Raw genomic sequence first — 72,089 nt, forward strand, 5'->3', positions numbered from 1 at the left:
GCTGTAAATTTAAGTTTTTTTTTAACAGTCACCCAGGTCTTACCAAGACATTGGTTCCCCAAAAAAGGTCCCCTAATGCCCTTGGAGTGGCAGAGGCACACATTACAACTAGATCAGGACAAACGTCAGATGGAAATCTGCCCTTACCCAGAACACCTCTACTACTGGAGCTGTAAGTGTAAGTATATTTTAACAGTCACCCAGGTCTTACCAAGACATTGGTTCCCCAGAAAAGGTCCCCTAATGCCCTTGGAGTGGCAGAGGCACACATTACAACTGGATCAGGACAAACGTCAGATGGAAATCTGCCCTTACCCAGAACACCTCTACTACTGGAGCTGTAAGTGTAAGTATATTTTAACAGTCACCCAGGTCTTACCAAGACATTGGTTCCCCAGAAAAGGTCCCCTAATGCCCTTGGAGTGGCAGGGGCACACATTACAACTGGATCAGGCCAAACTTTAGATAGAAATCTGCCCTTACCCAGAACACCTCTACTACTGGAGCTGTAAGTTTAAGTATATTTTAACAGTCACCCAGGTCTTACCAAGACATTGGTTCCCCAGAAAAGGTCCCCTAATGCCCTTGGAGTGGCAGGGGCACACATTACAACTGGATCAGGCCGAACTTTAGATAGAAATCTGCCCTTACCCAGAACACCTCTACTACTGGAGCTGTAAGTGTATTTTAACAGTCACCCAGGTCTTTTCAAGACATTGGTTCCACAGCAAAGGTCCCCGAACACTCTTGGAATCGCAAAGGCACACATTACACCAGGACAAAATTCAGATGGAACTCTGCCCTTACCCCGAACACCTCTACTACTGGAGCTGTGAATAAAAAGCAGAAATCTGGACCACCAGGCTTTGACACAACCTAAGCAAATGGCGCATGAAAGTTGACTACAGGAATCTTGGACCAAACGGGTAACCCATGCCAGGCATGCAACATGCATGGAGATGCAGAGGTATTAGACCTCTGGAGTTGGTGATATCTTGACCCTAGTACCAGAGACTGACTGGGCAGCAGGCACAAAACTAGCAGAGGCAGACTGGGCAGCAGGTGGTATATAAGCAACATCAGGCTTGTCAGCAGATAAAGGATCAGTGGCATATGGCTGGGCAACAGGTTAAATAACAATGGATTCAAGCTGGATAGCAGGTAAAGGATTAGTAGTGTCAGCATGAACAGTAGAAGATCAGTGGCACCAGATTTGATAGCTGGTGGCGTATCCATGAAGTCAGGCTGGTCAGCGGGTAAAGGATCAGTGGAATCTGGCTGGGCAGCAGGTGAAGTACCAATGGATTCAAGCTGGATAGCAGGTAAAGGATTAGAAGTGTCTCTATGTGCTGGGGAGAGAGGGAGGAAAGGAGGCTCTGTGTACTCCTTTCTTTCTTTCTTTCTTTCTTTCTTTCTTTTTCTTTTTTTTTCTTTCTTTTTTTCTTTCTTTTTCTTTCTTTCTTTCTTTCTTTCTTTCTTTCTTTCTTTCTTTCTTTCTTTCTTTTTCTTTTTCTTTTTCTTTCTTTCTTTCTTTCTTTCTTTCTTTCTTTCTTTCTTTCTTTCTTTCCCCGCCCCTTATGACATCACCGCCCGAGGCATGTCACCACCAAAAGCAGCAGCATGTGTCACCACCAAAAGCAGCAGCATGTGTCCCCACCAAATGCAGCAGCATGTGTCACCACCAAATGCTGCAGCTTATGTCACCACCAAATGCTGCAGCTTATGTCACCACCAAATGCAGCAGCTTATGTCACCACCAAATGCTGCAGCTTATGTCACCACCAAATGCTGCAGCTTATGTCACCACCAAATGCTGCAGCTTATGTCACCACCAAATGTTGCAGCTTATGTCACCACCAAATGCTGCAACCTATGTCACCACCAAATGCTGCAGCTTATGTCACCACCAAATGCAGCAGCTTATGTCACCACCAAATGCAGCAGCTTATGTCACCACCAAATGCTGCAGCTTATGTCACCACCAAATGCTGCAGCTTATGTCACCACCAAATGCTGCAGCTTATGTCACCACCAAATGCTGCAGCTTATGTCACCACCAAATGCTGCAGCTTATGTCACCACCAAATGCAGCAGCTTATGTCACCACCAAATGCTGCAGCTTATGTCACCACCAAATGCTGCAGCTTATGTCACCACCAAATGCTGCAGCTTATGTCACCACCAAATGCTGCAACTTATGTCACCACCAAATGCAGCAGCTTATGTCACCACCAAATGCTGCAGCTTATGTCACCACCAAATGCTGCAGCCTATCTCACCATCAAATGCTGCAACTTATGTCACCACCAAATGCAGCAGCTTATGTCACCACCAAATGCTGCAGCTTATGTCACCACCAAATGCTGCAGCCTATCTCACCATCAAATGCTGCAACTTATGTCACCACCAAATGCAGCAGCTTATGTCACCACCAAATGCTGCAGCTTATGTCACCACCAAATGCTGCAGCTTATGTCACCACCAAATGCTGCAGCCTATCTCACCATCAAATGCTGCAACTTATGTCACCACCAAATGCAGCAGCTTATGTCACCACCAAATGCTGCAGCTTATGTCACCACCAAATGCTGCAGCCTATCTCACCATCAAATGCTGCAACTTATGTCACCACCAAGTGCAGCAGCTTATGTCACCACCAAATGCTACAGCTTATGTCACCACCAAATGCTGCAGCCTATCTCACCATCAAATGCTGCAACCTATGTCACCACCAAGTGCAGCAGCTTATGTCACCACCAAATGCTGCAGCCTATGTCACCACCAAATGCTGCAACTTATGTCACCACCAAATGCTGCAGCTTATGTCACCACCAAATGCTGCAGCCTATCTCACCATCAAATGCTGCAACTTATGTCACCACCAAGTGCAGCAGCTTATGTCACCACCAAATGCTGCAGCTTATGTCACCACCAAATGCTGCAGCCTATCTCACCATCAAATGCTGCAACTTATGTCACCACCAAGTGCAGCAGCTTATGTCACCACCAAATGCTGCAGCTTATGTCACCACCAAATGCTGCAGCTTATGTCACCACCAAATGCTGCAGCCTATCTCACCATCAAATGCTGCAACTTATGTCACCACCAAATGCAGCAGCTTATGTCACCACCAAATGCTGCAGCTTACACCAAATGCAGCAGCCTGTGTCACCACCAAAGCAGGCGAATATAAGAAACGCACATGAATATAAGAAAAGCACACAAATATAAGAAAACCACACAAATATAAGAAAAGCACACAAATATAAGAAAAGCACACTGATAAAAACTGGCTCATGTGCGCCCAGCCTGAAGGGGTGTGAACTAGACTTAGGCAATTGGGAAAAACTGAACATTTGGCTCTATGATGTTGTCATGAGCCTCCTCATAATACAGGGCCAGGGTGTAAGTCCACTGTCCTGTCTCTCTGGTGGTAGAAATATGTCGCATAGGTGTTGCTGCGCCTCTGGCTCTATGACGTTGTTATGAGCCTCTTCATGGTACATCGGCCATGGTGTAAAGAGATTCTCCTGGCTGTATGCCGTTGGGAAGAAGTCCTGTGGTGGCTCCTGAATCTGACTAACTCTCTTGCAGCCAAAGTCATAGATATTATTCTGCTCCTCTGGCTCTATGAGGTTGTTATGAGCTTCTTCATGGTACATCGGCCACGGTGTAAAGAGATTCTCCTGGTTGTATGCCATTGGGAAGAAGTCCTGAGGTGGCTGCTGAATCTGACTAACTCTCTTGTAGCCAAAGTCATAGATATTATTAGGCTCCTCAGGCTCTTTTGGGTTCTTATGAGCCTCCTCGTAATGCATTGGCCAGGGTGTGAAGAGATTCTCCTGTCTGACCGCTGGTGGTGGCTGATAAACGACCATTAGCTCTGCCAATTGTTGAAGAGCATCTTTATAATGGTTCTCCATTGGAGTCGGTACTGGTCTCTGGATCTTCAATGATAATATTGGATCCCAGTCCATTGGTTCCTCCCTCTGAAGCTCACTCTCATCACTACAGTCAGCGAAATTAGGCTTCTCTGGCGATGATGGTGGAGGTGAAAATAACTCCATTGGTGACATCATCAAACTGTCGCTCATGTATGAAAAGCCTGTGAAATACTCCTGCTCATATGGTGATATTGGAGCCTCCCGGTCCAGGGTTTTGATAAATTCATTCAATGGCATGCTGTTATTTGATGGTTCCTCATAAATCTAGAAAGAGAAAAAGACATTCATTACTATTTCTAATTGATACAGAGAATGGTAACAAAGTATGGTGAACCCCACCCCCGAGGTGCAGCAGATTTCACCAAGCACGCTCCTTCCACCCTAGCTCCCTCTAGTGGTCAGATGACATACACAATAATCATCTCCAATACTAAACAGAAATCATTCAGACCAGGCCGTATGATTGTATAGTGATCACAAATTCATATACACTGGTCTGAAAAGTCTGGTAAAACAAATGTCTTAGATGGGGAAGAGCCTGCTGCTGAAAATCTCCCCTCCCCCTCCAATGTGTTTGGACTCCATTATCTGTATACTTACTGGTTCAGATTCAGGTGGCTCGTCTGACTTTCTTCCCTCTAACTCTGCCCAGTCGATAGTCTTGAAGAACGGATGGCTCCTGATGTCACTGACTAGATGGTTTCGGCCCTCTTGGTCTTTCCACAGAAGCTGTAATGAAGAATGAAATATATGAGAATGAAATATAAAGAGATGCTGCATGACCAATAACAATATCTGAGCAATAGAGGAGCTGAGGCTCTCTGTAACTTACCCTAACTAAGAGGTTATGGAGGTCAGGGTCCATACCCTCCTCAAAATCGGGCTCCATATAAATCATTTTCATCTTTATTTGTTCCCAGTCGTCAGTACTGGTGATGAAGGGATGTTTGCCAAACGCCATCTCGTATACTATAACTCCAAGGGAGAAATAGTCAACCATGCTGAAATAATCCATTTCTTGCAAGACCTGAAGAAACATAAGAGAAAAAGGGATGAGCACATTGTCAGACCAGGCAGAGGACAGAGATGATAACATAGTGACATATGTGATGTATAAAGCTCATGCATGACTAAAATTGCAATGAAACGGCATCAAACTGAAGTGGAGCTTGCGAATATTGGAGGTGGGGCTTAAAGGGCAAGAATAGTCAAAACCTTTTTTTTTTTTTAAACGTTGGATAGAATAGAAAGGGGTTAAACAGTCTAGGGCTTTGCCTAGAGGTGCCCTTTAATTGCCCCATTTAAAGTAGGTGGATGAAGGTATACTGACCCCAATAGCTCAATGTTCACAAGCGCTCCCCATGTTAAAGAGGAGAAGGGAAACAGTGGGTGAGCAGTTACTGGAGGTTTTACCGCATTCATATGTGTGAAATGGGCCAGGCAGATGAATCCATCTACACTCAGCCTCAATGTCCCCTACAAAGAAGCCCCAACACTGCTCCATGACTCAGAACTTCCCAGCTTTTGTTGGGGATATTGTTCTGGCCTGGAAACCCACTAAAAGCAACCGGGGGCACCAGTGGAAACATTCTCCATTTAGTGGAAGTGGAGCACCCCTTTATCTCTTCTCTATATCCAATCATAATAATTGGTATATCTTGATAAATGTTATAATTAAGTCTGATATCGGGTTCATACTTACTTCTGGGGCCATGTAGATTGGTGTCCCTACAATTCCGTTAGTTCTCTTAGACTCGGTGACTCCCTTCGCTGACAATCCAAAATCCGCAACTCTGGCGTGGCCATCTTCGTCTAAGAGGATGTTTTCCGGCTTCAGATCTCTGTGAACGATCTCTCTGGCGTGCAGGAATTGCAGGCAGCAAATAATTTCCGCTGTTAGGTTTCTGATGGAGAAAGAAATACATGGATTAGCATCAAAAATCATCACAGATCAGTTAATGGTAAAGATAAAGTAACTTCTCCCTATAGTACATAGGGGTATAGATGGACGGGATCAGCTGGAGGGGCCTGGCTAGGTCACTGCCTGTCCTCAGTGGTCAGCCTCCCCCGACTCCAAAGTGACCCCGACATCAAACTTACCTTAAGATGTCCAGCGGAAATGGAGCTGAATATCTTATGAATTCGGCGAGATCTCCTTCGCTCAGATACTCCATAACAAAGGCCAGATGATTCTGTGAAAATAAGAAAAACAGGTTACGTTATAGACATTGAAGTTTTCACTTTGTGAAGGAATATATGAAGACCCGCACACCAGCAGAGAGTGCAGTGTGGCATCTTAACTAAATGCTTCCTTGGGGGGAACTCTGGAAAACCGGACAGAGAAGAATAGTAGACCGCCATTGCTGGATGATCATTACCACAATACTAGTTTTGTCTGGTTATTATGGTGGCCCAATGGCTTCTATATTTTGGCTTCCCATCCTGGAAGATGTATGTCAATCAGGAGTCCTGACTTCTCCTGTCTAGCCAGTTGTAGACGTGTTCTGACTCAGTGACTCAAAGTTTTAAGGCCAGAGACAGCCAGGAAACTAGTAATGTCTAAAGTCAGTAATGGCAGCCTCTCAGTATATGGTTTCTTGAAGGAAAGCCTCTACTCTGTACAGTTTGTGTCACAAAGCTCCAGCCTTGTAGGAAGCACTCTAGAGACTTCTTCTCTCACCTTTACTGCATTACCCTGATCTACAGCCAGAACACTCAGAAGAGCCTGATGTGGGACACAAGTGAAGCTTTCTTCTGCCTCCTCCAATTTAGTACTTAGTGGCTGAAGGACTAGATGACAGGTCTGAACATTGTCATCTCATGGTGCAGGGGGATGCTTAGCCTTGTGTAAGTTTTGACTCCCAAAAAAGTCACCATTTGCATAACTATTGTAGGGGGTCTGGATCAATAGTGGAGCGCAGTACAGGAAAGAGAAGAAGAAATTGGGAGATTAAAATACTTACCTTTGTTTGGAAAGATCCATATATATGGGTGATGTATGGGCACTCTCTGCCTTCTTCCAGAATACATCTTTCTGTGAGCGCAAGAGAGGGTCCAGATCTCAGTAGTTTTCTCTTTGAGATGAACTTCACCGCCAGCTTTTGGTCAGTGGCTGGATGGGTGGCCAACACCACTTTCCCAAAGCTCCCCTCTCCAAGAACCTTATGGAAGGTGAAGGTTTCGACATATAGTTTCCTGATACTGGGTGGGACCAGTTCAGATGTCTTCTTGTTCATGGTGGGGATGGATGGAGGTGGACCCTGCACAGGCAATGAAGGGACCAGAGGTGGTGATTCACTCATTTTGCAGTTTGATGGTTCTTTTTGCTTTATGAAGTCGGCAAATGCTGCCCAACATTTGTTTTCAACCTCATCATTAGAAGGAGTGAGTGAATTTTGCTGGTTCTCATTAACTGTATCCAGTTTCATCTCACTGGTGGATGGAGCCTGTGGGTTTTCACCCTCCACGATCTCTGAAGAGATGATACTTTGCTGGTCCTCCATTGCTGTGTCCAATTTAATTATACTCTCACTGGTGGTGGTAGCCAATGGAGTATCCTCACTGTCCTTTGTGGATGGGATGACTGGATATTGATGGCCTTCCACAGTCAGAGATACTATGGTTGCCTCATCCTCATCCTCACTGGTGGATGGAACCAGTGCAGTTTGCTCACCCTCGATGGTAGATGGGGAGACTGCACTTGGTTGGTCCTCCACAGTCATAGCCGGTGTTGCCTCATCCTGACTGGTGGATGGAACCAGTGCAGTTTGCTCACCCTCGATGGTAGATGGGGAGACTGCACTTGGTTGGTCCTCCACAGTCATAACCGGTGTTGCCTCATCCTCACTGGCGGATGGAACCAGTGGGTTGTTCTCCCCCTCCAAGGTGGGGGAGGTGACACTGGGAGATGATGGATCATATTCTCCTGGAGAGAGAAAAAAAAACAACATTTAATTCTTTCTGTTTTATAATATACAAATCTGAGGACATTAAAATATATTTTCTTGTTCTGTAATGATGCTTCCTCTCAATTCATTTTCATTATTCTGATAAATCCTAAATAATAATGATCCCAGTATTCTGTATTTATTCTCTATATTATTACATTAGTTATGCAGCAAGGGTGCGATCTGAACTTTTCTCATGCTCTACAGTCACATAGTCAGACATATAGATATATCTATATCATATATATATATATACTGTATGTGCTTCTATATATATATAAATATATATATATATATATATATATATATATATATATATATATATATATATATATATATATATATATATATATATATGTGTGTGTGTGTGTATGTATGTGTGTATATATATATATGTATGTATGTATGTATATATATATATATATATATATATATATATGTATATATGTATGTATGTATGTATGTATATATATATATATATATATATATGTATGTGTGTGTATGTATGTATGTATGTATATATACACTTTGCTTTTACATTTATAATTCAAAATTGTGATGGGTCTGTTGTGTGTTCTCCTTCATATTGGGCAGCCAATGAGATTGGGGCATTCCTCCCTCACACCTGATTCATGTCTCCAGCTGGCCAACTGCCATCTGAGCAGATCGGCCAACTGCCATCTGAAGGAGTGAGCTGAGATTAGATTTGATTATATATATATAATATATATATATATGTGTGTATATGTGTATATATATATATATATATATATATATATATATATATGTGTATGTATATCCAGTTTCTTGAATGAAATCCTAAATACCTTCTGGGTGTCTCTGTCGGGATTTTAGATGAATACAGGGGCAGATGGTGTTAAGAACTGCCCTGAACCCCCGCCTGATACCCTTACACACCCCCCTACGAGGGGCTTTGGGCTGTGCGGGGGGCTGGTTTTCTGATGGTAAGGTTGCAACCATTTTTGATTGCATATTTGGATCTCCTTTGATGATAAACAGAAGATCCGCTGACTTAATCGCACTTCTGTCACTATGAAAACGAGCCAATTATAAAATAATAAGCGACGTGTCTCAGAGCAACAGATCTCACGTCCTTTCCCTACAAGAGAAATTCTGTGAGTGAGCCCAACTGCCGCCAGAGCTCCTGATATCAGGATCGTGACATCATCAATGACATCATCAATGACCATATATGGGCATGTCACATGGCCTCTTTTTTTTTCCACCTGACAAGTTAACCCTTCGCTGCCCAGGGACAGTTTTGACATTTCTCACACACATTAAAATAAACATGTTTTTTAGCTAGAAAAATGTCTTATGATAATAATTATTATTATAATTTTTATAAAATATAAAATATGAGGTTGAGATCAGTAAATAGATACCCAAAAAGACAAGATTTAATAATTTTTTATTTATTTTTTTCTAACTGAAAAACTGACATATGTATACACGGTCATGTCACATGAGCTTTTTTTTTTTTTTTTTTTTTTCTAACTGACAAAAAATTCAAATTTGTAAACCTGTTAACCCTTCGCTGCCAGGGACAGTTTTGACATTTCTCACACACTTGTTACAATAAAGATGTTTTTTAGCTAGAAAAATGGCTTCTAATAGCCAAACATGATATATTTTCTGAAAGCAGCGACCCTGGAGAATTAAATGGTGGTTGTTGCCCTATTTTATGTCACACGATATTCGCGCAGCTGTTTATGAAATGCAAATTTTCAGGGAAAAAATACACTTAAATGCATTTTAGCGCACACAAACACCACATAATACCTAGTTTTTTTTTTAAAACATGAGGTTGAGATGAGTAGATACCCAAAAAGTCAAGATATTAATATTTTTTTTTTCTTTCTAACTGACAAACAATTCAAATATGTAGATGGCCATGTCACATGACTTTTTTTTTTTTCTAACTGACAAAAAATTTAAATTTGTAAATCTGTTAACCTTTCACTGCCAGAGACAGTTTTGACATTTCTCACACACTTGTTACAATAAACATGTTTTTTAGCTATTTAAATGGCTTATAATAGCCAAATATGAAATATTTTCTGAAAGCATTATAATTGAATGAAATCCTACATACCTTCTGGGTGTCTCTGTCGGGATTTTAGATGAATACAGGGGCAGATGGTATTAAGAACTGCCCTGAACCCCCGCCTGATACCCTTACACACCCCCCTACGAGGGGCTTTGGGCTGTGCGGGGGGCTGGTTTTCTGATGGTAAGGTTGCAACCATTTTTGATTGCATATTTGGATCTCCTTTGATGATAAACAGAAGATCCGCTGACTTAATCGCACTTCTGTCACTATGAAAACGAGCCAATTATAAAATAATAAGCAACGTGTCTCAGAGCAACAGATCTCACGTCCTTTCCCTACAAGAGAAATTCTGTGAGTGAGCCCAACTGCCACCAGAGCTCCTTATGTCAGGAATGTGACATCATCAATGACATCATCAATGACCATATATGGGCATGTCACATGGCCTCTTTTTTTTTCCACCTGACAAGTTAACCCTTCGCTGCCCAGAGACAATTTTGACACTTCTCACACACATTAAATGGGCATGTGACATGCCCATATATGGGCATGTCACATGGCCTCTTTTTTTTTCCACCTGACAAGTTTACCCTTCGCTGCCCAGAGACATTTTTGACACTTCTCACACACATTAAAATAAACATGTTTTTTAGCTAGAAAAATGTCTTATGATAATAATTATTATTATAATTTTTATAAAATATAAAATATGAGGTTGAGATGAGTAAATAGATACCCAAAAAGACAAGATGTAATCATTTTTTATTTATTTTTTTCTAACTGAAAAACTGACATATGTATACACGGTCATGTCACATGAGATTTTTTTTTTTTTCTAACACAAAAAATTCAAATTTGTAAACCTGTTAACCCTTCGCTGCCAGAGACAGTTTTGACATTTCTCACACACTTGTTACAATAAAGATGTTTTTTAGCTAGAAAAATGGCTTATAATAGCCAAACATGATATATTTTCTGAAAGGAGCGACCCTGGAGAATTAAATGTTGGTTGTTGCCATATTTTACGTCACACGATATTCGTGCAGCTGTTTATTAAATGCAAATTTTCAGGGAAAAAAAATACACAAATGCATTTTTTTTTTAACAGTAAAGACACAAATGCATTTTAGTGCACACAAACACCATATAATACCTACTTTTTTTTTTTTTAAATATAAGACATGAGGTTAAGATGAGTAAATAGATACCCAAAAAAGTCAAGATTTAATAATTGTGCACATCTGAGAAACAATTTATTTTTATTTTATTTCATTTAAATATATATTTTTTACACTTTTCAATTATTTTTTTTTTTAAATTCAACTTTATCGATACAAAAACAAAAAAAAATAAGGTTTTGACCAAAAATACACTTTATTGATTACAGGTGCCTGTCAAAAATCTAGAATATCCTCAAAAAGTTAATTTATTTCAGTAATTCAATTCAAAAAGTGAAACTCATATATTTTATATAAATGTCTTACACACAGACTGTGTTATATTTCAAGCATTTCTTTCTTTTAATTTTCATGATAATGATCAATAAAAAAAAAGAAAGGATTTTTAATACAGAAATGTTGGCTTAGTGCAAATTCTGTCCATGTACAGTATAGTATAGTAACTCCCAGCATGTCCCCATAGACCTCTATGGAGGATTCTTTGTATGAACTACAAGTCCCAACATGTCCCCATAGACCTCTATGGAGGATTCTCTGTATGAACTACAAGTCCCAGCATGTCCCCATAGACCTCTACGGAGGATTGTCTGTATGAACTACAAGTCCCAGCATGTCCCCATAGACCTCTATGGAGGATTCTCTGTATGAACTACATGTCCCAGCATTTCCCCATAGACCTCTATGGAGGATTCTCTGTATGAACTACATGTCCCAGCATGTCCCCCATAAAGCTCTATGGAGGATTCTCTGTGTATGAACTACATGTCCCAGCATGTCCCCATAGACTTCTATGGTGGATTCTCTGTGTATGAACTACATGTCCCAGCATGTCCCCATAGATCTCTATGGAGGATTCTCTGTATGAACTACAAGTCCCAGCATGTCCCCATAGACCTCTACGGAGGATTGTCTGTATGAACTACAAGTCCCAGCATGTCCCCATAGACCTCTATGGAGGATTCTTTGTATGAACTACAAGTCCCAGCATGTCCCCATAGACCTCTATGGAGGATTCTTTGTATGAACTACAAGTCCCAGCATGTCCCCATAGACCTCTATGGAGGATTCTCTGTATGAACTACAAGTCCCAGCATGTCCCCATAGATCTCTATGGAGGATTCTCTGTGCCTTGCAAAAGTATTCACCCCCTTGGCTTTTTACCTATTTTTTTACATTACAGCTTTTAGCTCAATGTTTTTTTTAATATGAATTATATGTGATGGATCAGAACACAATAGTCTAAGTTGGTGAAGTAAAATTAGAAAAATATATACATAAAACTATTTTTCAGAAATAAAAAACGGATAATTGTCATGTGCGTATGTATTCACCCCCTTTGTTATGGAGCCAATAAAAAGCTCTGGTGCAACCAATTACCTTCAGAAGTCACATAATTAGTGAAATGATGTCCACCTGTGTGCAATCTAAGTGTCACATGACCTGTCATTACATAGACACACTTTTCTGAAAGGCCCCAGAGGCTGCAACACCTAAACAAGAGGCACCACTAACCAAACACTGCCATGAAGACCAAGGAACTCTCCAAACAAGTAAGGGACAATGTTGTTGAGAAGTACAAGTCAGGGTTAGGTTATAAAAAAATATCCAAATCTTAGATGATCCCTAGGAGCACCATCAAATCTATCATAACCAAATGGAAAGAACATGGCACAACAGCCAACCTGCCAAGAGACGGCCGCACACCAAAACTCACGGACCGGGCAAGGAGGGCATTAATCAGAGAGGCAGCACAGAGACCTAAGGTAACCCTGGAGGAGCTGCAGAGTTCCACAGCAGAGACTGGAGTATCTGTACATAGGACCACAATAAGCCGTACGCTCCATAGAGTTGGGCTTTATGGCAGAGTGGCCAGAAGAAAGACATTACTTTCAGCAAAAAACTAAATGGCACGTTTTGAGTTTGGGAAAAGGCATGTGGGAGACTCCCAAAATGTATGGAGGAAGGTGCTCTGGTCTGATGAGACTAAAACTGAACTTTTTGGCCACCAGAGAAAACGCTATGTCTGGGGCAAACCCAACACATCACATCACCCAAAGAATACCATGCCCACTGTGAAACGTGGTGGCAGCATCATGCTGGGGGGATGTTTTTCAGCAGTCGGGACTGGGAAACTGGTCAGAGTGGAGGGAAAGATAGATGGTGCTAAATACAAGGATATTCTTGAACAAAACCTGTAGCACTCTTTGTGTGATTTGAGGCTAGGACGGAGGTTCACCTTCCAGCAGGACAATGACCCCAAACACACTGCTAAAGCAACACTTGAGTGGTTTAAGGGGAAACATGTAAATGTGTTGGAATGGCCTAGTCAAAGCCCAGACCTCAATCCAATAGAAAATCTGTGGTCAGACTTAAAGATTGCTGTTCACAAGCGCAAAACCATCCAACTTGAAGGAGCTGGAGCAGTTTTGTAGGAGGAATGGGTAAAAATCCCAGTGGTAAGATGTGGCAAGTTCATAGAGACTTATCCAAAGCGACTTGGAGCTGTGATAGGTGGCTCTACAAAGTATTGACTTTAGGGGGGTGAATAGTTTTGCACATTGACTTTTTCTGCTATTTTGTCCTATTTGTTGTTTGCTTCACAATAAAAAATTTTTTAAAAATCTTCCAAGTTGTGGGCATGTTCTGTAAATGAAATGATGCAAATCCTCAAACAATCCATGTTAATTCCAGGTTGTGAGGCAACAAAACAGGAAAAATGCAAAGGGGGGTGAATACTTTTGCAAGGCACTGTATGTACTTCATTGCCAAGAAGACTGTACTTCTGTCTTGGAAAGGAACTACTCGTCCTACTCTGACCACCTGGCCTCAACTGATAAATGATAGTCCGCCTTTGTATAAGCTTATTATTGGACTTAGGAAGAAACCTCATCTCTTGGATGAACTATGACATAAATGGGTGTCCAGCCCCATTCCCCTGACAATGCTAGACCCAGAAATTAGTGTGACCCCCCCCTTTATTTACCTTTTGTTACTTCTGACATTGTAGTGCTACTTTGATTTGCTATTACCTCTTTCATTCATACATATAATTGTCATTGTGGTTTTTTCCAGAGGAATGCTTTCATGCCAACCTACATACACTATATTACCAAAAGTATTGGGACGCCTGCCTTTACACACGCACATGAACTTCAACGGCCTCCCAGTCTCAGTCCATAGGGTTCAATATTGGGTTGGCTCCGCCCTTTGGAGCTATAACAACTTCCAGCGTCCGATCTTCCATCACCGAGTGCAATGCACGCCGCAACCGGACTCAGAGCGGAGGAGGCGTGTCCTCTGGTGTCACACTTCTCTGTCTGCCAATCCAATGGATGGGTCTGTGTTTGGTGGTTGCCAGGAGAACGGTAATTACCTGACTGCATTGTGCCAAGTGTAAGGATTGGTGGGGGGGATTATGGTGGGGGGGTTGTTTTTTTAGGGGTTGGGCTTGGCCCCTTAGTTCCAGTGAAGATGTCAGCATACCAAGACACCAATAACAGGACATGGAGGTCCCCCCCAAAATACTTTCCACCCGTGTGTGTGTGTGTGTATATATATATATATATATATATATCCCAGTCTTAGTCCGTAAGGTTCAATATTGAGTTGGCTCCGCCCTTTGCAGCTATAACAGCTTCAACTCTTCTGGGAAGGTTACCCACTAGGTTTAGGAGGGTGTCTATGGGAATGTTTGACCATTCTTCCAGAAGTGCATTTGTGAGGTCAGGCACTGATGTTGGATGAGAAGGCCTGGCTCACAGTCTCCGCTCTAATTCATCCTAAAGGTGTTCTGTCAGGTTGAAGTCAGGCCTCTGTGCAGGCCAGTCAAGTTCCTCCACCCAAAACTTGCTCATCTATGTCCTAATGGATCTTGCTTTGTACACTGATCCAAATCATTTGGTGGAGGGGGGATTATGGTGTTGGGGTTGTTTTTCAGGGGTTGGGCTTGGCCCCTTAGTTCCAGTGAAGGGAACTCTTAGGATGTCAGCATACCAAGACATTTTGGACAATTTCATGCTCCCAACTTTGTGGGAACAGTTTGGGGATGGCCCCTTCCTGTTCCATCATGACTGCGCACCAGTGCACAAAGCAAGGTCCATAAAGACATGGATTAGTGATTTTGGGGTGGAGGTACTTGTCTGGCTTGCACAGAGTCCTGACCTCAACCCGATAGAACACCTTTGGGATGAATTAGAGCGGAGACTGCGAGCCAGGCCTTCTCGTCCACCTGCCCTCTATTTATCCATTAGAATGCATGTGCTTCCACTGTTGGAGACGCTCATAAATTTGCAAGGGTTAGGACTGCAGGTGATACAGGGTGTCGTGAAGGGGCCCTGCAGCTTATGCCTGCATTTGCAAATGTGTGCTAATAACTAAACCCCTATTTTTAACGCAGACTGTTAGACAGGTTCATTCAGTCGGTAAGCAGACTAGTTGGCGAGTTGAGCTGGGAATTTTCTCTGGTTTTGTCGTCCACATCAGTGTCTGACCTCACAAATTCAGGAAGAATGGTCAAACATTCCCATAGACACACTCCTAAACCTTGTGGACGGCCTTCCCAGAAGAGTTGAAGCTTTTATAGCTGCAAAGGGCTGGGCCAACTCAATATTGAACCCTACAGACTAAGACTTGGATGCCATTAAAGGTCATGTGCGTGTAAAGGCAGGTGTCCCAATACTTTTGGTAATATAGTGTATATTCCTAAGGAGAGTCTAGCAGGAGGGGCATCCTTCCTGCTTCATCCCTTCATCATCAACATGCTAATTAAAAATTTTCAATAAAACTTTTTGATTTTCATTACATACCCTTATATAGACTTGGTGACATTGCTTTCTTAGTTACATAGTTACATAGTAGGTGAGGTTGAAAAAAGACATAAGTCCATCAAGTCCAACCTATGTGTGTGATTAAATGTCAGTATTACATTACATATCCCTGTATGTTGCGGTCATTCAGGTGATTATCTAATAGTTTCTTGAAGCTTTCAATGCTCCCCGCTGAGACCACCGCCTGTGGAAGGGAATTCCACATCCTTGCCGCTCTTACAGTAAAGAACCCTCTACGTAGTTTAAGGTTAAACCTCTTTTCTTCTAATTGTAATGAGTGGCCACGAGTCTTATTAAACTCTCTTCTGCGAAAAAGTTTTATCCCTATTGTGGGGTCACCAGTACAGTATTTGTATATTGAAATCATATCCCCTCTCAAGCGTCTCTTCTCCAGAGAGAATAAGTTCAGTGCTCGCAACCTTTCCTCATAACTAATATCCTCCAGATCCTTTATTAGCTTTGTTGCCCTTCTTTGTACTCGCTCCATTTCCAGTACATCCTTCCTGAGGACTGGTGCCCAGAACTGGACAGCATTCTCCAGGTGCGGCTGGACCAGAGTCTTGTAGAGCGGGAGAATTATCGTTTTATCTCTGGAGTTGATCCCCCTTTTAATGCCAATATTCTGTTTGCTTTATTAGCAGCAGCTTGGCCTTGCATACCATTGCTGAGCCTATCATCTACTAGGACCCCCAGGTCCTTTTCCATCCTAGATTCCCCCAGAGGTTCTCCCCCCAGTGTATGTATTTTTTTTATTTTATTTATTTCAGGTACTTATATAGCGCCGTCAATTTTACGCAGCGCTTTACATATACATTGTACATTCACATCAGTCCCTACCCTCAAGGAGCTTACAATCTACGGTCCCTACCTCACATTCATGCATACTAGGGACAATTTAGACAGGATCCAATTAACCTACCATGTGTATAGATTGCATTCATATTTTTGCCACCCAAATGCATTATTTTACTTTTTTCTACATTGAACCTCATTTGCCATGTAGTCGCCCACCCCATTAATTTGTTCAGGTCTTTTTGCAAGGTTTCCACATCCTGCGGAGAAGTTATTGCCCTGCTTAGCTTAGTATTGTCCGCAAATACAGAGATTGAACTGTTTATCCCATCCTCCAGATCGTTTATGAACAAATTAAATAGGATTGGTCCCAGCACAGAACCCTGGGGAACCCCACTACCCACCCCTGACCATTCCGAGTACTCCCCATTTATCACCACCCTCTGAACTCGCCCTTGTAGCCAGTTTTCAATCCATGTACTCACCCTATGGTCCATGCCAACGGACCTTATTTTGTACAGTAAACGTTTATGGGGAACTGTGTCAAATGCTTTTGCAAAATCCAGATACACCACATCTACGGGCCTTCCTTTATCTAGATGGCAACTCACCTCCTTATAGAAGGTTAATAGATTGGTGTTAGGGAAATAATTTCACCATCTCAGACCGTCCTCGGGCATCAAGGTAATATTTATTGCATATGCAAGAGAAATGAATTACACGTTCATGCAGCCTTCATCATTTCTGAAGAGAATACTATGGTACATGTTTTTTATAAGCCCCCGACACCCCCCTTTCCTGTCTTAAAATGCCCAGTCTCATGTATTTTCAACTTTATTCTGGACACAACAGGAAAGGTGGAAGTGTCTGTTACAGACTGTTATCTGCATATAACAATGCTTACAGGATACTGACTTGAAAACTCCCCAGGTCAACACAAAAATTCAAAACTGCACATCTAAGCATATTATATTGCTGAGTATATATATATATATTGCTGACTCCATATTATCACTATAACTTATTTCTAGGCCATGATAATCAAAATGGCGTCTTTCATAACTGACATTTAAAGTATAATTTCTCTAACATCTCCCCCCTTTTATACTAATAATGTCAATAATTCAAATTTCCAGGTTTTTCATTTTACCAGGTATTATCATTTAGACAGATAAGTCCTTAGCGAGAGTTGTAAATTCATCATCAAGTTCCGAGTATAGTTCCGTGTCGCTCTGGAGGAGCATAGTTTTTGTTAAAGATGTGTCAATCAGTCTTTGAAGAATTCCCCTAATACAGGGAATGCAGCAACATCCACACAATGTAAGAACTGCGGCTGCCATGACAATAGAGATAAGCAAACTTTTTGCAAGATCACCCCATTTACCAAACCATTTTCCGAAAAGTCCTGTCAGGGGGTTCTCTACACCAGAGTTCTCAGCTAATTCTTCGGATAGCATTTGTAGGCCTTGTAAGGCTTTGGTGATACTTCCATCAGGTGCCGTATTGTTTGGAATAAAAGTGCAGCAGAAGGTGCCGAACATTTTGCATACCCCGCCCCTTTCTGCCAGCAACATATCCAACGCTATACGGTTCTGCCACGCTGTCAAAGAGGTGGCGTCCAATTGTGCTGCTATACCTTTGATAGCATCTCTGGTGTAATTCACAAACCTCTGCTGGTTGTAGTAGATGTAGTTTATCCAGTCGACGTTCTTGTTGGGCTGGACCCATATGAAGAGTGAGGTGAGTCCAGCTGTTATTTGATTCTGCGCTTTAATTTCATCTGGAACTCCTCGTGGAACACCTATATACACTCGATTGTCAAATGATCCTTGTGGTGTTTCTCGCTTAATACGTTTAAAAAAAAAAGTATTTACCTGGTAGTTTCATTGATTCATTACTCATGGGAACTATATAAAAGGGAAGCAGCAATCGGGTAAGGGCACAACTACCCTCCCATCTAGGTGGCAGTCTGGGCCTTAGTCTCTTATCTCCACACAAACACCAAACATCAGCCAATTGCTGTTTCTGTTCCTGAAACCATTTTAGTTCATACTTAATGTCTGTAGTAAGGGTTGTAATTGCACAGTATTCAGGGGACAGGGTGCCAACATTTGTACCATTACTATTTTTAGAAAAACAAGTAAAATTTCCTGGTAATGCCTGTACTGATGGGGGTATACTTTGCATCATAGTCTTAGGATAGCTCTTTTCTCATCTACACATTCTGACCCAGTTATATTTTATGAGAACATTCTTATTATACAAGTCAAGTCTATTTCCTCTTTAGGGAGAGGAACGGTGGCTAGTTATTGAATATAATAAGGTTTACCATACAACATTTCATACGGTGTTAGTCCTTTAGCAGTAGGGGTAATTCTTATACTCAACAATGCCATTGGCAAACACTAAACCCATTTATTTTTCCCTGTTTCCTTCAACAATTTTCTTAGTTTATTCTTTAAAGTACCATTGTGTCTCTCCACTGTGCCCACAGATTGTGGGTGGTAGACACAGTGGTTTTTTTAGGTCAATATTGTACCATTTACCAATTTGTTGTATTGTTCGGTTTACAAAATGGGAGCCATTGTCACTGTAAATCACAGAGGGAATCCCATGAAGTGGAATCACCTCTTTAATAAGTACTTTGGCTACTGACTGCCCATTTGGGTGTGCCATAGGAAAAGCTTCCGCCCACTTTATAAACAACAATAATCATAAAATCCATGCATATCGTGTGAAAGGGATAAGAGGGTTGTGGGAAATGACCTCTTAAGGGTCTTAGGGCACCTTGAGCATGGTATCTGTTACAAAGCGGACATGTGAGGCATAAATCTCTAGAGTCATTCGTAAACCCATATGTTGTGAACACCTTATTGATCACCTGCACCATCCCTCCTTTTGAGATATGGGCTTGCCCATGGCTCAATAACGCAGCATATCTAAATAGTGATGTAGGTAAGATGGGTTTACCTTCTGTACTTGTGTATATACCATTGACCAGTGTTGCCCCTTTAGATAACCACTTTTGTTTTTCACCTGCCGGTGATGTTTTCTGCATTTCTGATAACCATGTTTTATCAATAGCTTTCCGTACCTCACCATTCTCTTGGGGACCTGTATAGTATATGTGTGTTTTTTGCGGTCCTGTAGTAGCTTCCCTTGCGGTCTTGTCTGTTAGTGCATTCCCTAGAGCAATTGGATCTGTTCCCTTTCTGTGTGCTGTACATTTACAAATAGCCACTTATGTTGGTTTCTGTACATTTTCTAGAAGGGCCAGAATAAGATCTCTATGTGAGATTAGTTTACCTGTGGACGTAATCATACCCCTATTTTTCCATTGCTGGGCAAATATGTGTATAGTAGAAAAAGCGTATTGGCTGTCTGCATAAATATTTATTTTCTTCCCTTCCCCTAGACTACAGGCCCTAGATAGGGCAATAATTTCAGCTTGTTGTGTAGAGTAGGAACTGGGAAGGGGTCTGGCTTCAATGACCTGGTCATGTATTACTATAGCGTATGCCGTTTGATGTACCCCTTTATCGTCCTTTTTACAAGACCCATCAACACAAAAGGTAATGTCAGCATCTAGAAAGGGAACATCCGTGAGATCCTTCCTTACAATCTACAGTTTGATAAAAGGTTTTACTTTAATTAGGAAGGCTAAGCATAACCCACAATGAGGTGCTTTACCTTCGTAAATGCATCCTCTGCTTGCACATTCCACTGAATGGAATCTTTTGCAGCCATTAGTGAACCATAGATGAGATCAGAAAGAGGCTCCACCTCCATAGCATAATTTGCTATCCATGCTCTACAGACATTTGCCATGCCAAGAAATGACATCATTTATTTTTTTGGTATGTGATTTGGGGACTTGAAGGATGGCCTCTTTTCGGATCTCATGCAAAAGTCTACCTTCTTGAGATAAAATGTAACCCAGGCATTTCACCTTTTCTTTCCACAGTTGTAATTAGTCTTTGCTGACCTTTTAACCTTGGTCTGCGAGGAAATGCATCAGAACCATGGTAATTTTACATACATTACTACCAGAATGTCATCCACATACAAGAGAATTTAACTCACACTGGGAGGTACAAACCGAGACAAATTATTGGACATTCTTTGTGAGAATATAGTTGGACTTTCACAATATCCCTGGGATAACCTAGTGTATGTGTACCTCTTTTTTTTTCGTGTACATAAATGCAACCCAGAACTGACTGTCTTTGTGTAAGGGAATGGAAAAGAAGGATTACTGTTATCAATAACAGAAAATACCTCGTTCTCTGGGTAGAGCTCGTTCAGGAGGACATGCATGTCTGGGACCACCGGGGCCCTCGGTAATACGGCCCCATTGACTGACTGTAAATCCTGCACGAGTCTCCACCCATCTTTCTCTCCCTTATGCCTCCTATACCTCTGAATCCCTCTGGATTTTAGTTTCTCATCTGCCAGTTGGACCCAGTTCGTGATAAATTCTCCTAGCTCATGCCATGATACCTTGGGGTTCTGGGTAACCGAAACATGAGGTACAGTATCCTGCCTGTATATTTGCAGAATAGGCTATGGTAGAAGACAAGTAGCCACGCTATTTCCTTCCTTATCACAGTACAGACATTTTAATAGAACTTCAGTGTTAGTGAGACTCATTAACTGTTTCTCATAGGACTTATCAGGCCCAGAGGTCTTTCTGTAGTACATGGTGCAATAGAGGTTTGTCTGGACCTTATACCTTTTCCTCACAGACTCTTTGTCAATTATTTCTGCCAGGGTTTTGGGTATATTTAATCCCTCAGTTTGCAAATTCCAGGCTATACCAGTATCAGGGCTCATTATCCACGGCTGTGATTTGTTTTTCACACAGCCGATGGGCTCTGAGACCTCCCTCCACTGGTATGACAGAAATATCAAGAGCGTGCAACATGTCTCTACACAACAAATTAACAGGACATTTAGTCATAATGACAATTTTACACTGAGCCTATTTACCCGTCTGTGGATCTTCCACAGTAAGGCCTTCAGACATGACCTCCTGGTGCATCAACCCATTTTGCAGATTTTACATATACTACACCTTTTTCTTTTCATATCCAGCGGGTGTATTTGGGTCCTGCAAGCCCCAGTATCACAGAGAAATGTTAGCCATCTACCCTTCACAACCAAGATTATTTCTGACTTGACTTTAGCATGCAAACAAGTTTCAACAGTGCACACATCCAAAATTTCAGATTCTTTCTCATCATTTTCTTCTGTATCTCTCTCTCTGCAGACATACCAACATCTTCATGCATCTTCCTCTCTGCTTGACCTACATTCTTTTGCCAAGTGACCTCTTTTACCTCACAGGAAACACTCCCCTCTCTCTTTTTTTTTTTTCATAGTCCTAAATGCGGGGCCTTGTTCAGGTGTTTCCTATCCTTCTGTTCTCCTTCTCAATGACATACACATCATTACCTTCATCTTCATAAACACTTTCCCTTTCTTTACTCTCTTTTTTGATTGGAAGTGCCGCTTAGCATGCCTCGCATACTCTATCAGCCCCTGTAGTCTGCAGATCCTATGGTTGATCATGTGTTTGATAACAAACTTGATATAGGGGCAAACAGCCCCTTCAAGATTGCATCCTTTAGCTGTTGCTCATATGGGCTATCGTTTGCTTGATTTACTGGGACTTCTATTCCTGAGTGATTATTGAAAATCTCCCTCATCCTAACAATGAAATTGTCCACTGTTTCCTCTTCTCCCTGCACACACTGATTTATAATGGACCAGTCGGCTCGACGTATCCATCTATTCTCTATCCTTGCTATAAGAGCATTCCTCCTGTTTTCTAGTGCTGCATCATCATGAGGCAACACAACTCCCTGATTGTTTAATCCACTCCAATCTCCCACTACATGATGCCAGTCGGGACCCAGGATCTGTCTGGTGACCTGCTCTATTTCCCTCCCAATAAGATGATAGTTAGCAATCATTCCCATGATACCATCCCTGATTTAAGCTATGTTAACCTTGGGATGTGGTACCCCTTCAGTAGTTTTTGTAACATCCTCAGGGGTCCAGGGGCGATAGACCATCATAGTGTTGGGGACTACTATACCTCCTACATTTTGTCCTGCCCTAGGTTTGGGAACTTCAATTAGTGGAAATTTTTCCTCTCCACATTCTGTTTGTTCCCCAGCTGAGGGGGATATCAATTGGTTCACCAGGTCCCCGAAAAATTTTGTAACAGTTGCTGTAAAGGGGGTCCCTTGTGGACTCCTCTGGACAGCAAGAGTCATTTTGAGAGGGGTTTTAGCTGCAGCCATAGGAGAATCGGTTGCATCTGCGGGTGACCCAGGTGACCATGGGGGAACAACAAACAGTGGAGAGTCAGGTTGCATTTGGTTTGTTATGTTTTGTTCAGTCAATACTTGCTGAACTAAACTTCAGAGGACGGTCATATTATTTATGTGTCCCCAAGGGATTTTCTGCAGTTTACAAGGCTGTCTGGATCTAAGATCCAATCGACAAATTTCCTTTATCTGCACCCGGATATTAGTATGGGACCATACCCCTATATCAAATGACAATTAACCAGAAGAATCAAACAAGAACACACAAGAGAGAACACCCGTAATGCTCGACTGCCGCCAGGTCGCCCTGAGCGCGTCTTCCCAAAACGCGGGCTAGTAACTAGGTCTGCCCATCCAAGATGGCCACAGACGGATCTATACGGGGAATACGTGACCACTTATGTCCCCTCAACAAGAGTAAGCAGATAGGAGGACAGAAACAGATAAACCTTCGATCAAAACACACAAGAGAGAACACCCGCAATGCTCGACTGCCGCCAGGTCGCCCTGAGCGCGTCTTCCCAAAACGCAGGCTAGTCACTAGGTCTGCCCATCCAGGATGGCCACAGACGGATCTATACGGGGAATACGTGACCACTTATTTCCCCTCAACAAGACTAAAGCAGATAGGACAGAAACAGATAAACATTCAATCAATCTCTATATTGTATGTATATATATTCAAATCCCTTATTCATCAAATTCCTAATCAAGTCTAACACAAAAGGTTGATAATGCCTTTTAGCAAGGTTTGTAGTTTAGGAAAGTTGGCTCTTTTGAAATTCAGTGTCTTTGTGTTCCCTTCATGTTTCCTATTTGTGTGATTTATACTGAAACTAATTGACCTGTGATCGCTGTTACCTAAATTGCCCCGTATTTCCACATCTGTGATCAGGTCTGTATTGTTGGTAATCAGTAGATCCACTAATGTTTTATTTCTAGTTGGTGCGTCTACCATCTGACCCATAAAATTGTCTTGCAAGACATTAAGGAACTGGCGAGCCTTAAATGAATGCGCGGTTCCCTCTGCCCAGTCTATGTCTGGATAATTAAAATCCCCTATTATGATAACACTTCCCATCTTTGCTGCTAATCCAAATTGTGATAGGAGATCCGTCTCCACTTCCTCCCTCAGGTTAGGGGGCCTATAGCATACTCCCAGTATTATTTTCCCCTTAACTTCATCCCTTTGGAGCTCTACCCATAAGGATTCCACCTCCTCACTAGCTCCCTCAGTGATGTCATCTCTCACATTCACTTGTACAGGTGAGTTGCCATTCTTCTTGTCACTCTTCCATAAAGGTCAGATTTGTGGAGAACACGACTAATAGTTGTCCTGTGGATAGATTCTCCCACCTGAGCTGTGGATCTCTGCAGCTCCTCCAGAGTTACCATGGACCTCTTGGCTCTTCTCTGATGAATGTTCTCCTTGCCCGGCCGGTCAGTTTAGGTGGACGGCCATGTCTTGGTAGGTTTGCAGTTGTGCCATACTCTTTCCATTTTCAGATGATGGATTGAACAGAGCTCCGTGAGATGTTCAAAGCTTGGGAGATTTTTTTTTTTTTATAACCTAACCCTGCTTTACACTTCTCCACAACTTTATCCCTGACCTGTCTGGTGTGTTCCTTGGCCTTCATTATTGTGTTTGTTCACTAAGGTTCTCTAACAAACCTCTGAAGGCTTCACAGAACAGCTGTATTTATACTGAGATTAAATGACACACAGGTGGACTCTACTAATTAGGTGACTTCTGAAGTCAACTTGTTCCACTAGATTTTAGTTAGGGGTATCAGAGTAAAGGGGGCTGAATACAAATGTCCCCCCCCCCACAAACACACACACACACACACACGTATCACATTTTTTTTGTAAAAAAATTTTGAAAACCATTTTTAATTTTCCTTCCACTTCACAATTATGAGCCACTTTGTGTTGGTCTGTCACATAAAATCCCAACAAAATACATTTACGTTTTTGGTTGTAACATGACAAAATGTGGACAATTTCAAGGGGGTATGAATACTTTTTCAAGGCACTGCACATGTTAGTAATGGCAGATGAAATGCCTTTTTTTTTATCACTTCCTCTTTATCTTGCAGGCATCTTCATGCTCTTTCCTCGGCACGCGCTCTTTTTGAAATACGTGTTTAATTTTAATATCTGCTTAGGAAAATGCAAATGCTGCAACTGTCTTAAAGTGGTAGTAAACTCTGTTTTTATTTTTCCCTACAGGTAAGTTTATAATAGGGATTACCTGTAGGTGAAATGAATATCTCCTAAACGTGCACCGTTTAGGAGATATTCTGGCGAGCAGCAGGCGGTCAAGTCACTGGCGCACGCGCTCTGAAGGAACAGTATACCCGTGCCGTTCCTTCAGAACTGTGTGCCCCAGTGAGACTCTCGTGGGCATGCGCGGAGGGGGGGGGGGATTGACTTCATTGCAGCTCAGCCAGTCAGAGGGCCGGAGTCCCCGAACCTAAAAGGAAGACCAGGTGAAGATGGAAGCCTCTGCAGTGGTTACAGCGAGCCACTGGAGGGCTTCGTTTTAAGGTGTCTTTCATAATGTGCTAGTATGCGGTACTTACTAGCACATTATATCGCACAACCCCTTTAAAACGGGTTGTAAACCCTTGTGTTTTTTCACCTTAATGCCCCCCCCCCATTTTTACTGACAGTCTACTGACTGGAATGGTACCAGCTGATTGGAGAAAAGCCAATGTACCACCAATATTTAAAAAGGGCCCAAAATACATCCCTGGGAATTACAGACCAGTTAGCCTAACATCAATAGTATGTAAACTCTTGGAGGGGATGATAAGGGACTATATACCAGATTTTAGTAATGAGAACGGTATGATTAGCAGTAATCAGCATGGATTCATGAAGAATCGTTCTTGCCAAACCAATCTACTAACCTTCTATGAGGAGGTGAGTTGCCATCTATGTAACTTACCTGAGCCCGGTCTTTCTGGCCCCCGGGAACGAGAACGCCAGCTACGGCTGGTGTGTCGTGTCCTGATTGGATCCTGTTTGTCCTGATTTGATAGATTGATAGCAGCGCAGCCATCGGCTCCCCCTGCTGTCAATCAAATCCAATGATGCCGGGCCGAGTCCACTGTGCAGTTGGTTTTTGCACAGAGTGGCTCCCGATCCTCCTCTTCTGGGGTCCCTCAGCGGTGCCGGTGGCTCCTCCTCCTCTTCTCGAGTTCCCCCGTCAGAGAAGCGCTCTCCTCCGTGCATGTCAATAGACGCAGCAACAGGACGCGGGAGCGCGCCCGCGCGGGGTGTCCCAAAGGAGAGCGCTTCTCCGACGGGGGAACTCGAAAAGAGGAGGAGCCACCAGCGCCGCTGAGGGACCCCAGAAGAGGAGGATCGGGGGCCACTCTGTGCAAAAACCAACTGCACAGAGGAGACAAGTGTGACCCTATGTTTTAAAAATAAAAGGGTTTAGTAACCCTTTAAATGCACTTTACAAAAGAACATATAAGTCATGCATTACTACTTGGTCAGTCTTACATACATAGTTACATAGTAGGTGAGGTTGAAAAAAAAGACACAAGTCCATCAAGTCCAACCTATGTGTGTGATTATATGCCAGTATTACATTGTATATCCCTGTATGCTGCGGTCATTCAGGTGCTTATCTAATAGTTTCATGAAATTATCGATGTTCCCCGCTGAGACCACCGCCTGTGGAAGGAATTCCACGTCCTTGCCGCTTTTACAGTAAGGAACCCTCTATGTAGTTTAAGGTTAAACTTCTTTTCTTCTAATTTTAATGAGTGACCACGAGTCTTGTTAAACTCCCTTCCGCGGAAAAGTTTTCTCCCTATTGTGGGGTCACCAGTACAGTATTTGTAAATTGAAATCATATCCCCTCTCAAGCGTCTCTTCTCCAGAGAGAATAAGTTCAGAGCTCACAACCTTTCCTCATAACTAAGATCCTCCAGACCCTTTATTAGCTTTGTTACCCTTCTTTGTACTCGCTCCATTTCCAGTACATCCTTCCTGAGGACCGGTGCCCAGAACTGGACAGCATACTCCAGGTGCGGCCTTTTTTTTTCCATGCGTGCCTATACAATTTAATAATAAAATTATTTAATAATTAAAAAAAATAAGATAAAAAAAAAAACACAGATTGTGGTAATAAAGTTAACATTTTTATTTAATAAAATTTAACAAGATTTACATAAAACTTAAAGGCTAAATGAAATGCAATAATATCATTAAAATACAACATAGGAAAACAACAATACAATTTAACAGGATTATTTACATAAAGGCCATATCAAATAAATAAATAAAAAAAAAAAAAACAAAAAAAAATTTTTTGTATTATACAATAGCACAAACAATAAACAAACAAAGCAAATCAACAAAGAAAAAAAGCATAACGTACAACGTGAGGTTGCAACCCACAGGCGTACAAAACAGGCATAAATAATTATTTAATAAATGATAAATTCCTTAGATCGTCGTACATCCAGGCTACAAAGCTGTACGATTTTTTTTTTTTCTGCATCACCTGAAAAATAAAATTTAAATAAATTAGGAAATTACTACATTGAGAAAAAAAAATGAATGAGAAGTACAAGATTTAAAATACTTGGTTATAATATATAGATATTATATATTTTTTATATATTTTTTAAATGAAAATAAAATAAAAAAAAATGTATACAATATATATATATATATATATATATATATATATATATATATATATATATATACACATACACACACATATACACATACATATATATTATTATATATATTTATTTATTTATTTTTTTTGCTTTTCTCTTTTTTCTCGTTTTTTTCTTAATCATTTTCCGCCTTTTTCTTTATCTTTTGATGTACATTATTTATTGATTTTAAAAATTAGTGTTCATTATGTACGGCCCCAGTCTGATGACTCTGACAATCAGCTGATTCTGGGAGTTCTCCTTGTTGGATCCTTTTCACATATCAGATTTCTGGCCTTTGTCATTGTTATGAATAAACACGAAGGACTCGTATGAAATGCATCAACCCGTCTCCTGATTTTTTTGTCTGGCTTAAGTGACAAACAAACGACTTTCAACAATGTTTTGTGTGTGCCGCCCTCAGTGCCGGCCCAAGACATTGTGCTGCCTGGTACCAAGAATGAATGCTGCCCCCCCCCCCCCCAAAAAAGAAAAAAAATCACGCACAACAAAATGGCTTGGTAACAGAAACTGCTTATCAGCCAATCACACGGCAGCAACTCAATGCATTTAGGCATCTAGACGCGGTGAAGACGACTTGCTGAAGTTTAAACCGAGCATCAGAATGGGGAAGAAAGGAATTTGAAGTGACTTTGAACGTGGAATGGTTGTTGGTGGCAGACGGGCCGGTCTGAGTATTCTGGGATTTTCACACACAACCATCTCTCGGGTTTACAGAGAATGGTGGGAAAAAGAGAAAATATCCAGTGAGTGGCAGTTGTGTGGAGGAAAATGCCTTGTTGAGGTCAGAGGAGAATGGGCAGACTGGTTCCAGATGATAGAAAGGCAACAGTAACTCCAATAACCACTCGTTATATCCAAGGTATGCAAAATACCATCTCTGAACGTACAAAACATCGGACCTTGAAGCAGATGGACTACAGCAGCAGAAGACCACACCGGGTGCCACTCCTGTCAGCTAAGAACAGGAAACTGAGGCTACAATTGGCACAGGATCACCAAACTGGGACAATAGAAGATTGGAAAAACGTTGCCTGGTCTGATGAGTCTGGATTTCAGCTGAGACATTCAGATGGTGGGGTCAGAATTTGGCGCATGGATCCATCCTGCCTTGTATCACCGTATCAGGCTGGTGGTGGGGGTGTAATGGTGGGGGGGATATTTTCTTGGCACACTTTGGGCCCCTTAGTACCAATTGATCATCATATAAACACCACGGCCTACCTGAGTATTGTTGCTGACCATGTCCATCCCTTTATGACTACAGTGTCTCCATCTTCTGATGGCTCCTTCCAGCAGGATAATGCACCATATCACAAAGCTCAAATCATCTCACCACTGGACAATGAGGTCCCTGTACTCCAATGGCCTCCACACTCACCACATCTCATCCAACAGAGCACCTTTGGGATGTGGTGGAACGGGAGATTGGCATCATGGATGTGCAGCCGACAAATCTGCAGCAACTGTGTGATGCTATCAGGTCACTATGGAGCAAAATCTCTGAGGAACGTTTCCAACACCTTGTTGTATCTATTCCACCAAGAATGAAGGCCAAAGGGGGTCCAACCCGCTACTAGCAAGGTGTACCTAATAAAGTGGCCGGTGAGTGTATATACTGTATACTTAGAGATGCAGCCGCTCGTTAAAGCCCACCTGCCCAGAGGCCACATCTATACGTCTCTCTATGGTAACGGTATACTGTGCCCAGAGCGACACTCCCAGCACAGCAGCTAAACTGTCGCAGGAAAGCTCCCGATGCGTACTTGTGATTGGCTGTCACATGATTGAAAGCTCCCAATCACAGCAGTAACATGATTGGAGTGCCCGCCTCTCTGCATTTCAATCCACTTAAAGGGCCAGGAGGCGGCGACAGGAAAGAGGGTTAAAGAGGAACTTCAGTGACCTTTCATTTGGGAGAGAGAGAGAGAGGGAGATAAATAGACAGATATAGAAATAGATGTGTGTGTATATATTATGTTTGTATGTGTGTATATATAAATAAAATACACGTGACCTGCGCAAAGGTTAATGACGGGATTCTAATTGGGATGAGTGAAGAGCTCAGAGGAAAGTGTCCAGAATAGATCTCCATGTATCCAAGTAGCCAAAGAAAAAGGGACAGCGGAGTTGTGCTATGAAGGGTGACAGGGCCTCTTTAATGTCCTTCTAAGAAGTGATGTTTGTACTTTGTTACAAATCTACCAGTCTGATATTTCTTTGTATGACTCCCTCCTCCCTCCTCCTCCCTCCTCCTCCCTCCTTCCTCCTCCTCCCTTCTCATCCTCCCTCCTCCCCCCCCTACTCCTCCCTCCCTCCCTCCTCCATCCTCCCTCCCTCCTCCTCCCTCCTTCCTCCCTCCTCCTCCCTCCTTCCTCCTCCTCCCTTCTCATCCTCCCCCCCTACTCCTCCCTCCTCTCCCTCCTCCCTCCCTCCCTCCCTCCTCCTCCTCCTCCTCCCTCCCTCCTCCTCCCTCCTTCCTCCTCCTCCCTTCTCATCCTCCCTACTCCTCACTACTCCTCCCTCCTCCCTCCCTCCCCTCCTCCCTCCTTCCTCCCTCCCTCCCCTCCCCTCCTCCTCCCTTCTCATCCTTCCTCCTCCCTTCTCATCCTCCCTCCTCCCTTCTCATCCTCCCTCCCCACTCCTCCCTACTCCTCCCTCCTTCCTCCCTCCCTCCCCTCCACCTCCCTCCTCCTCCCTACTCCTCCCTACTCCTCCCTCCTCCCCCCTCCACCCTCCTCTCTTCCTCCCTCCCTCCTCCTCCCTCCTCCCTCCTCCTTCCTCCCTCCCCTCCTCCTCCCTTCTCATCCTCCCTCCTCCCTTCTCATCCTCCCTCCCCCCTCCTCCCCCCTACTCCCCTCTCCTCCTCTCCTCCTCTCCTCCTCCCTCCCTCCCTCTTCCTCCCTCCTCCCCCCCTCCACCCTCCTCCCCCCCTCCCTCTTCCCCCCTCCTTCCTCCCTCCTCCTCCTCCTCCCTCCATCCTCCATCATCCCTCCCTCCTCCCTCCTCCCTCCATCCTCCCTCCTCCTCCCTCCTCCTCCCTCCTCCTCCATCCTCCTCCCTCCTCCTTCTTATTTTTCCCTTGTAGGAGGGCTGCCTTTTGAGTTGACAGAAGGTGACATTATTTGTGTCTTCTCACAGTAAGTTTTTTTTAATTTTTTTTATTCTTCCCCCCCCACCCCCAGGAGATAGTAAATATCTAGAACTTATCTTTGTAAAAAAAAAATATCTAGAACTTCCTCCCAAAGTAGTAGATATCACCAAATTCTGATTCTTGTGTCCTTGGCATCCTGTTTCATGTCATACTCAGAGGCGGCTCTCTAATTAGGCAAAAAAGGCGGCTGCCTAAGGGCCTCGCGCTCCCAGGGGCCTCGCAGCCGCCTAATTTGCCTGCTGTGTGTGAGAGAATGAGAGGGAATATCCCCGGTCAGTGTCCCCCAAGCTGGCAGGGTGAGAGCGCTGCCTGCTGCAGACGAATTGTAGAGGAGGTGGAGGCGGAGCTGCCGGGCCGGCCACTGCTGAACCCGCCAGGACGTCGGGGGGACTGAACTGGGGGGCGGGGAGGCCTTGTGAAAATGCCGCTTGCTCCGGAGTCCGCACCGCTGCAGACAGCCGTGACACCCGCCGGCCGCCGGTACACTGTCTATCTGCAGCGGTGCGAGTATTCTGTGTGTCCAACCGACCGACCCATTCACTTCCCTGTCAGATGGAGTGATCTCCTCCCTACAGGAGCTTCCTAGTCCCGCCCCCCCGTGATGTCATTCACAGGCCGGGATGAAAGAGCAGAGGAGATTATTGCTGCTGCACAGACCTGCGAGGAGCCAGTGAAGAGCCGAGCAACAGTGCAAGTAAGATGACAGAGGCTTCAAACCTTTCCTAAGGCCGTGTTGTCACCGAGGCCTCGATGTGTCACCTGACTGAAGTGTTTAACTCTTTATGGGGGGGAGGGGGGTCATTTACATTGGTATTTGTAATATGCAGCATGGAGGGGGTTAATGTATCACTACATTAGTGACCAGTGGCCGTTATTTAACCCCTTTGTGCTGCATTAGTGGTACCGATATCAGAGATAATGAACCCCTATATGGTGCAGAACGAAAGGTCCACAAACTCTGATACCAGAGCCACTAATGTACCACAAAGGGGTTAAATAACCACCACTGATCACTAATGTATCAATGTGTATTTCATACTACCCACCACCCTACCCCCCCGCACCCCTCTCATGTATATACTACCCACCACCCTACACTCCGCACCCCTCTCATGTATATACTACCCACCATACACTCCACACCCCTCTCATGTACATACTACCCACCATACACTCCACACCCCTCTCATGTATATACTACCCACCATACACTCCACACCCCTCTCATGTATATACTACCCACCGCCCTACACTCCACACCCCTCTCATGTATATACTACCCACCACCCTACACTCCACACCCCTCTCATGTATATACTACCCACCACCCTACACTCCACACCCCTCTCATGTATATACTACCCACCACCCTACACTCCACACGCCTCTCATGTATATACTACCCACCACCCTACACTCCACACCCCTCTCATGTATATACTACCCACCGCCCTACACTCCACACCCCTCTCATGTATATACTACCCACCACCCTACACTCCACTCCCCTCTCATGTATATACTACCCACCATACACTCCACACCCCTCTCATGTATATACTACCCACCATACACTCCACACCCCTCTCATGTATATACTACCCACCGCCCTACACTCCACACCCCTCTCATGTATATACTACCCACCACCCTACACTCCACACCCCTCTCATGTATATACTACCCACCACCCTACACTCCACACCCCTCTCATGTACATACTACCCACCCTACACTCTGCACCCCTCTCATGTACATACTACCCACCATACACTCCGCACCCCTCTCATGTACATACTACCCACCATACACTCCGCACCCCTCTCATGTACATACTACCCACCATACACTCCGCACCCCTCTCATGTACATACTACCCACCATACACTCCGCACCCCTCTCATGTACATACTACCCACCATACACTCCGCACCCCTCTCATGTACATACTACCCACCACCCTACACTCCACACCCCTCTCATGTATATACTACCCACCGCCATACACTCCGCTTTCCTCTCCTACTCAAGTTTACCGCCATTGTACAGTAGGGGCCCTTACTAGGGAGAGGGTGACCTGTGCCATACAGAAACATTTGTATGTGTGGCTAAATTATGCTATCTATTGGGCATGGCTTTTTAGTTTGATTAGAAATTTAAGTCTTTTTTTTTTTTTTTTATTATTTTTATTTTTTATAGTGTTATTTATATTTTATTTTTTACTTTTTTTGGGGAGATTTTTTTGGTTTCTTTGGTGAGATATCAGAGGTCTAAACAGACCCCTGAAGTCTCACTTTTGAGACCGAGAAATGAAATGAGGAAACACATTCCCCAGTTCCTTTCTCTGTAGCCTCAGCTGCACTGCAGATGAATGAACAGGAGACAGAGGCCCCTATCAATTCATAAACCAAAGCATAGTAAACACAAATCAGTTCCAATCACTCACTGTGTTCGTTTAGAAAAGGTAGGGGGCTTTTCCCGGCCCTCCCTCCTAAAGAGCCCCCCCCACACACACACACACACACACACACACACACACACAGACAGCTGTCAGCGTGAGGGCAGAGGAGGGGGGTTGGCAGTGCTGTGGGGGGGGACACCGTTATTTTTTATCTTTTGAGTTATTTTTCCCATTATGGGAGTGAGTGGGGCCTCATGTCTAGTTTTGCCTAAGGCCTCACAAAGCCTAGAGCCGCCTCTGGTCATACTTTATAGGAGAAGTCCAGCCTGAGCTCGTTTGGTTGTATTTCTCCTATGGATCACAGGAGTCCAGTTCATTCTGCACACCCAGGGCAGGATTAGCCACAAGGCCTCGGGGTGGCAGTGGTCTAGGGGTGGCGCCGCTCCTGCAGCGACTTCGTGGCCGCCCTCCCTTTCGTGCTGCCGATTACAGTCTATTATGGGCACCAGTGCCCATAGAAAAGATGGCCGCGAGCCGACCACGAAACTGCGCATGCGCCGTTCCGAAGCCGGCCGGGCTCGGGAAAGCTCGTAAGCGCTCAGCCGGGCGGCGCATGCACAGTAGCGTGATTGCGCCGCCCGGCACCATTTTTGAAAAAATTGAGAGTAGCAAGTAATGTCAGCGGTGCGGCGGCGGGGGAGAAAGATGACATCTCTCATTGCCCGCACCGCTGTTCCGCCCTCTTCCTTCTGGTGGCAGGCAGCATGCAGGGGACATCCCAATCTGGTGGCAAGGGACATCCCCGTCTGGTGGCAAGGGACATCCCCGTCTGGTGGCAAGGGACATCCCAATCTGGTGGCAAGTGACATCTCCATCTGGTGGCAAGTGACATCCCCGTCTGGTGGCAGGCATGGTGGCAAGTGACATCCCTATCTGGTGGCAGGCATGGTGGCAAGTGACATTCCCATCTGGTGGCAGGCAGCGTGGCAAGTGACATTCCCATCTGGTGGCAGGCAGCGTGGCAAGTGACATTCCCATCTGGTGGCAGGCAGCGTGGCAAGTGACATCCCCCATCTGGTGGCAGTGTGACAAGTGATATCCCCATCTGGTGGCAGGCATAGTGGCAAGTGACAAGAGATGGTGGCAAGTGACACGCTCAGGGCTCCCAATGATTCTGCATTATGGTGAGTTGAACTATTTCAGTTTATATTACAATGTAATGATAGAAATAATGTGTTTCAATCATCCTGACACCATAACAACCATGGTGCCGGGGATGATTGAAGCACTAACACCAGCCATTGCCTTGAAAATTTGCCTGCGAAAAATCCTTACCCCTCGCGCGCTTACCCTGAAGTATTTTTAGTCTGTACAATTAAAGCCAGTTATTTTCAGTGTTCTCGTGTGTGGAGATATGTTTTTAATTGATCTATTGTAGAAGTCATCGATAAAGGACGTGGTGTGTGTGTGTGTGTGTGTGTGGGTGTGGGGGGGCATTGAAGGACCCGGCCTTGGGGCGGCAAAGGGAGTAAATCCGGGCCTGTGCACACCTGTTGTGACCTGTTTTCAGCAGAGAGCAGAATGAAGTCCGCTCTCTGCTGACATCAGAGTCAGTCCGACTAGGGCGTCCTCCCGACGATAGAGTCAGGATTTGCCACATGCCTGGACCGGCACCCGGCTCAGCCTCTCAGTGAGCCATTGAGAGCCTGAGTCGGCCACTCTCCTCCACAGGCCAGCGCTCCAGTGAGCGAGGAGGTGGCGGAGCAGAGAGCTGCTGATCAGTGGCGGCCCGTGTATTGTGGGCGCCGGCCCTCCCTATCTATTTATAGGTGTGTATTTAGAAGCATGTGATTAGACCCAGAGGCTCTGATAGGCTTCAAAACAGGGTGAGATTGGGGTGCAGAGCACTGCGTCCCGATCCCACCCTGTTTTGTGACGATAGCGAATTAATTTTTGCTATTTTCACATTAACGTTCCTCCCCGCCAATCATGAGGCAGGTCTGTGAGACCTGTTTCCTGATTGGCCAAAGTGCCAGGCTATCCTAATGGATGCCCGGCGCTTTGGAGATCACAGAGGAGACGCGGGAGGAGCGGACACCGGAGCCACTGCCTGCACCGGAGGAGAGGAGACCACTGCCCAGCCCCAGATCGGGTAGGTGCCTTACCGCTGGCTGTCCGATGGGCGGGGGGGGGGTTGTCGGCCACCACTGGAAATGACTATGTTCTTCTTTACCAGCCAGTTGTTTCTTTAACCACTTCAGCCCCGGAAGAATTTACCCCCTTCCTGACCAGGCCATTTTTGCGATACGGCACTGCGTCTGTCGTGCGCGGTGGTGCGACACTGTACCCAAACAAAATGTCCTTTTTTTTTCCCCCACAAATAGAACTTTCTTTTGTCGGTATTTGATCACCTCTGCGGCTTTTATTTTTTGAGCTATAAACAAAAGACGTGCGACATTTTGAAAAAAAAACCCAATATTTTTAACTTTTTGCTATAATAAATATCAAAAAAAAAAAAAAAAGAAAGCTAATTTCTTCATCAGTTTGGCCCGATATGTATTCTTCTACATATTTTTGGTTAAAAAAATCGTAATAAGTGTATATTGATTGGTTTGCGCAAAAGTTATAGCGTCTACAAGATAGGGGGTAATATTTATGACATTTATTTTTTTTTACTAGTAATGCCGGTGATCAGTGATTTTTATCAGGACTGCAACATTGCAGCGGACGGATCGGACACTTTTGACACTTTTTTTTTTGGGACCATTGACATTTATACAACGATCAGAGCTAAAAGTAGCCACTGATTACTGTATAAATGTCACTGGCAGGGAAGGGGTTAACACTAGGGGGGCGATCAAGGGGTTAAATCTGTTCCCTCAGTGTGTGTTCTAACTGTGGGGGGGGGAGGGGACTGACTGGGGAGGAGACCGATCGTTGTTCCTAAGCATTAGGCACAACAGATCTGTCTTCTCACTCCTGACAGAACGAGGATTTGTGTGTTTACAAATCCCCGTTCTGGCTCTGTCAGGTGTGATCGCGGGTGCCTGGCGGACATGGCGGCACACGCATCGGCTCCTAAGTGATGCGGCAGGCGCGTGCCCCCTATGGCCCTTAAAGCGCCCGCTGTACAGCTACGGCGATTCGCGCGGGGGAGCCATTCGTCGTTTGATGGCGGTCGGTCAGCTGTGATTTATGGGCAGACTGCGCCTTTGTAGGCAGACAAAAAAAAAAAAGCACTTGTACCCTTCCCTGCTGAACATACATTAAATCCTGACTTTTTTTTGTTTTAATTGATCAATAACATGTAAATCAATTAGAAACGTTCACCGTATGATCTGCCCATCACAGCGTTAACCTGCTGTAGTGATCTGACGCTTAGCATTAGCATCAGCCGTGATGTTCTGGAGTTCTGTATTGGATTAGAGAAGGGAAAAAAAAGGGGGGGGCCTAGATGTAGCAGGAAAATAATAGGTGTGCAGACTGGAGGCCACCATGTTTCCATCTTCACGATCGGGGCAGTGCTAATTGATTCCATTATTCCATTGATTCCATTCCAGATTCCATTAGTTGTCTTGAGTCAACATTGTTCATAAAATATTTAGCAAGTAACTCATTCCTCTGCAATTAATATAAATAAATGTATGCAGAAGAGGTAGTTAAAGCGTCAGATCACACATATCATATAAGAAATAAAAATATATATAGATAGAGATATATAGATATAGATATAGATATATATAGATAGATAGATAGATAGATAGATAGATAGATAGATAGATAGATAGATAGAGAGAGATATATATATATATATATATATATATATAGATAGATAGAGATATATATATCTCTATCTATCTATATATATATATATATATATATATATATATATATATATATATATATATATATATATATCTCTCTCTCTATATATAGGCCCCTTTCACACTGGGGCGGTAGGGGGCATCGGCGGTAAAACAGCGCTATATTTAGCGCTGTTTTACCGCGGTATTCGGCCGCTAGCGGTGCGGTTTTAACCCCCCGCTGGCGGCCGAAAAAGGGTTAAAACCCTTCGTATAGCGCGGCTATAGCCGCGGTATTGCCACGCTGTCCCATTGATTTCAATGGGCAGGAGCGGTTTAGGAGCGGTGAATACACCGCTCCTTCACCGCTCCAAAGAAGCGGCTGACAGAGGATTTTTTCTTCTCTTGCCAGCGCACCGCTTCAGTGTGAAAGCCCTCGGGCTTTCACACTGAACAAATAGCGGAGGCTGTTTAGGGGCGGTTTGCAGGCGCTGTTTTTAGCGCAATAATGCCTGCAAACCGCCCCAGTGTGAAAGGGGTCTTAGACATGTGCACAGCCAAAAAATGTGTTCGTTTTTGTTTCATCAGTTGTTTTTTTTGTTTTTTGTTTTTCATTTTTCAGGTCATTCGTTATGATCGCAATTCGTACATTCGTGAATTCTTACATTTGTAAATTCTAAATTTGAATATCCAAAAACCCAAAAATTCGAAAATCTGAAATAGTAACTAACTATTAAATTACAGGTCTTGTAATTTCCTTTCAAATTTGGCTGTCAGTGAACGTAACAAATACGAATTTATCGGAAGTTACAAATTATGCGAAATAATGAATGCCGTATCCAAACAAATGGAACAAATTAATAATAAATAATCATAATAAGTTTTTATTATTATTATTATTATTTATTATTATTAATTCATTACTTTCCATTCGTTTGGATACGGCATTCGTTATTTCGGATCATTCGTAACCTTCGGATAAATTTGTATGTGTTACGTTCACTGACAGCCAAATTTGAAAGGAAACTACAATACCTAGAATTTAATAGTTACTAGTAATAGTAGTTACGTTATTATTAGTTCATTATTATTTCAGATTTTCAAATTTACGAAATGTATGAATTTACAAATTTTTCGAATTTATGAATGGGTTTTCGTTAATTCTGATATTTCCGAATTAACGAATTTGTCGAAATTCGTTAAGAAACTAATTCTGAACGAAATGAATTACACATGCCTAATATATAATAGAGAATATATATATATATATATATATATATATATATATATATATATATATATAATATATATATATATATATATATATATATATATATATACACACACCTTTTTATATCTGTGTGTGTGTATATATATATATATATATATATATATATATATATATATATATATATATATATATACCCCCCTTTTTTTTCAGCAGGAACGCAGTTCCGGCACCTCCAGCACTGAATGTATGTACTGGCAAAGGCTGCTGGGGTATGTATTGTCGCTGGTGGGGGGTCTATTGTTGCTGGGTAAGTCTACTGTTGCTGGGGGGGGTCTTATCTTGCAAGGGGGGGTCAATTGTTGCTGGGTTGGATCTACTGTGGAGGGAGAGGTCTATTGTTCCTGGCTGCTGAAGGGTCTAATGTTGCTTGGGTGGTACTTTGTTGTGGAGGGGTCCATTGTTGCTGGGGGGGGAGTCTTTTGTTGTGTGGGGGATCTGTTGTTGCTGGAGGGTCCTTTTATTTTCTGGGGGTGGAGTCTATTGTTGCTCATTAAAGGGATCTGTTTTACTATCTTTCTTGTTTTTTTTTAACAAATTTCATAGAAATTACTGAGTAGCCCAAAATACTTCTGTATTCTCAGAAAGGTGCTGTACTGGGAGGTGGGTAGGGGGTGAAACCAAGGGATGGTGGGGGGCGGAGACGAAGGGTGACTCGGATGGGTGGAGTTCCTGCACCTGTTCCCTGAGAAAAAAAAGCCATATATATATATATATATATATATATATATATATATATATATATATATATATACACATACTTGGGTGTACGGGTACAACCCTGAGATGCAGCAACAGTCTTGACATTGGAAGATCCCATCATCTCCACAACCTGAAAACGGCAAGGCAGGTCCACCAAGTTCAGCTCAAAGGTGGCTGTTTTGACACCATTGTGGAGATCCAGAAGGTACTTGACACGCATCGAAAAGAAGACCTCCAGGACACATTCCAGGAGTGTCGGGAACACTGGAAGTGCTGTATAGCTGTGTGAGGGGACATGTTGAAGGTGATCGTGGATAAACGTAGATAAAGTACTTTCTTGTGACCCGAGCTAGTCTCTAGTTTCGAAACTTTTCGGTACCACCTTGTAAAGGATTGTAGGTAGGGAGGAACCAGAGAAGGTCAAATATAAGGATCTGACCGGCCGCTGTGTATACTATAGCAGTTTGCTGGAGTTCTGCTTTATAATCTCTTTGTAATTCTGAGTTTATTGCTTTTCTTTGTAGATACGGTGAAGTGGTGAATATTAATTTGGTGCGTGACAAACAGTCCGGGCGCTCTCGTGGATTCTGCTTTCTGTGTTATGAGGATCAGAGAAGTACAGTGCTGGCTGTAGACAATCTGAATGGCATCAAGGTGAGACAATGACATCTGATTAATACAAAAAGAGGAGATTTGGTGGGACTTTAACCACTTCAGCCCTGGGAAGATTTGGCTGCTCAATGACCAGGCCATTTTTTGTGATACGGCACTGCGTCATTTTAACTGACAATTGCGCGGTCGTGCGACGACGTACCCAAACAAAAGTGACGTCCTTTTTTTCCCACAAATAGAGATTTCTTTTGGTTGTATTTGATCACCTCTGTGTTTTTTTTTTTTTTTGTTGTTTGTTTTTTTTTTTTGCGCTATAAAAAAAAAAAATGAAAATTTTGAAAAAAAGCAATATTTTTTTTTTTACTTTTTTGCTATAATATCCCCAAAATGTTTTTAAAAAACAAAGTTCTTCCTCAGTTTAGGCCAATATATCTTCTTGTACATATTTTTGGTAAAAAAAAAATCCCAATAAGCGTATATTGATTGGTTTGTGCAAAAGTTATAGTGTCTACAAACTATGGGAAAGATTTATGGCATTTTTATTTATTTATTTATTTATTTACTGGCGGTGATCTGCGATTTGATTTTTAGCGGTATTGCGACATTATGGCGGTCAGATAAGACGCCTTTGACACTATTTTGGGACCATTGACATCTATGCAGCGATCACTGCTATAAAAATGCACTGATTACTGTGTAAATGTCACTGGCAGGGAAAGGGGTTAACACTAGGGGGGTGATCAAGGGGTGTTAAAGGTGTGTTCTAAAGCCTCATACACACGATCAGATTGTTGGCAGGGGATTGTCTGTTTGACAGACTGTTGTCCTAAAATCCGACCGTTAGTACGCTCCTTTTGACAATTGTTGTCCAACGTTCGGCCAACAAATGTTGGATGGCAGGCTAGTAAATTTTCTCCGGACAACGGTCTGTTGTCAGACTTTCGTATCGTCTGTACACAAGTCCGTCACACAAAAGTTGAAAGTACAAACACGCATGCTCGGAATCAATGCTCACCAAACACGACATTAGCAGAAGGTGCCCAAAGGGTGGCGCTCAAGAGCTGAAATTCCTCGTAGTACGTCGCTACGTTCGTGTTTGTTTGGCCGACAATTGTGTACCGTTGGTATGCAAGACAAGATCCTGGCACACGCCCTTCGGACAAAAGTCTGACGCTCTGTTGGCCAACAATCCGATCGTGTGTACGAGGCTTTAGTGTATGGGGATAGGACTGACTGGGGGAGGAGACATATCGTTGTTCCTACTTAGTAAGAACAAACGATATGTCTCCTCACCCCTGACAGAACAGGGATCTGTGTGTTTATACACACAGATCCCTGTTCCTGCGCACGCGATCACGTGACCCTGAATGATGTCTGAAGAGCAATGACTCCACCTTGAAGAGAGAGACAGATAAAGGCATTGTTAGGGGGAGTCCTGTGATCTCTGTGAGAGATAATCAGAATTTAGGAGACACATTGGAGTCGGCAATCGGGAGCTTTCTGATCACGTGACAGCCAATTACGGCAGTCATATGATCATAAACCACGCCTCCCGGCATCCTAAACCCCTTAAAGGCCTGGGAGGCGGAGTTTAAGATCACATGACCGCCATGATTGGGCGGTCACATGATCAGAAAGCTCCCGATCACAGCTTTCCGTTAGCCGCCGGTAACTGTGGTCTGTATTTGCACTAATACAGCGCCTAGGCCCACCCGCCGAGGGGCCGTGTATTTGCGTGCGGCTGGCGCCAAGAGGTTAACTGCGTCCCCGACCCACCCTATAGACAAATGAAAGCTGGGAGCTCTCTCCTTCTGTGTGGATGTCATAGGACGTCCTTCCCAGAATATGCTTCGTGGGGGGGGGGCATTAACCGCTTCAGCCCCGGAAGATTTGGCTGCTCAATGACCAGGCCGTTTTTTTGCGATTCGGGCGGCACTGCATCGCTTTAACTGACAATTGCGCGGTCGTGCGACGCTGCACCCAAACAAAATTGACGTACTTTGTTTTCCCCACAAATAGAGATTTCTTTTGGTGGTATTTGATCACCTCTGCGGTTTTTATTTTTTGCGCTATAAACAAAAAAAAAGATCGACAATTTTGATAAAAACACAATACTTTGTACTTTTTTGCTGTAATAAATATCCCCATTTTTAAAAAAAAAAGCGAATTTTATCTCAGTTTAGGTTGATTATGTATTCTTCTACATATTTTTGGTAATAAAAATCGCAATAAGCGTTTATTGATTGGTTTGCGCAAAAGCCATAATGTCTACAAAATAGGGGATAGATTTGTGGCATTTTTTTTTACTAGTAATGGCGGCGATCTGTGATTTTAATTTTTTTTATCGGGATTGCGACATTATGGCGGACACATCGGACACTTTTGACACCTTTTTGGGACCATTAGCATTTATACAGCGATCAGAGCTATAAAAATGCACTGATTACAGTAAAAATGTCACTGACAGGGAAGGGGTTAACACTAGGGGGCGATCAAGGGGTTAACTGTGTTCCTTCTCTGTGTTCTAACTGAAGGGGGGATGGGACTGTGTAGGGGAGATGACAGATCGCTATTCATACTGTGTATGAACACACGATCTGTCTCTTCTCCCCTCAGAGAACTGGGATCTGTGTGTTTACACGCACAGATCCCGGTTCTCGGTGTGTCACGAGCGATCGCGGGAGCCTGGCGGGTGCCATGTGGCCACAGGGCGAAGCGACATAACATAAAATTGTTTCGCCCAGCCGCGCCATTCCACCGCTGCGGCGGCTGGTCGGCAAGTTGTTAAAGAAAAAAAATTTGAAACAAAAAATGTTTTTTTTGTGTTTTTTTTTTTTTTTTTTTTTTTTTGTTTGTTACATACAGTCACCAGTCAGTGCCCCTGATCACCACCACACCAGTTATGTGATGACGCTGTACTGCACTGGTGACCGTATGTAAAAAAAAAAAAAAAAATTTCCCAACAATTGTGACAAATTACAACTTCAAAAACTCTCCATGCCTCGTACTAAATACCTTGGGCTGTCTACTTTCCAAAAAAGAGGGTCATTTGGGGGTATTTGTACATTTCAGGCCTCAAGAAATGAGATAAAAATGTCATATGGGTGCAGTGTTACAGGACGGCGCATTTGTCATTCAAAGTGCGACATCGCTGAAAGCTAAAAATTGGCCTGGGCCGGAAGGGGGGTGAAAGTGCCCGGTATTGAAGGGGTTAAAGAGAAACTACAGTTGTGTGTTTTTTTGTTTTTCAAATCCTGTAGCCGCTAACTTTCATGAATTGGGTACATACCAGTGCCTGGGGTCTTTCACTGTCTTTCCGCAGCCGGGTCTTTATAGCGCCGTGAGTCCCCGCGGAGCCACAATATTGGATATGGGTGCCAGCTGTGCCGTCCGGAGGAACCACACGGCCAACTCCCCCACAATGCATGCACGCGCGGCGCTTTGCAAATGGTCCTGCAGCTTCCTAGGATGTCGCATGTACTAGGAGGTTGCAGGAGTGGGTGAGGGGCAAAGGAACTCCTCCTTGCTTAGGCGGGATTGCAGAAGTGAGAGCAGGTATCGATTAAAAATCACCACTCAACCCCCCCTTCCCAAACTTTCCACCCCTGGGGGGAAGGAGCAGCAGGATTTCACTTTTTAATTTAACTTGGGAGGGGGAAGAAGGGGACTGATGTTGGGTCCATGTTGAGAGTAGGAAATTCCCTTCCCGTTCTCATTAAAGGATAAGTTCACCATTCTGAACACGTTAACACCCGTATTTAGGGTGTATCATGTAACAAGCTCAGCAGCCTCCCCCCCCTTCCTGTGACAACGGGCAGGGGATCCTCTTCCCGCACCCGCTGTCACATTTTGAAAATGGGAATTTGTGAATAAAAAAAGTACAAGCCTTGTCTGCCACTGCAGCAGACAGCACGCTCATAGCCCGTTTGCGCCCCCTCCAGCTTAGGCCCCGTTTGCGCCCCCTCCGGCTTAGGCCCCGTTTGCGCTCTCTCCGGCTTAGGCCCCGTTTGCGCTCCCTCCGGCTTAGGCCCCGTTTGCGCTCCCTCCGGCTTAGGCCCCGTTTGCGCTCCCTCCGGCTTAGGCCCCGTTTGCGCTCCCTCCGGCTTAGGCCCCGTTTGCGCTCCCTCCGGCTTGGGCCCCGTTTGGGCCCCCTCCGGCTTGGGCCCCGTTTGGGCCCCCTCCGGCTTGGGCCCCGTTGGCGCTCCCTCCAGCTTGGGCTCTGTTGGCCCCCCTCCAGCTTGGGCACTCCCTCCAGCTTAGGCCCCGTTGGCGCCCCCTCCAGCTTAGGCCCTGTTGGCGCCCCCTCCAGCTTAGGCCCCGTTGGCGCCCCCTCCAGCTTAGGCCCCGTTGGCGCCCCCTCCAGCTTAGGCCCCCTCCAGCTTAGGCCCCGTTGGCGCCCCCTCCAGCTTAGGCCCCATCCAGCTTAGGCCCCGTTGGCGCTCCCTCCAGCTTACATGCTAACAGCCTGTACAGAGGTGTGGGCTGAAAGCTGGAGAGAGTGTGTGCAGAATCCTGAAATTGCACTCGTGATCTGGGGCAATACTTTGCAAGCTCCTGTTTAAAATAAAAAATGCAAAAATAGGTTTATTTTTTTTTTGTAAAAGGTGAACTACTTCTCCTTCACTGCACACTGTTTTAGAGAACATGCCCAGGTGTTGCCACCTTCTGTGTTGTGGTTAAATTCAGTACATTTTTGTTTGTTTTCCACATAGCTGAGAGGACGCACAATTCGCGTTGACCACGTGTCAAATTACCGCCCACCTAAAGATGGCGACGATATCGATGAAGTGACCAAAACACTCCGGGAAAAAGGCTGCGGTGCAGAAATGCCCCCTTCATCTTCAGAAGAAGAACCAGAGGAACCACAAAAGATGAAGAAACGTGAGTGCTTTCCCCGATCTCCCAGCTTGCATTTCATTCTTTTTCTTTACACAATTGTGCTGTTCCAACCTTGTGGTAACAGATTGATGAAGGTCCTTCCCCTCCCCCCACCCCCAACTGTACAAAGCCAGCTCTATAAAGACCTGGTTTGGTGTGGGGGGAACTTGAGTGTCCCGCATAGATCTCTGACCTCAACCCTAATTTGATAAGCTAAAAGCGAGCCGGAGACATCTCTACCTGACCTCACAAATGATCTTTGTGGCTGAATGGACAGAAATTCCCACAGACACCCTCCAAAATCCTTCTCAGAAGAGTGGAGGATGTTATACCTTCAAAGGGGTGGTGGGCGACTCCATATTGACTTTGGAATAGGATGTCCCAACAAACTGTTATATGTTTGGGCATATAGTGTGTCCATTTGCCGGCTGCCTAACTGGGAAAATACGTCATGACTTTAAGGTTAAATACTACCGGGGTTATTGCTGCAGCTAGATGCCATAACCCCCCCAGTATCATTTACCCTCGGGCGCCGAACAGTGGGACCCCCTTTTCACGCCCCGTCCCTTCCCATCCCATTCTGGTGGTTTTCGGGTTTACCTGGCGGATCGGGAAGTCCAAAAAAAAGACTGCTGGCGGTTGCTGGGCATAGAGTTGAGCGAAGGAAAGATGGCCTCTGCTCATCTTTATGCCCTAGGGCAGCGATGGAGAACCTTAGCACCCCAGATGTTCTTCGAACTACATTTCCCATGATGCTCATGCCAAAGTTCGCGATCACTACCCTAGGAGGACCAGAGCAACATGACATCACTTCCAGTTCCGACCAATGTAAACCAGGCCTCTTCCTTTTTTTATTTATTTATTTATTTATTTTTTTTTTTTTTTAGGGGACAGTGCTAAAATTAAAAAAAATAAAGTAATAAAATAAATATACATTTTGTCCCCACGAGCTCCCGTGCAGTAGTGAACACATACGTAGGTCACGCCCACAAATGTAAATGGCGTTCGCACCACATGAGCGGTATCGCTGCGAACGTCGAGAGTAATAATTCTAGCGCCAGATCTCCGGTGTATCTCCAAACTTGTAACCTGTAAAGGCGTTTAAAACGTTGTCTATGGAGATTTTTAAGTAGTTTGTCGCCATTCCACGAGCAATTTTATAGCGTGACATGTTTGTTATCTATTTATGCGGCAAAACATCATCTTTCTTATTATACAATAAAATTTGGGTGTATATTGTGTTTTGGGTTTTGTTGTTTAAATTCATTTAACCGCTTATGGACCGCCGCACGCCGATATACGGCCTGAGTTTGAAGAGGAATATAGTTATGGCAGCAGCTAGCTGCCATAACCCCGGTATCCTCTTCTTCGGCCGGCGGTCCGCTTTCCAATAAGAGTGGTCTCTGCGGCAGATTCGCCGCAAGATCACTTTTATTGGCGGGGGGAGAGGGGCCCCCTCCCGCCGCGCTCCGGTGCCCTCTGCCGCTTACCGGAGCCGTCGGCAGAGGCGATCAGATGTTACCCCTTGCTGGGTGTAGAGACGAGTGAGGAGAAGATGGCCCCACCCGTCTCCATAACATTGCAGGGCGGAAGCGACGTCAAAACGTTACTTCCGCCCATAGCTCTTAAAGGGATATATATATGTATATATATACCATATTTATCAGCCTATAACATGCACTTTTTTCCCCTTATGATCAGGGGAAAATCGTGGGTGCGTGTTATACGCCGATCCCCGCTAATTGTGATCTATCGGAGCGACCGCAGCCGACATTCACATAGCGTGTAGTTTTAAATATGGCGCCGTGGAGTTCGGAGGGACTCGGCAGAGCTGAACGAGCGCCGCCGAAATCACAGTGACTGGGCGGAGCCGAGATACACATAGCCGACTGTACTCGGCTGTTTCCGGCGCCGCTCGCAGTCACGCCCAGTCCCGCCATTGGACCTGTGTTATGTCCATCATAGGGCGGGACTGTGAGCGGCACCGGAAACAGCCGAGTACAGTCGACTATGTGTATCTCGGCGGCGCTCGTTCAGCTCCGCTGAGTCTCTCCGAACTCCGTGGTGTCATATTTAAAACTACATGCTATGTGTATGTCGGCGGCGATCTGTCCAAGCATGGACACTGGGGGCAAGGCTGCACTGGACCACTGGGGGCAAGGCTGCACTGGACCACTGGGGGCAAGGCTGCACTGACAAGGCTGCACTGGGGCAAAGCTGCACTGAAAAGGCTTCAAAGACACTAACAAGGCTGCAGATGGACACCGATAACGCTGTATTGATGGGCATTTTAATGTAAGTTTTTTTTCCTTAAACTTCCCTCCTAAAAGTTCTTTCCTTAAAATTCCCTCCTAAACTTGGGGTGGAGATATAGATATAGATATAGATGGATATATATAGATAGATAGATAGATAGATAGATAGATAGATAGATAGATAGATAGATAGATAGATAGATAGATAGATAGATAGATAGATAGATAGTGTGTGTGTGTATGTATGTATGTATGTGTATATATATATATATATATATATATATATATATATATATATATATATATATATATACACACACACACACACACAGTGGCTTGCGAAAGTATTCGGCCCCCTTGAACTTTTCAACCTTTTGCCACATTTCAGGCTTCAAACATAAAGATATAAAATTTTAATTTTTTGTGAAGAATCACCAACAAGTGGGACACAATTGTGAAGTGGAACGAAATCTTTTGGATATTTTAAACTTTTTTAGCAATTAAAAAACTGAAAAGTGGTGCGTGCAAAATTATTCGGCCCCTTTACTTTCAGTGCAGCAAACTCACTCCAGAAGTTCAGCGAGGATCTCTGAATGATCCAATGTTGTCCTAAGCGCCGGTTCACATTAGAAGCGGCACGACTTGCAGGTCGCCTCACAGAGGCGACCTGCACACGACTGCCGTGGCGACTTGCAAGACGACTTCTGTATAGAAGTCTATGCAAGTCGCCCCCAAAGTAGTACAGGAACCTTTTTTCTAAGTCGGAGCGACTTGCGTCGCTCCGATTAGAACGGTTCCATTGTACAGAACGGGAGGCGACTTGTCAGGCGGCTAGGTCGCCTGACAAGTCGCCCACGTGTGAACCGGCCCTAAATGACTAATGGTGATAAATAGAATCCACCTGTGTGTAATCAAGTCTCTGTATAAATGCACCTGCTCTGTGATAGTCTCAGGGTTCAGAGAGCATCATGAAGACCAAGGAACACACCAGGCAGGTCCGTAATACTGTTGTGGAGAAGTTTAAAGCCGGATTTGGATACAAAAAGATTTCCCAAGCTTTAAAAATCCCAAGGAGCACTGTGCAAGCCATCATTTTGAAATGGAAGGAGTATCAGACCACTACAAATCTACCAAGACCTGGCTGTCCCTCTAAACTTTCAGCTCAGACAAGGAGAAGACTGATCAGAGATGCAGCCAAGAGGCCCATGATCACTCTGGATGAACTGCAGAGAACTACAGCTGAGGTGGGAGAGTCTGTCCATAGGACAACAATCAGTCGTACACTGCACAAATCTGGCCTTTATGGAAGAGTGGCAAGAAGAAAGCCATTTCTCAAAGATATCCATAAAAAGTCTCGTCTAAAGTTTGCCACAAGCCACCTGGGAGACACACCAAACATGTGGAAGAAGGTGCTCTGGTCCGATGAAACCAAAATCCAACTTTTTGGCCACAATGCAAAACGCAAATGCAAAGCTCATCACACTCAACACACCATCCCCACTGTCAAACATGGTGGTGGCAGCATCATGGTTTGGGCCTGCTTTTCTTCAGCAGGGACAGGGAAGATGGTTAAAATTGAGGGGAAGATGGATGCAGCCAAATACAGGATCATTCTGGATGAAAACCTGTTGGAGTCTGCAAAAGACCTGAAACTGGGACGGAGATTTATCTTCCAACAAGACAATGATCCCAAACATACAGCAAAATCTACAAAGGAATGGTTCCCAAATAAACGTATCCAGGTGTTAGAATGGCCAAGTCAAAGTCCAGACCTGAATCCAATCGAGAATCTGTGGAAAGAGCTGAAAACTGCTGTTCACAAACGCTCTCCATCCAACCTCACTGAGCTCGAGCTGTTTTGCAAGGAAGAATGGGCAAGAATTTGTCTCTCGATGTGCAAAACTGATAGAGATATACCCCAAGCGACTTGCAGCTGTAATCGCAGCAAAAGGTGGCTCTACAAAGTATTAACGCAAGGGGGCCGAATAATTTTGCACGCCCCACTTTTCATTTTTTTATTAGTTAAAAAAGTTTCAAAAATCCAAAAGATTTCGTTCCACTTCACAATTGTGTCTCACAAAAAATAAAAATTTTATATCTTTATGTTTGAAGCCTGAAATGAGGCAAAAGGTTGAAAAGTTCAAGGGGGCCGAATACTTTCTCAAGCCACTGTGTGTGTGTGTGTAAAATATATATATATATATATATATATATATATATAATATTTTATATTGCATTTTAGTGTGAATTTGAGGAGATCTGAGGTCTTTTTGACCCCACATCTCATACTTAAGAGGACCTGTCATGCTTTTTTTTTTTTTTTTTTTTTTTTATTTACAAGGGATGTTTACATTCCTTGTAATAGGAATAAAAGTGACACTTTTTTTTTTTTAAACAGTGTAAAAATAAAAGGTAAAATAAATAAGAAAAAAAAAAAAATTTAAACGCACCCCGTCCCGCCGAGCTAGCGCGCAGAAGCGAACGCATACGTAAGTAGCGCTCGCATATGAAAACGATGTTCAAAGCACCCGTGAGGTATTGCCGTGATTGGTAGAGTGAGAGCAATAATTCTAGCCCTAGACATCCTCTGTTACTCAAAACATGCAACCTGTAGAATTTTTTTTAAACGTCGCCTATGGAGATTTTTAGGGGTAAAAGTTTGTCGCCATTCCACGAGCGGGTGCAATTTTGAAGCGTGACATGTTGGGTATCAATTTACTCAGCGTAACATCATCTTTCACAATATAAAAAAAAAATTGGGCTAACTTTTACTTTTGTCTTATTTTTTTTTTTTTTAATTCAAAAAAGTGTAATTTTTTTCCAAAACAATGTGCACTTGTAAGACCGCTGCGCAAATACGGTATGACAAGAAAGTATTGCAACGACCGCCATTTTATTCTCTAGGGTGTTAGAAAAAAAAATGTATAATGTTTGGGGGTTCTAAGTAATTTTCTAGCAAAAAGAAAAATGTTTTTAACTTGTAAACAACAAACAACAAAGCTCGGTCTTTAAGCGGTTAAAAAAAATTGCGTTTGAAAAACCGCTGCGCAAATACCATGTGACATAAAAAAATTGCAACGATCACCATTTTAATTGTTACTTGTAAACACAAAGTGCCAGAAAAAGCCCCGGTATTCAGGTGGTTAAACTAATAACGTGAATTTCATCTCATAACAGATAAAAAGAAAAAACGAAAAAAGGACAGCCGCGAGCGTTCCAGCGAAAGAAGCGCGAGAATTACTGAGACAATTAAGCAAGAACGTGTGGATCCAGGGTATGAGAAATACAAAACCAAACAGTCCAGGCAGGACAGAGATCAGAGGAGGGCTCCAGAAAGCAATAGTACTTCTGCTAAACCAGCAGCCTATGACAAGAAGTGTAAGATAGAAGAAAAACCTCACACATCGGAGAGCAAACATCGGGACTATGAGGAAAAACGGTCAAAGGAATTTAAAAGAAAAAGATGATTGTGGCGAATGTGCGTGTGGCTCAGAACGCAGTTTGCAAGGACTTTTAAGATCTGCGATTTGAGATCGAAGGCAACAAGGTCTAAAAAAAATTGTTCTGGAAAAGTAGCTCCTGTGTTGTGTGTATATAAAAAGAAGTTGTTGGACCATTTTTCTGTTTTTTAATAAAAAGTTTTTTTATTTAAACGGTTTTAAGTAAATACTGCAGAATGATTACTTTTTCAAGGGTTTGTATAGTGAATTGGCACGTAAAACTGAAAAATCTGACCATAAGCAAATGCCAGTAGCCAGTAAGGTGGTTGAGAACAAATTGCAAACCCCATAGCATTATTATACCAGCATATAACGTAAAAGAAGCAATGGTGTAGACCAGGGATGTCAAACTTAATCTCATTGTAGTCTGCATCAGCATTATGGTTGCTCTCAAAGGGCCAGTTGTATCTAGGGTGCCCTATGTACACAGCGCATGGTTCAAGGAATGCATTGAGTACAGGGTTCAGGATTGTGCTACATGTACAGGTCAGGAGTGCGCTACATATAGAATGCAGGGTTTAGGGGTGTGCTGAGTGCAGGGTTGCATTACATACAGAGTTTAGGGGTGTGCAGCGTGCAGGGGTGAATTACATACAGAGTGTAGGGGTGGGGGTGTGCAGGGGTGAATTACATACAGAGTGTAGGGGTGGGGGTGTGCAGCGTGCAGGGGTGAATTACATACAGAGTGTAGGGGTGGGGGTGTGCAGGGGTGAATTACATACAGAGTGTAGGGGTGGGGGTGTGCATTACATACAGAGTGTAGGGTTTGGGGGTGTGCTACGTGCATGGTTTAGGGGTGTGCTACATGCAGAGTGCAGGGTTTATGGGTGTGCGGGGTTTAGGGGTGTGCTACATGCAGAGTTCTGGGTTTATGGGTGTTCTACGTGCAGGGTTTAGGGGTGTGCAACCCCAACCCCCTACCTCCAGCTTCTGCCGGAGAGAAGGGTGAGACAACAAATTGCAAACCCATAACATTAGTATACCACCATATAACTGGAAAGAAATAAAGGTGTAGACCAAGGGTGTCAAACTAAATGTTATCACAGACCGCATCAGCAGTATGGTTGCCCTCAAAGAGCCAGTTGTATCTGGGGTGTGCTAAGTACAAAGTTCAGGGGTGTACTATGTACAGAGTGCAGGTTTTAGGGGTGAGCTACATACAGAGTGCAGGGCTTAGGGGTGTGCTAAGTACAGGGTTCTGGAGTGCATTGCATGCAGAGTTCAGGGGTGTGCTGCATACAGAGTTCATTGTTCATGGGGTACGTTATGTATAGAGTGTAGGGTTTAGGGGTGTTCTACGTCCAGTGCAGCGTTTAGGGGTGTGCTACGTAGAGAGTACAGGTTTATTACCTACAGAGTCAGAGTCCAGGGGTGTGTTGCATACAGAGTGCAGGGTTTAGGTGTGTGCTATGCACAGTTTGCAACCCCAACCCCCTCCTCCACCTTCTGTGTTTACAGGTTGCAGAAGGTGAGTACCGGAGGTGGCGGAATAGAGTTCCGCCACTTTCTGGCTGCAAAACTGGATGCGAGGGCCACATGACAAGGCTTGGTGGGTCGGATTTGGCCCGCGGGACTTGTGTTTGACAGACTTATCGGCCGCTCAGAAAATGGGAAAGGGTTTATTTTGGGTGGTATGAGTATGCAGTGTTTGGGTCCTAAAAAGCCTCCTCCTGCCCGTGATGGGTTGTAGATAGATGGGAGAACCGGTGGTCAAGCAAACAGCCTATGGAGAAGATAAAAGAAGTAGAGGAGAAAAAAGAGGGAATCAAAGGAAAGGGAAAGGTTAGGGTTGCGATGGGATAGATCCAGGCCACCTCGTTCCCTTGCACATGGGGGAAAATTAGGGTGGTCAAATGTCCTAGAACAGAGGTCTCCAAACTTTAAACAAAGGGCCAGCTTACTGTCCTTCAGACTTTAGGGGGGCCGGATTGTGGCCATCAAGATTAGAAAACGTCCCAGCATCAGTGGGAGTAAACCATGCCTCTTCTTTGGTGTCAGTGACCGGCATTATGCTCAATTGTTTGTGTCACTGGGAGGAATAGTGCCACGTGATTGTTGTGATGGAAATGAATAGTGCCCCATCATTGGTGTCACAGGGAGGAATACTGCCCCATCATTGGGAGGAATTGTGCCCCTCTGTTGGTTAGGCAATGAAATAGTGCCCCAAGGGCCAGATAAAAGCAAGCAAAGGGCCACAGCTTTGACACCACTGTCATAAAATCCATTAAATGGGTACCAAGGAGTCCAGATATGTTTAATCGTACATGATGATCTCAGCTTATTTCTTATACAGTAAAAGGCAGGACCATGTTTCTATTGTAAGACTGGAGGACCACCACACTTTGGCAAGAACCTGCTTGGGTGCAGTAAACAAAAAAGTTAAAAGTCGAGATTGTTCATAGTGGTTTCAAGTTCCAAAGAGCTTCTTTTGGGATACCTTTGCCCAAAAGTGTGTAGACCAGTTGGTAAACTTTGGTTCAATATCTCTTCATTTTGGAGGCATTACCACCATATGAGTGCCAGGAGCCCGATATCCCCTAAAACACACACCTGTAGAAGTTGGTACAAACTTCACCAAACATTGTGGGACCATATACAGTAACTGGAGTTGGACTCCCTTGCCAGCTCATTTCTAGAACAAGTGAGCAGTGGTTGGGCAAATTTGTCTCCAGTCCTGTTCCAAACTGGTGGCAAGCTTCCAGAGCTCAGCATATTGGGGGGGGTTGCCCTTTTGTATATGTGGGGAATCCCCCGCTCCCAGCTCATTGGCTCAACACTGACAGGTTACTTCTGAGTTTAGGCCAAACCTTGAGCCACAGCACAGCTCAACCCTACTTACCATTAAAAAAAAACGTCACCGATGCAATCAAAAACTCATCCTTCTTAAATACAGACACCATTCGAACATTTATGCTTCCACAACTCCTCAACCAGGGGTACATCTATACAAAAGGGTGGGATAATCGTGATATCATTGACCTAATATGGCCACAGGATGTCATGAGCATCTCCATCCCTCTGTGTAGCCTTAGCTGAAGGGCGGGGAATGTTTTAGACTCAACTCATTGGCTCAACCATGACATTTTTCTTTTATTTAATCGAATGCATCGTCAGATAAACCTGGTCCAGGCAAACATTTCCAAATCGGTGTTTCTTCCTTCATCTACCAGGGGGGTCGGCAACCCATTAATTGCGATCTACCTGTCGAGCGCGGGGGGCAGGTGGCAGGTAGATCACGATCAAGCCCTGTCCTGCTGACCCCGCAGGTGCTCCTTCCCCCATATCGACGAACCGCACAGAGACGAAATCTCATTTTGCCGACTTCACCCCTGACTTCACCCCCTTTTCCCTGCCCATTTAAACCCCACCTTTTTAATGAAGCGCCCATAAATGCAGCCTACTAGCGGCCATGAAATGCAGCCTCACCAGCGCCCATCAATGCAGCCTCACCAGCGCCCATCAATGCAGCCTCTCCAGCGCCCATCAATGCAGCCTCTCCAGTACCCATCAATTAAGCCTACCAGTGCCCATAAATGCAGCCTCACCAGTGCCCATTAATTCATGTTTGCTTGCTTCCATTCATTCGGGAGTCAGGACACAGACACAATCCTCTGCCGCCGCTGCGCCTCTGACACTATGTGCGAACGGAGCGGTGGCTGCCTGCTGATGCTGAGACTTAGTTGCTTGCTGCAGAGAGAAGAGAGTAGAAATATCAGTGGCCGGGCGCCCTAGGCGGCTGATGGAACATGAAGGCAGCAGTGGACATCTTGTTACACCCAGGCCAAGTCTTGTACCTCACACTTATTTTAGCAGTAAACTCACCTTATATACTGAAATACAGTATCTTTAAATCTGTGACCCGGTTTTGATGTTGAATTTGAAAAGCACCGACCAGCCCTGCAGTCAGAAGGTGGCGACAGCCATCTTGGTACACCCCGCACTGCTCAGCGCCAAACTGATAGTCATGAGGCGCCGAGGGACATTTTTCCACACCCTCACTTAGTCGCGGTATAATAGTAAATTTCAGTATATAAGGCGAGTTACTGCTAAAAATAAGTGTGAAATACAAGAGTTGCCTTGGTGTAACAAGATGTCCGCTGCTGCCTTCGTGTTCTGTCAGATTAGGAAACCTATTGGAACACATAGCGGCCATGTTGGAATGCATGGTGCATGTGCAATAAGAATTTTTGTTTGCAACGTCACTTCCGTTGCATTGTCTGATGGGTAGCGGTGTTCTCATAGAACAGAATGCATAGCGCTGTGGAACGCATGTTGGAACGCATAGCGCATGCGCAGTAAGTATACTGGCTTCCCCCTGTTGTCTCCCAAGACCGGGGTTCTGTCACATTAGGCGACCCGTCCGATTTGGCAACAGAAGTGACGTTACCAACAAAAATTGCTTACTGTGCATGTGCAATGCGTTCCAGCATGGCCGCTATTCGTTCCAATAGGTTTCTTCTTTTGACAGAACATGAAGGCGGCAGCGGACATCTTGTTACACCCAGGCAAGTCTGGAATTTTACACTTGTTTTAGCAGTAAAGTCAGCTTATATAGTGTAATACAGTATTTGACATCTGTGATACTGTTTTCATTTGAAAACCAACCATCAGCAAGGCTGCAGTCAGAAAGTGGTGACAGCCATCTTGGTACACCCCGTACTGCTCAGCGGCAAAATGATAGTCATAAAAGACAGACGACATTTTATGACACCCTCATTCGGTCGCGTTGATGTACTGTATTTCACTATATGTAAGCTGAGTTTACTGCTAAAATAAGTGTGACATTCAAGACTTGTGTGGGTGGAACAAGATGTCCGCTGCTGACTTCGTGTTCTGTCAGAATAAGAAACCTATTGGAACGCATAGTGGCCATTATGGAACGCATTGCGCATGTGCAGTAAGCAATTATTGTTGGTAACGTCACTTCCGTTACCAAATCTGATGGGTCACCTTATCTGAATCGGCAACCCATCAGATGAGGTAACGGAAGTGACGTTCCGTCGCTACACTGCGACGGCCATCTTGGTTAGAGTTGCCCCCTCATCTCTTTAAAACCGAACACATATTAATTACACAGGTTCTGAGGCTAATTTAATGCAGATAAGTGAGTTTAATCACCACCCTAATCTGCCTCAGAACCTGTGTAATTAATACGTGTTTGGTTTTAAAGAGATGAGGGGGCAACTCTAACCAAGATGGCCGTCGCAGTGTAGCGACGGAACGTCACTTCCGTTACCTCATCTGATGGGTTGCCGATTCAGATTAGGTGACCCGTCAGATTTGGTAATGGAAGTGACCGAACACATAATAATTACACAGGTTCTGAGGCTAATTTAATGCAGATAAGTGAGTTTAATCACCACCCTAATCTGCCTCAGAACCTGTGTAATTAATATGTGTTCGGTTTTAAAGGGATGAGGTGACAACTCTAATCTTGGTACGCCCCGCACTCGGCCGCAGTAAGCCTGCAGTCAGAAGGCCGCAGCGGACATCTTTTTACACCCACCCAAGTCTTGCATTTCACACTTATTTCTACCAGTAAACTGAGCTTATATAGTGAAATACAGGATTTTGAAATCAGTCGGACTGTTTGGATGTTGAATTTTAAAAGCTGCGATGTTCTGTCAGATTAGTAAACCTCCAAGATCAGCAGGCTTGCCGCTGCTTTTAATCACTCAAGGACTGAGGCCTTTTTTTGAGATTTGTTGTTTACAAGATAAAAACATTTTTTTTTTGCTCGAAAATTACTTAGAACTCCCAAACATTATACTTTTTTTTTCTAAAAACCTTAGAGAATAAAATGGCGGTCGTTGCAATACTTTCAGTCACACCGTATTTGCGCAGCGGTCTTACAAGCGCACTTTTTTTGGAAAGAATACACTTTTTTGAATTAAAAAAACTAAGACAAAAGTAAAGTTAGCCCAATTTTTTTTTATATTGTGAAAGATAATGTTACACCAAGTAAATTGACACCCAACATGTCACGCTTCAAAATTGCGCCCCGCTCGTGGAATGGCGACAAACTTTTACCCTTAAAAATCTCCATATGCAACGTTTAAAAAAATTCTGCAGGTTGCATGTTTTAAGTTACAGAGGAGTTCTAGGGCTAGAATTATTGCTCTCACTCTACCGATCGCGGCGATACCTCACATGTGTGGTTTGAACATCGTTTTCATCTGCACGCGAGCTCGGCGGGACAGGGCGCGTTTTTTTAATATGTTTTTTTTTTCCTTATTTATTTTCCCTTTTATTTTCTATTTTTACACAGGTTTTTTTTTTTTTTTAAATTCTGTCACTTTTATTCCTATTACAAGGAATGTAAACATCCCTTGTAATAGAAAAAAAGCATGACAGGACCTCTTAAATATAAGATGTGGGGTCAAAAAGACCTCAGATCTCATATTTACACTAAAATGCGATAAAAAAAATAAAAAATTTGTCATTTAAAAAAAAGAAAAATGTCCCTTTAAGAGCTATGGGCGGAAGTGACGTTTTGACTTTGCTTCCGCCCTGCAATGTTATGGAGACGGGTGGGGGCCATCTTCCCCTCACTCATCTCCATGCCCAGCAAGGGTGCAAATCCAATCACCTTCCGCCGCTGCCGACGGCTCCAGTAAGCGGCGGAGGGCACCGGAGCGCGGTGGGGGGGGGTGGGATTTCAGCATATAAGCTCAGTTTACTGGTAAAAATGCATGTGAAATACAAGACTTGGGTGTAAAAAGATGTCCGCTGCCGCCTTCTGACTGCAGGCTTACTGCGGACCAGTGCGGGGTGTAGCAAGATGGCTGCCGCAGTGTTGGGATGGAACGTCACTTCCGTCACCTAAACGCATAGCGCATGTGCAGTAAGTATACTGGCTTCCCCCTGTTGTCTCCCAAGTCCCGCCTGTCAAAACAATTGTTTGCTAGTTTCCTAGTATCCTAGCAACCAATAAGGTGCTTGGAGGACTCCATTCATAGGAGGAAGTTGTCCTCCTTCAGAGCTCCTCCCCCTCACGTGACGTACTTCCTGCCTTCTTACTGACTACGGAAAGGGCAGGAGGGAGGGGACTTGGTGTGTGGACTGGCCGGGAGTATGAGGGGACCTGTGTGGATCGGGACATTGCTGATGATGTGAGTGAGGGTCCTGAGGGGGAAGGGTCTGCCCTGTACACAGAGGAGGGGGGAGGGGACAGGGATCACACTGAATCGGTGTACATAACCCCCAACTGTCCCGGATTTCGAGGGACTGTCCCTCATTTGGAGCAATGACCCTCTTTCCTCCTCATTTGTCCCTCATTTTGCTCTGATCCATATAGTTGTATATAAAATGCACTATTTACCTCTCAAACAGTGTTTCCCAGGGCTAAACCTTTCATCCAATTTCTACATTTCTGCATTTGTAAATTCCAAAGGCCAGTATAAAGGAATAATGGGGGTAAAAAAGCACTTGTGGGTTTAACCAATCATTTGTTTTTGTACAATTCTCCTTTAACCACTTCAATACCGGGCACGCAGACACCTTCCCGCCCAGGCCAATTTTCAGCTTTCAGCGCTGTCGCAATTTGACTGACAATTGCGCGGTCATGTAACACTGTACCCAAACTAATTTTTTATCATTTTGTTCCCACAAATAGAGCTTTCTTTTGGTGGTATTTGATCACCTCTGCGGTTTTTATTTTTTGCGCAACAAATAAAAAAACACCGAAAATTTTGAAAAAAAACAAGTTTTTCTTTGTTTCTGTTAAACATTTTTGTAAATAAGTACCGTTTTCTTCTTCAATGACGGGCACTGATATGGCGGCACTGACGGGCACTGATGGGCACCAATTAGGTGGCACCAATGAGGTGGCACTGATGAGGTGGCACTGATGATGGGCACTGATGACGGGCACTGATAGGCGGCACTGATGGGCACTGATAGGTGGCACTGATGGGCATTGATAGGTGGCACTGGTATGCGGAACTTATGGGCACTCATAGGTGGCACCGATGGGCACTCATAGGTGGCACCGAAGGGCACTCATAGGCGACACTGAAGGGCACTCGTAGGTGGCATTGATGGGCACTCATAGGTGGCATTGATGGGTAGTTATGGGTGGCACTGATAGTTGACACAGATGGGCACGGATGGGCACTGATAGGTGGGCACTGATGGGCACAGATGGGCACCGACAGGCGGCACCGATGGACACTGATGGGTGGCACTGATGATACTGATTGTTTGCAGTGATGCCCCTAAGGGTGGCATTGCTGGGCATCACTGCAACATAATGGTGCCAATCAGTGCCCATTTGTGGGCACTGATTGGCACTGACTGGGCACACTGGGCACATGTGGATGGCCATGGGGTACATACCTGGCCATCCACATGTTGCCCCTTCCCTGGCGGTCCTAGTGGCAATCCATGGTGGTCCAGTGTGGTGATCTGAGGGGGGGGCTGCACTGATAAACAATCAGCACAGCCCCCCCAGCCAGGAGAGCCACCGATCGGCTCTCCTCTACTCACGTCTGTCAGACGCGAGTGAGGAAGAGCCGATCAACGGCTCTTCCTATTGACATCGTGATCAGCCGTGATTGCACACAGCTGATCACATGGTAAAGAGCCCCCGCTGGAGGCTCTTTACCAAGATCGGTGTAGCGGTGTGTCAGACTGACACACCGATCGCCGCGATGCGCGCCCCTGCGGGCGCGTGGCAGCATGTTATCCTGCTGGATGTCATATGGCGCCCAGTCAGGATAACTGAACCACCGCCCAGCCGTCATCTGCTATGGGCCGGGCGGGAAGTGGTTAAGGGAGGCATGGCAAGGGGTGTGTCCTATGCCTGCATACATTTGATGATAGGTGTCCCACATTCCCATCTCAGAAAGTTGCGAGGTATGGGTGTATTCTAGAGGGGGGAGAGAGGACATTCTCCCCCTGGGTCCTAGAACTGTACACTGATCTGCAACATCTCCCCATCTACAGAGATTGGGGGGGCATCCATCACCACACCATACACAGTACCTGTATCATGTCTGCAGTCTCTGACCATCTATTGTATCATGTCTGCAGTCTCTGACCATCTCCTGTATCATGTCTGCAGTCTCTGACCATCTATTGTATCATGTCTGCAGTCTGACCATCTCCTGTACCTTGTCTGCAGTCTCTGACCATCTCTTGTATCATGTCCGCAGTCTCTGACCGTCTACTGTATCATGTCTGCAGTCTCTGACCATCTCTTGTATTATGTCTGCAGTCTCTGACCACCTCCTGTAGTATGTCTGCAGTCTCTAACCATCTCCTGTATCATGTCTGCAGTCTCTGACCATCTCCTGTATTTTGTCTGCAGTCTCTGACCATCTCTTGTATCATGTCCCCAGTCTCTGACCATCTCCTGTATCATGTCTGCTGTCTCTGACCATCTCCTGTATCATGTCTGCAGTCTCTTACCATCTCTTGTATCATGTCTGCAGTCTCTGACCATCTCCTGTATCATGTCTGCAGTCTCTGACCATCTCTTGTATCATGTCCCCAGTCTCTGACCATCTCCTGTATCATGTCTGCAGTCTCTGACCATCTCTTGTATCATGTCTGCTGTCTCTGACCATCTCCTGTATCATGTCTGCAGTCTCTGACCATCTCCTGTATAATGTCTGCAGTCTCTGACCATCTCCTGTATCCTGTCTGCAGTCTCTGATCATCTTCTGTATCATGTCTGCAGTCTCTGGCCATCTCTTGTACCATGTCTGCAGTCTCTGACCATCTCTTGTATCATGTCTGCAGTCTCTGACCATCTCCTGTATCATGTCTGCAGTCTCAGGCCATCTCTTGTACCATGTCTGCAGTCTCTGACCATCTCCTGTATCATGTCTGCAGTCTCTGACCATCTCCTGTATCATGTCTGCAGTCTCTGACCATCTCTTGTATCATGTCTGCAGTCTCTGACCATCTCCTGTATCATGTCTGCAGTCTCTGACCATCTCCTGTATCATGTCTGCAGTCTCTGACCATCTCCTGTATCATGTCTGCAGTCTCTGACCATCTCTTGTATCATGTCTGCAGTCTCTGACCATCTCCTGTATCATGTCTGCAGTCTCTGACCATCTCCTGTATCATGTCTGCAGTCTCTGACCATCTCCTGTATCCTGCCTGCAGTCTCTGACCATCTCTTGTATCATGTCTGCAGTCCCTGGATGGAGCCTACAGAAGAGTCAAGAGAGGAAGTGCTGCCAGGACGGGTGTCTCGGGAGGAGTCAGACGTTTGTGGACTGAGGGGAGGAGACCATTGGATGAAACCAGAACCACCAAGCTGGAGTCCAGAGAGGACCGTCTGGCTTAGCCCTGCATGGTGCACCTGAGAGGAGGTCAGTGACAGCGCTACAAGACCAGTCTGGGGGGAGGGGTGGCACTGATGTAAGGGGGAGTGCATACAGTAAGGTAAGGGGGCACTGATAGAAAGGTTCCCCTTATATTAGTACCCCCCCCCTTACCTTAGTGCATTCACTCTGCAGAGGTGTTCTGTGGTCACCAGAGTCCCCCCCACATTAGAGTTCCCATTATAAATGTAAGTTGGAACTCTGTGGTCAATAATGTAAAGGGGAAGTCAGTGGACTCTGATATAAGGTGATCTCTGGAGCCCCCCTTACATCAGAGTTTTCCTTTACACCAAAGTTTGCAGCATTCGCCCTTACATCACAGTTCCCCTTGTACTGTAACGGGGAACTCTGTGCTGGCTGGGTTATAATAACCTGACCTTCATGTAAATAGGGAAATGATACTGATACCAATGATGGGGCACTATTCCTCTCACTGATACCAATGATGGGGCACTATTCCTCCCACTGACACCAATGAGGGGCACTATTCCCACTGACACCAATGATGGGGCACTATTCCTCACACTGATACCAATGATGGGGCACTATTCTTCCCACTGATACCAATGATGGGGCACTATTCTTCCCACTGATACCAATGATGGGGCACTATTCCTCCCACTGACACCAATGATGGGGCACTATTCCTCCCCCTCCCACTATCCCCCCCATAGGAGACCCTTCTTTATTGGATTATCAAAAATCGCTATTGTTTATATTGTTATTACAATGCTGATATTATAATGTGAAATGTATGCTGTGGCCACTCAAATGTCAGTCAGTTCATCAGAAACTGGCCAACTGGAAATCGGAAAAATTGGAAGAAGTGTATATATATATATATATATATATATATATATATATATATATAATGTTTGGGGGTTCTAAGTAATTTTCTAACAAAAATACTGATTTTTACTTGTAAACAAAAAGTGCCAGAAAAGGAACTTCAATTCTATAAATTACAGGAGGATATCCAATCCTATCACTGGGACCCCCATGGATGTCCCCTCTGCCTGCACGCCCCTCTTCTACCTCTGTCCCTCACACGCCCCGCCCCTTCCTGTTAATCAAACACCAAGCTCCACCCCTTCCTGTCAACCAAACACCAAGCCCCACCCCTTCCTGTCAATCAAACCCCCAGCCGCGCCCTTCCCACCTCCTCCCTCTGCCAGGATCTCCTCTCTCAGTACCCGCCCTCTGGCCACCTTCCTCCCAGCCCCAGGTGGGGGGGCGTGGCCACCATTTAGAGGCTCATTCACATGGGTGGAAACTGTTTGGGAGGGGAAACCATCACCTCCTATTATTATATATATATATATATATATATATATATATATATATATATATATATATATATATATATTACTATTATAGTATTATTATAATCTATGGGTTGGTGTTTCTGTCCATCCATTCCTGAGATTTACACAGCTCCACCATATAGCACACAGAACCCCATCACACAGACAGGGACCCCTACCTTAGAGGTTCATTCACATGGGAGGAAAGTGTTCAGGATAGGGGGATGGGGGGTACCACCTCCTCCGATTATTACATAAATATTACTATTTCATTATTATATTTTATGGATTGGTGTTTGTCCATCCAGTCCTGAGATTTACACAGCTCCACCATGTAGCACACAGAACTCCATCACTCAGACAGTGGCCACCGCCTTCATACAGATAATAGGGCGCTCAGGAGGGGAAACCAACATCCTCCTATTAATATATATATTATATGGATTGGTGTTTCTGTCCATGCAGTCCTGAGATTTACACAGCTCCGTCACAGAACACCATCACACAGACAGGGGCCACGGCTTAGAGGCTCATTCACAAGGGTGTTTGGGAGGGGAAACCATCCCCTTCTATTATATATATTATCATTGGTTTTTCTGCACATCCAGTCCTGAGATTTACATTATTTTTTCTTCGTTTCGGTTATAAAATTCAGCAAATGAGTCATTTTTCTTCATAAATTTTGGCCAAACTTTATACTGCTGCATATCTTTGGTAAAAAATAATCCAAATCAGTGTATATTATTTGGTCTTTGTGAAAGTTATAGGGCAGTGATGGAGAACCTTGGCACCCCCAGATGTTTTGGAACTACATTTCCCATGATGCTCCACTACACTGCAGAGTGCATGAGTATCATGGGAAATGTAGTTCCAAAAGGTTGCCAGGATGCCAAGGTTCGCCAATCACTGTTATAGAGTCTACAAGCTATGGTGCCAATCATTGAAAATCGATCACACCTGATGTACTGACGGCCGATCTCATCTCTTGAGGCCCTAACAAACCTGGAAAGTACAAATACCCCCAAATGACCCCTTTTTGGAAAGTAGACAGTCCAAGGTATTTAGTAAGAGGCATGGAGAGTCATCCCCCCTCCCCCCAACGTATATTCTATGAGGCATAATGAGTCTTTTGAACGGTTCATTTTTTCCCACAATTCTTTGCAAAATTAAGATTTTTCTTTTCTTTTTTTATTCACAAAATTGTCATATTAACAGGTTATTTCTCTCACTTGGCCTGTGCATACCACAAATGACACCCCAAAATATATTCTGCTACTCCTCCTGAGTACGGGGATACCACATGTGTGAGACCTTTGCACATCCTGGCCACATACAGAGGCCCAACATTCAGGGAGCACCGTCAGGTGTTCTAGGGACATAAATTACACATCTAATTTCCTGACAACCTATCACACTTTTGATGGCCCTGGAGCATCAGGACAATGGAAACGCCCTCAAAATGACCCCATTTTGGAAAGAAACCCCAACGTATATTCTATGAGGCATAATGAGTCTTTTGAACATGTCATTTTTCCCCACAAGTTTTTGGAAAATGTGAAAAGAAAATGAAAACGCATTTTTCTACACTTTTTTTTTACACATTTCTACGGCACTGATGAGCATCCACTGATAGGGTGGCACTGATGAGCACTTACTGATGGGCACTGTATTGGCACTAATGGGCACACTAGTGGCACTGACGGGGCACTGTAGAGCACAGATGTGGCACTGTAGGGCACAGATGCGCACTGATGGGGCACTGCTGGACACAGATGTGGCACTGTTGGGTACTAATGTCATGCTGATGGGACACAGATGTGCACTGATGGGGCACTGCTGGGTACTGATGTGACACTGCTGGGGCACTGTAGGGCACTGCTGGGCACAAATGTGGCACGGCTGGGTACTGATGTGCCACTAATGGGGCACAGATGGGTGTTGATGGGGCACTGCTTGGGTACTGATCTGGCACTGCTAGGTACTGATGTGGCACTGCTGGGGCACAGATGGGCACTGATGGGACAGTGCTGATTACTGATGTGGCACTGATGGGGCACAGATTGGCACTGATGGGGCACAGATTGGCACTGATGTGGTACAGATGGGTACTGATGTGGCACTGCTGGTTACTGATATGGCACTGATGGGGCACAGGTGGGCACTGATGTGGCACTGCTGGGTATTGATGTGGCACTGAAGGACACTGCTGGGCACTGATGGGGCACTGCTGGATACTGATGGGGCACTGCTGGTTACTGATATGGCACTGATGGGGCACAGATGGGCACTGATGTGGCACTGCTGGATCACAGATGGGCACTGATGTGGCACTGCTGGGTATTGATGTGGCACTGCTGGATCACAGATGGGCACTGATGTGGCACTGCTGGGTATTTATGTGGCACTGAAGGACTCTGCTGGGCACTGATGGGGCACTGCTGGGTACTGATGGGGCACTGCTGGGCACTTGGAATACATGCAAAAAAAGTCAATCAGCATCACCCTCCTCTGCTTACACAATCGGTGTGAGGAGAGGAGAGAACCGGAAATTACGCCGGTTCGGTGACAGTGATCCCTCTGGATCCGCTGGCAGGAGCAATCACGTGGTAAAGGGCCGCTGGGATTGGTCCTTTACCCCGATCCCTGACGCACTGGGTCCCGAGTATCCGGCGAGCAAGGACACTCCTGTGTGTGCGGGGATCATCATTGTACGCCCTCCCAGAATTATCTGACCACGCTGTAGCCGTCATTCGGCTATGGCCCGGTCGGCAAGTGGTTAAAGTTCATGTTTGTGTAAAGGCAGGCGTCCCAATACTTTTGGTAATATAGTGTATATGTGATTGGACAGAGGGGGGGGAGGGGAACAGGACTACCTAAGAAGACAGGATAAAGTACATTGTACATTTTACACCCTGCAGTTAGCAGTCGAGGCAGCCATCTTGGCAATTGCGTTGGCCGGGAATCGGACCCGGGTCAGCTGCTGTATAAGCAGCTATGCTCACCACTGCACCACCAACGCGAGGAATGTCTTTGGAGGGTGGGAGGAAAGAACCTATATGCAGCTCCCCCCAGCCCCCCACATACTTACCTGAGCTCTATCTTGATCCAGCGCTGTGCTTGAGAGCAGTAGCTCTCTCTCTCCTCACTGGACAGAGAGTCAGCAGTGGGAGCCAATCACAGCCAGTGAGCAGGGGGTGGGGCCGAGCCATGCTCTGTGCTTCAATGGACCGCTTTCTATGGGGTGCACTGGGCAAGGGGGAGGAGCCAGGAGCGCCAGCAGGGAACCCAAAAAGGGGATGATCGCGGCTGCTCTATGCAAAACTATTATAGAGAGCAGGCAAGAATAACATGTTTGTAAACTTCATTTTTTTTCCGTCTTACGTCAGGCCCAGGAGGAAGAGAGCGTGCCCGGGCTTCATAAGCTACTTTTATAATCCCTCCCAGCAACCTTTAGGCCACTGCAAGGGTCCCTGGGATTTGTAGTCTTAGAGTATGGGAATATATAACAGCAGATTCCAGAAGGACTATACGCCCCATAACTCACTCTGCTGGCGCACAGGTATGAGGTCACTGGCTGTCGAATAATCACGGGACCAACAATATTCAAAACACTGGAAGGTGCGAAGCTTTCTGGATACAGTTCACATCGCTACATAGGGAAGGATAGTATTGGGGTTACAGGGAGGGTTATTCTTGGTGATATAGGGAGGGATAGTATTGGGGTTACAGGGAGGGTTATTCTTGGGGATATAGGAAGGGATAGTATTGGGGTTACAGGGGGGGTTATTCTTGGGGATATAGGGAGGGATAGTATTGGGGTTACAGGGAGGGTTATTCTTGGGGATATAGGAAGGGATAGTATTGGGGTTACAGGGGGGGTTATTCTTGGGGATATAGGGAGGGATAGTATTGGGGTTACAGGGAGGGTTATTCTTGGGGATATAGGAAGGGATAGTATTGGGGTTACAGGGAGGGTTATACTTGGGGATATAGGAAGGGATAGTATTGGGGTTACAGGGAGGGTTATTCTTGGGGATATAGGGAGGGATAGTATTGGGGTTACAGGGAAGGTTACTCTTGGGGATATAGGAAGGGTTAGTATTGGGGTACAGGGAGGGTTAATCTTGGGGATATAGGGAGGGATAGTATTGGGGTTACAGGGAGGGTTATTCTTGGGGATATAGGAAGGGTTAGTATTGGGGTACAGGGAGGGTTACTCTTGGGGATATAGGGAGGGATAGTATTGGGGTTACAGGGAGGGTTATTCTTGGGGATATAGGGAGGGTTAGTATTGGGGTTACAGGGAGGGTTATTCTTGGGGATATACGGAGGGATAGTATTGGGGATACAGGGAGGGTTATTCTTGGGGATATAGGAAGGGATAGTATTGGGGTTACAGGGAGGGTTATTCTTGGGGATATAGGGAGGGATAGTATTGGGGTTGCAGGGAGGGTTATTCTTGGGGATATAGGGAGGGATAGTATTGGGATTACAGGGAGGGTTATTCTTGGGGATATAGGGAGGGATAGTATTGGGGTTACAGGGAGGGTTTTTCTTCGGGATATAGGAAGGGATAGTATTGGGGTTACAGGGAGGGTTATTCTTGGGGATATAGGAAGGGCTAGTATTGGGGTTACAGGGAGGGTTATTCTTGGGGATATAGGGAGGGCTAGTATTGGGGTTACAGGGAGGGTTATTCTTGGGGATATAGGAAGGGATAGTATTGGGGTTACAGAGAGGGTTATTCTTGGGGATATAGGAAGGGCTAGTATTGGGGTTACAGGGAGGGTTATTCTTGGGGATATAGGGAGGGCTAGTATTGGGGTTACAGGGAGGGTTATTCTTGGGGATATAGGGAGGGAGAGTATTGGGGTTACAGGGAGGGTTACTCTTGGGGATATAGGGAGGGATAGTATTGGGGTTACAGGGAGGGTTATTCTTGGGGATATAGGGAGAGATAGTATTGGGGTTACAGGGAGGGTTACTCTTGGGGATATAGGGAGGGATAGTATTGGGGTTACAGGGAGGGTTATTCTTGGGGATATAGGGAGGGATAGTATTGGGGTTACAGGGAAGGTTACTCTTGGGGATATAGGAAGGGTTAGTATTGGGGTACAGGGAGGGTTAATCTTGGGGATATAGGGAGGGATAGTATTGGGGTTACAGGGAGGGTTATTCTTGGGGATATAGGAAGGGTTAGTATTGGGGTACAGGGAGGGCTACGCTTGGGGATATAGGGAGGGATAGTATTGGGGTTACAGGGAGGGTTATTCTTGGGGATATAGGGAGGGTTAGTATTGGGGTTACAGGGAGGGTTATTCTTGGGGATATACGGAGGGATAGTATTGGGGATACAGGGAGGGTTATTCTTGGGGATATAGGAAGGGATAGTATTGGGGTTACAGGGAGGTTTATTCTTGGGGATATAGGGAGGGATAGTATTGGGGTTGCAGGGAGGGTTATTCGTGGGGATATAGGGAGGGATAGTATTGGGGTTACAGGGAGGGTTATTCTTGGGGATATAGGGAGGGATAGTATTGGGGTTACAGGGAGGGTTATTCTTCGGGATATAGGAAGGGATAGTATTGGGGTTACAGGGAGGGTTATTCTTGGGGATATAGGAAGGGCTAGTATTGGGGTTACAGGGAGGGTTATTCTTGGGGATATAGGGAGGGCTAGTATTGGGGTTACAGGGAGGGTTATTCTTGGGGATATAGGAAGGGATAGTATTGGGGTTACAGAGAGGGTTATTCTTGGGGATATAGGAAGGGCTAGTATTGGGGTTACAGGGAGGGTTATTCTTGGGGATATAGGGAGGGCTAGTATTGGGGTTACAGGGAGGGTTATTCTTGGGGATATAGGGAGGGAGAGTATTGGGGTTACAGGGAGGGTTACTCTTGGGGATATAGGGAGGGATAGTATTGGGGTTACAGGGAGGGTTATTCTTGGGGATATAGGGAGAGATAGTATTGGGGTTACAGGGAGGGTTACTCTTGGGGATATAGGGAGGGATAGTATTGGGGTTACAGGGAGGGTTATTCTTGGGGATATAGGGAGGGATAATATTGGGGTTGCAGGGAGGGTTATTCTTGGGGATATAGGGAGGGATAGTATTGGGGTTACAGGGAGGGTTATTCTTCGGGATATAGGAAGGGATAGTATTGGGGTTACAGGGAGGGTTATTCTTGGGGGTATAGGAAGGGCTAGTATTGGGGTTACAGGGAGGGTTATTCTTGGGGATATAGGGAGGGCTAGTATTGGGGTTACAGGGAGGGTTATTCTTGGGGATATAGGAAGGGATAGTATTGGGGTTACAGGGAGGGTTATTCTTGGGGATATAGGAAGGGATAGTATTGGGGTTACAGAGAGGGTTATTCTTGGGGATATAGGAAGGGCTAGTATTGGGGTTACAGGGAGGGTTATTCTTGGGTATATAGGGAGGGCTAGTATTGGGGTTACAGGGAGGGTTATTCTTGGGGATATAGGGAGGGATAGTATTGGGGTTACAGGGAGGATTATTCTTGGGGATATAGGGAGGGATAGTATTGGGGTTACAGGGAGGGTTATTCTTGGGGATATAGGAAGGGATAGTATTGGGGTTACAGGGAGGGTTATTCTTGGGGATATAGGGAGGGATAGTATTGGGGTTACAGGGAGGGTTATTCTTGGGGATATAGGGAGGGATAGTATTGGGGTTACAGGGAGGGTTATTCTTGGGGATATAGGAAGGGATAGTATTGGGGTTACAGGGAGGGTTATTCTTGGGGATATAGGAAGGGATAGTATTGGGGTTACAGGGAGGGTTATTCTTGGGGATATAGGGAGGGATAGTATTGGAGTTACAGGGAGGGTTATTCTTGGGGATATAGGGAGGGCTAGTATTGGGGTTACAGGGAGAGTTATTCTTGGGGATATAGGGAGGGATAGTATTGGGGTTACAGGGAGGATTATTCTTGGGGATATAGGGAGGGATAGTATTGGGGTTACAGGGAGGGTTATTCTTGGGGATATAGGAAGGGATAGTATTGGGGTTACAGGGAGGGTTATTCTTGGGGATATAGGGAGGGATAGTATTGGGGTTACAGGGAGGGTTATTCTTGGGGATATAGGGAGGGATAGTATTGGGGTTACAGGGAGGGTTATTCTTGGGGATATAGGGAGGGATAGTATTGGGGTTACAGGGAGGGTTATTCTTGGGGATATAGGGAGGGAGAGTATTGGGGTTACAGGAAGGGTTACTCTTGGGGATATAGGGAGGGATAGTATTGGGGTTACAGGGAGGGTTATTCTTGGGGATATAGGGAGGGATAGTATTGGGGTTACAGGGAGGGTTACTCTTGGGGATATAGGGAGTGATAGTATTGGGGTTACAGGGAGGGTTATTCTTGGGGATATAGGGAGGGATAGTATTGGGGTTACAGGGAGGGTTATTCTTGGGGATATAGGAAGGGATAGTATTGGGGTTACAGGGAGGGTTATTCTTGGGGATATAGGAAGGGATAGTATTGGGGTTACAGGGAGGGTTATTCTTGGGGATATAGGGAGGGATAGTATTGGAGTTACAGGGAGGGTTATTCTTGGGGATATAGGGAGGGATAGTATTGGGGTTACAGGGAGAGTTATTCTTGGGGATATAGGAAGGGATAGTATTGGGGTTACAGGGAGGATTATTCTTGGGGATATAGGGAGGGATAGTATTCGGGTTACAGGGAGGGTTATTCTTGGGGATATAGGGAGGGATAGTATTGGGGTTACAGGGAGGGTTATTCTTGGGGATATAGGGAGGGATAGTATTGGGGTTACAGGGAGGGTTATTCTTGGGGATATAGGGAGGGATAGTATTGGGGTTACAGGGAGGGTTATTCTTGGGGATATAGGAAGGGCTAGTGTTGGGGTTACAGGGAGGGTTATTCTTGGGGATATAGGGAGGGATAGTATTGGAGTTACAGGGAGGGTTATTCTTGGGGATATAGGGAGGGCTAGTATTGGGGTTACAGGGAGAGTTATTCTTGGGGATATAGGGAGGGATAGTATTGGGGTTACAGGGAGGATTATTCTTGGGGATATAGGGAGGGATAGTATTGGGGTTACAGGGAGGGTTATTCTTGGGGATACAGGAAGGGATAGTATTGGGGTTACAGGGAGGGTTATTCTTGGGGATATAGGGAGGGATAGTATTGGGGTTACAGGGAGGGTTATTCTTGGGGATATAGGGAGGGATAGTATTGGGGTTACAGGGAGGGTTATTCTTGGGGATATAGGGAGGGATAGTATTGGGGTTACAGGGAGGGTTATTCTTGGGGATATAGGGAGGGAGAGTATTGGGGTTACAGGGAGGGTTACTCTTGGGGATATAGGGAGGGATAGTATTGGGGTTACAGGGAGGGTTATTCTTGGGGATATAGGGAGGGATAGTATTGGGGTTACAGGGAGGGTTACTCTTGGGGATATAGGGAGGGATAGTATTGGGGTTACAGGGAGGGTTATTCTTGGGGATATAGGGAGGGATAGTATTGGGGTTACAGGGAGGGTTATTCTTGGGGATATATGAAGGGATAGTATTGGGGTTACAGGGAGGGTTATTCTTGGGGATATAGGAAGGGATAGTATTGGGGTTACAGGGAGGGTTATTCTTGGGGATATAGGGAGGGATAGTATTGGAGTTACAGGGAGGGTTATTCTTGGGGATATAGGGAGGGATAGTATTGGGGTTACAGGGAGAGTTATTCTTGGGGATATAGGGAGGGATAGTATTGGGGTTACAGGAAGGATTATTCTTGGGGATATAGGGAGGGATAGTATTGGGGTTACAGGGAGGGTTATTCTTGGGGATATAGGGAGGGATAGTATTGGGGTTACAGGGAGGGTTATTCTTGGGGATATAGGGAGGGATAGTATTGGGGTTACAGGGAGGGTTATTCTTGGGGATATAGGGAGGGATAGTATTGGGGTTACAGGGAGGGTTACTCTTGGGGATATAGGGAGTGATAGTATTGGGGTTACAGGGAGGGTTATTCTTGGGGATATAGGGAGGGCTAGTATTGGGTTTACAGGGAGGGTTATTCTTGGGGATATAGGAAGGGCTAGTATTGGGGTTACAGGGAGGGTTACTCTTGGGGATATAGGGAGTGATAGTATTGGGGTTACAGGGAGGGTTATTCTTGGGGATATAGGAAGGGATAGTATTGGGGTTACAGGGAGGGTTACTCTTGGGGATATAGGAAGGGTTAGTATTGGGGTTACAGGGAGGGTTATTCTTGGGGATATAGGGAGGGATAGTATTGGGGTTATAGGGAGGGTTAGTGTTAGAGAGAGCTATATAGTATATAGTAAATACTATATAGTAAACAGCAGGCTTTTTTTCAGCCAAGTTGCTAAGGATAGCCTAGAAAATACCTGAAAATTAGCTGAGTGCTCCACCTACTGGCTGAAAATGAGAATACAAAACAATCATTTTCTTGTGCAAAAAAATATATTATTCAAAATGCTTAACAAAACACATACATAAACACATTCCTTTTGATTTAAATTTTATTCCATCAGCATTTAATTTGCACAGCAGATTTCTCCCTGGGGGACACAAAGTGGTTAGCGGTCGAGGCAGCCATGTTGGCAATTGCGTTGGCCGGGAATTGAACCCGGGTCAGCTGCTGGATAAGCAGCTATGCTCACCACTGCACCACCAACGCGAGGAAAGTTTTTGAAGTGTGGGAGGAAAAAACCTGGGAATGGGGAGGTGAGGATGACGCTGGATCCCAGTGCTGCAAATATGTCTGGTCTTGTCACAGTGGCAACATATAGCAGCTTACCAATTCCTCTGTGATACGTATCATTGTTGGGTAGCAAGTTTTCTCCTTCAGTGCTCTTTCGATAGCCTGGTTCCATAGACATTTCACTTCCTTTGCATATTGCATATGGAATTGTTGCAAGATTTCGCAGATTTTCTGAGAACTTCCATCTTTTTCTCTCTCTATTTGGATACCCAGATTGTAGCTAATGTCCCCAAGTTCTTTGATTTCAAAATTTTCTTTCAGCTTGTGAACTATCTG

General features: G+C 44.8%; 2 protein-coding genes and 2 non-coding genes across 4 annotated transcripts; 1 reads left to right on the plus strand and 3 right to left on the minus strand.

The window, feature by feature from the left end:
- Positions 1 to 3,081: 3,081 nt before the first annotated feature.
- On the minus strand, positions 3,082 to 6,142 carry LOC141106202 (uncharacterized). Its single transcript, XM_073596750.1, has 3 exons — positions 6,046 to 6,142; positions 4,546 to 5,849; positions 3,082 to 4,209 (listed from the first exon to the last, which is right to left on the minus strand). The coding sequence occupies exons 2-3, from the start codon at positions 4,723 to 4,725 to the stop codon at positions 3,364 to 3,366; spliced, it is 1,026 nt and encodes a 341-aa protein (XP_073452851.1). The 5' UTR covers positions 4,726 to 5,849; positions 6,046 to 6,142; the 3' UTR covers positions 3,082 to 3,363.
- A 24,745-nt stretch (positions 6,143 to 30,887) lies between these two features.
- Positions 30,888 to 50,552, plus strand: LOC141106721 (RNA-binding motif protein, X-linked 2-like; the record flags this gene model as incomplete). The annotated part of the gene is made up of 4 exons (XM_073597655.1): positions 30,888 to 30,946; positions 39,679 to 39,808; positions 44,479 to 44,647; positions 50,077 to 50,552. Coding segments are annotated over 4 exons (648 nt in total), but the record flags the coding sequence as incomplete, so codon positions are not given.
- Positions 50,553 to 64,987: 14,435 nt separating this feature from the next.
- Positions 64,988 to 65,059, minus strand: TRNAY-AUA (transfer RNA tyrosine (anticodon AUA)). Its single transcript has one exon. It is a non-coding gene; the product is annotated as a tRNA-Tyr (tRNA).
- A 6,598-nt stretch (positions 65,060 to 71,657) lies between these two features.
- Positions 71,658 to 71,729, minus strand: TRNAD-AUC (transfer RNA aspartic acid (anticodon AUC)). Its single transcript has one exon. It is a non-coding gene; the product is annotated as a tRNA-Asp (tRNA).
- Positions 71,730 to 72,089: the final 360 nt, after the last annotated feature.

The sequence above is a fragment of the Aquarana catesbeiana genome, linkage group LG08 (genome assembly GCF_042186555.1).
Source record: "Aquarana catesbeiana isolate 2022-GZ linkage group LG08, ASM4218655v1, whole genome shotgun sequence".
NCBI classification, from domain to species: Eukaryota; Metazoa; Chordata; class Amphibia; order Anura; family Ranidae; genus Aquarana; species Aquarana catesbeiana.

Coding starts and splice junctions, on each gene's coding strand:
- LOC141106202 (XM_073596750.1), bottom strand. CDS start 4,725: ATGCAGCATCTCTTTATATTTCATTCTCATATATTTCATTCTTCATTA. Junction 4,210..4,545: donor AGCCACCTGAATCTGAACCA/GTAAGTATACAG, acceptor TTCTCTTTCTAG/ATTTATGAGGAACCATCAAA.